This window comes from Sceloporus occidentalis, unplaced genomic scaffold (assembly GCF_023333645.1).
Source record: "Sceloporus occidentalis isolate IW3139 unplaced genomic scaffold, rSceOcc1.0.p SCAF_24, whole genome shotgun sequence".
NCBI lineage: Eukaryota > Metazoa > Chordata > Lepidosauria > Squamata > Phrynosomatidae > Sceloporus > Sceloporus occidentalis.
The window spans coordinates 644503-716591 of record NW_028317004.1 but is presented as its reverse complement, the minus strand read 5'-3'; positions in this window follow the sequence as shown (position 1 = coordinate 716591).

The window sequence follows — 72089 nt, the reverse complement described above, 5'->3', positions numbered from 1 at the left end:
ATTAAAAAAAAAATGTTCACATAGTTTACATGAATTAACATTAACTGGTAAAACTTTTTTCCTATAGGAACTTTCTTTTTTTCATAAATTAATATTTTGGGGGGTCGTCTTATAATCAAGCAATCAAGCCCTGATTATACACCTGGTACATTTAGCCACATGCAGATTTGTTGTGTCAGTGTCTGGTGATTTATTTCATACATATTAGGGAGGATTCATTCATTATTAATTTATTTAATTCATTTATTTTTAGCATCATGAATTAAAAGTTACATTTTATTATATCATTTATATTTGGGTTTTGCTCTTTGAACCTTTTCTTTCCTCTTTGGTTTTGGTATCTAGCTGAACAGGTTATCCCCGTATTCATTATGCTGCTGTCACATACCTGGCTGCCGGTGCCTCTGGGTCCTCGGACCGGGAGCCGCCGAGGAGAAGAGGGAGACCCCCCGCCTTACCGCAGCGGCTGCAACCGCCGCGGAAAAGAGGGAGACCTCCCGCCTCGGCACAGCAGCCTCAGCCGCCGAGGAGAAGAGGGAGACCCCCCGCCTTACCGCAGCCGCCGCAACCGCCGAGGAGGAGAGGGTGTCAGGATCAAGGTGAGGAACCCGATATGCAGGAAAACCCAGCAAAGTCCAGATCAAACCAAAGGTTTGATAGCGTAGCCGGTAACAAGCCAAAGGTTCAGGATAGGAGATAGCAGCGTAGTCGGAATCAAAAGCCAAAGGGTTAATAACAGGGCTCAGGAGAGAACAACAATGTAGCTCTTAACAGCACAATAACTGAGCACTGAATGATTCTCAGTGCTCATTTTTAAAGCTACCACCAGAGGTCGCCCTTCCCCCTGAACGTGCTGACGGTGGTGTGTGTTCCCCGCCCTCTCCATTCAGGAGTGAATAAGGAGAGGTGGGAGCATGCGCGCTCGCTCTTTGAGACCGGCACTGTGGCAGGAGCAGTGAGAGCAGCGGTGTGGGAGCTGGTACCCGCAGTCAGCGGGTACTCAGGTGAGTCACTGCGTTGTGGGTTTCTTCGTGGACCCTGACAGTACCCCCCCCTGAGGGGAGGCCTTCCGACTCTAGAAGGTCCTGGGCGGTTCGGATGACGACGATGGAAAGCAGAGATGAGATCGGGAGCATGGACTTCGTGAGCTGATTCCCATGAATCTTCATTGGGGTCATATCCCTTCCAGCGGATCAGGTACTGGAGGCGACCATAATGTCGTCGTGAGTCCAGAATCTCCTCCACCTCATATTCTTCAATGTCATCAATCAGGACAGGAGCGGGAGGATCAGGTCGTCTGTTAGGAAAGGGATTCTCCTTCCATGGTTTTAGGAGACATACGTGAAAAACAGGGTGAATAGACATGGTGTCTGGCAATTCGAGTTCCACCACCAAAGGGGAAATGAGGCGACGGATACGAAAAGGTCCTATGTACCTTGGCCCCAACTTCTTAGAAGGACAATTGAGATGGAGGTGTTTGGTTGATAGCCAGACCATGTCGCCCATATGATATATTGGGGCTTCAGTACGGTGTTGGTCTGCAAAACGTTTGTGTTGTTGTTGAGTCTTTTGTAGTGTCTCGCGAAGGGTTTCGAATGTTCTGGTGAGTTTACAAACGTGTTCGGAAACCGAAGGAACAGCACATGAAATGGGAGAACCCGGAAGCATAGCAGGATGGCGTCCATGATTGGCATAAAAGGGGGACATCTTAATGGAGCGATGAGTATGGTTATTGTAAGCAAACTCGGCTAAAGGTAGGTAATGGTTCCAATCATCTTGGAGATAGGAAGTGAAGCAGCGAAGGTACTGTTCCAGAGTTTGATTTGTGCGTTCCGTCTGGCCGTTACTCTGTGGGTGGAATGCCGTAGATAGGGACCGCTGAATGTGTAACTGTTCGCAGAAAGCCCTCCAAAAGTGGGAGGTGAATTGGGAGCCGCGATCCGTAACTATTCGCGTGGGTAAGCCGTGGAGGCGGAAGATTTCACGTATGAACAGTGCGGCTGTCTCGGTGGCGGAAGGGAGATGGTTAAACGGAAGGAAGTGCGCCATCTTCGTAAAGCGGTCGACCACAACCATGATCGTAGTCTGATTATTGGAAGACGGTAAGTCAGTAATAAAATCTGCTGTAATATCAGTCCAGGGTCCCGAAGGAATAGGAAGGGGTTGTAAGAGACCAGCTGTCTTTTGATGGATCTCTTTGGAGCGGGCACAGGTACCACAGGAGTTCACGAAGGATATTACATCTTTTTTCATCTCAGGCCACCAGAAGGAGCGCTGGATCAGGTCGAGAGTTTGTTTGATGCCCCCGTGACCAGCAGCCGGAGTGTCGTGAAATGACTGTAAAATTTGTAAGCGATCCTCAGGTGGAACATAAATAAAGTTTTTGTAACGATAAAAACCCTGTTCATGACGTAATCCGGGAATCTCAGGTGGGTTAGTTCTACTAGAATGTTGGCGTACTGAATCCCAAACGGAATGGGTTACAGCCAGAAAGTGGTTAGAGGATAGAACGGTATCCTGATCTGGCGGATCTGCTGCAGGAAGTTCATGCATTCTGGACAGGGAGTCTGCCTTGGTGTTGCGAGAACCCGGGCGGTAGGTAATATGTAATGGAAATCGGGTAAAAAATAAAGACCACCTGGCTAGCCGTGGTTGCAAACGTCTGGCGGATCGAAGATATTCTAGGTTTTTATGATCTGTGAAGACCGTAATAGGGTGAAGGGCCCCTTCGAGGAGATGTCGCCACTCCTCCAGTGCAAGCTTTATGGCCAACAATTCCCTTTCACCGATGCAATAGTTTCTCTCGGCTGGTGTGAGTGTCCTTGAGAAGAAAGCTACTGGGTGCAACTGGCTGTCAACGTCCTGCCGCTGGGAAAGGATGGCACCGACGGCGGTGTCAGATGCGTCAACCTCCAGTGTATAGGGTTTTTGAGAATCCGGTAATTGGAGTATGGGGGCGGAAGAAAACTTTTTTTTTAGGTGATCGAAGGCTTTCTGAGCTGCTTCGGTCCAGTTAAATCTTTGTTTCTTTGATGAGAGTGCGGTAATAGGTTGTATTATGTGGGAAAAATTACGAATAAATTTACGATAAAAATTAGCAAAACCAACAAATCGTTGGACACCCTTACGGTCTGTAGGAGCTGACCAGTTGAGAATTGCCGAAACTTTCTTTGGGTCCATCTCGATACTGGTTGGGGATAGTATATACCCGAGGAATTCAATTCTTTGCACTTCGAACACACACTTTTCTAATTTAATATATAGTCCGTGCTTTCTTAAACGAGACAATACTTGACACATATGCCTCCGATGCTCCTCTAGTGACGGAGAGTACACCAATATGTCATCTAAGTACACTATTACAAAATGATCTAGGATGTCGTGGAAAATATCATTTACGAAGTGTTGGAAGGTGGCTGGAGCATTGCATAGGCCAAACGGCATCACTAGATATTCAAAATGTCCGTAGCGACACCGAAAAGCCGTTTTCCACTCGTCATCCTTCCGTATTCGGACCAGATTGTACGCCCCACGGAGGTCCAGCTTGGTAAAGATTTTAGCAGACCGCACATGCTCTAGTAACTCCGAGATTAAGGGTAACGGGTAGCGATTCTTCACCGTGATGTTATTGAGTTCCCGGTAGTCGACACAGGGACGTAAACCCCCATCTTTCTTGTGTACAAAGAAGATGCCGGCTCCCGCAGGTGAAGTGGAAGGACGTATAAAACCTTTCGCCAGGTTATCCTTTATATATTCTTTTAATGTGATGAGTTCTGGCTCTGAGAGGGGATAGATACGGCCGAAGGGGATAGCCGCACCTGGCAAAAGGTCAATAGGACAGTCATACGGTCGGGAGGGGGGAAGTTTATCGGCACTTTTCTTCTCGAAGACATCTTTGAATTGATAATAGGGACGGGGAATTTCTTGTAAAAGCATAACTTGTGTGTGGCAGATGGATTCAGTCCTTATGCAACGGATGGTGCACTGAGTGGAAGTAAATTGGAGCACGCCAGACTCCCAGTTGATACAAGGATTATGCTTCCTAAGCCATGGGAGGCCCAGGATAATAGGAGATACCGGAGAAGGAACAACGTCGAATTGGATGGTCTCAACATGGCCGACCCCTATTTGGAGGGTCAAAGGGATGGTCTCCCTTACAATAGGGCCGGTCTTAAGAGGGCTTCCGTCCACTAGTTGGATAGAGACAGGAGTTTTCTTGTAACGTGTAGGGATGTTCAAAATCTGAAGTGTCTTGGCGTCAATGAAGTTTCCGCTGGCGCCGGAATCTATCATGGCTGGGAGACGGATTTCCCCTTTAATCCACTGCAAAGATACGGAAATGGATAAGTGAGGTGATAGACAAGGATTTCTTCCAGAATTAACATGAAACAGGGTGGTTGGTTTCTTACCCTGAGTATAGCGGTTACGGGTTCTACAGTCTTTGTAGGTATGGCCAGGTCTACCACAGTACATACAGAGGTTCAGGGATCTGCGACGTTCTTTCTCCGCATCCGAGAGTGGCCCTCGAATTATGCCGATCTGCATGGGTTCCTCTGTAGAAGGAGGAGAGAGTGCCCTGGGAAGGGTACGTACAGGTGTCCAGCTAGGAGACGTGGCTTGTCGCTCAGATCGCCTCTGCCGGAGCCTTCTATCAATTTGTGTGGCCAGGCGCACAAACTCCTCCAAAGAGGACGGAACAGAAGTGCGGGCTAATTCATCCTTTATGGCCTCCGATAAACCCCAGCGAAATTGGTCATGGAGTGCTGGTTCGTTCCAGTTAGACTCTAAGGCCAGACGCCGAAACTCTGTGATGTATTCCTCTACTGGCCGCCGGCCTTGTTTCAAGGTACGTATAGTAGTAGCAGCAGAGGCCATTCTGAAGGGGTCCTCATAGAGGGAATCCAGAGCTTCACGGAACGAATGCCAAGAGTCCAACAGCGGGCTATTACTGTGTAAAAGATGGTGTGCCCAGAGTTGAGGTTCACCAGAGAGCAAGGCTATAGCAGTATGTACTTTGATGTAGTCGGTAGGGTAGGTCCGGGGTTTAAGGCGAAACAGGATCTCACAGGACGTAATGAAAACACGATAGGCCTTATGATCTCCTGAAAACCTTTCCGGTAATGGGATTTGGGGTTCAAGGGCAGTAGCGCCCTCAGCGACTGGGGGTGCTGACGTAGAAGGAGTAGGTGGAACTTGTTCGGTAGGTGCACTCAGTTGTAACTGCAGGTGATGCACCTGTTGCCGTAGATTCTGTTGGTCAGCCCGCATATCTTGGAGCGTCTGTTGAAAACCGGTCAACTGCTGTGTAAGGGCAGCGATAGAGTCAGCTAATCCTGCGGGTTCCATGACAGGCTCAGTTATTATGTCAGGATCAAGGTGAGGAACCCGATATGCAGGAAAACCCAGCAAAGTCCAGATCAAACCAAAGGTTTGATAGCGTAGCCGGTAACAAGCCAAAGGTTCAGGATAGGAGATAGCAGCGTAGTCGGAATCAAAAGCCAAAGGGTTAATAACAGGGCTCAGGAGAGAACAACAATGTAGCTCTTAACAGCACAATAACTGAGCACTGAATGATTCTCAGTGCTCATTTTTAAAGCTACCACCAGAGGTCGCCCTTCCCCCTGAACGTGCTGACGGTGGTGTGTGTTCCCCGCCCTCTCCATTCAGGAGTGAATAAGGAGAGGTGGGAGCATGCGCGCTCGCTCTTTGAGACCGGCACTGTGGCAGGAGCAGTGAGAGCAGCGGTGTGGGAGCTGGTACCCGCAGTCAGCGGGTACTCAGGTGAGTCACTGCGTTGTGGGTTTCTTCGTGGACCCTGACAGAGGGAGACCTCCCGCCTCTGCGACACAGCCTCCGCCGCCGCGAGGAAGGGGAAGACCTCGCAACTCCTCACGTCTGCCATCCTCTGCTGGAGCCAGGTCCGGTCCTGCTGCGTGCACGCGGTCCTCTGCACGCCACCTAGTGGCGCCAGCCGGTACTACGACTCCTTTTAGGATTTTACGATCCGCCAATCCCAAGATGGCCGCTAACCGGAAGTGACATAACGTCACTTTTGAATTTTTGGCGGGAATTCTGTAATTGATGCCTGGACTTCCTTGACCTATATAAGAGCCTCAGAAACATCCCAACCTTGCCTTCTGATGGTTGTACCTATCTTGTATAGTGTCTGCTCAGTACGCGTTTCTGTTGATTCCCCGTTACCGACCCGGCTTGTTCCTGTTACCGATTCCTGGCGTTTGACTCTGGCTACCCTCACGACTACCCTGACTTCTGGCTTCCTGACCTCGGCTTATCCTGCAACGATCCTGACTTCTGGCTTCCTGACTTCGGCTTGCTCATTGGCTATTCTGTGCTGGACTTTTTGTGATCTGTCTATTGGACTTGCACACGCTGTTCTACCTGATTACAGGTTCTATTCTACGCTGTGCGTGACAGAATCAGAAGGCCAATATGAGACCTGCATCGGTAGGACAGCAGAGCTCCACAGAGGATCGTTTGGATGGAATGGATCACCGTTTGGATCAGTTTGCCCAAGCTCTCCAGACGTTGTTGCAACGCACCGATCCAGCGCTACAAGGTTCCCCGGCAATTGCGGTTCTTCCACCTCCACCTGCACCTATTCAGTCTGTGCCCACTCATCTACCTCCCCCCCAGCGTTATGATGGCGAGCCAGCAGCATGCAGAGGGTTCCTGAACCAGTGCGAGATACATTTTGAACTTTCGCCCTATGCCTTTCCTACTGAACGGGCTAAGGTGGGCTATGTAATTTCGTTACTCACGGGCAAAGCACTGGCTTGGGCCTCTCCACTATGGGAGAGAAATGCTCCTCCAGTTCGGTCCTACTCGGAATTTGTCTCAAGTCTGCGTTCAGTGTTTGACGTTCCTGGAAGGAGGAGTACGGCATCCGCATCCCTGTTTTCTATCCGACAAGGTTCCCGTTCCCTTCAGGAGTATTCCATCGAATGCCGCACCCTGATGGCAGAGGTCAACTGGACCAATGAGGCTCTAGTCGCCGCATTTCTGAATGGACTATCTGAATCCCTCAAGGATGAGATCGCGGCTAGAGACCTTCCTACGGACCTGGATGCAGTAATACAGTACGTCTCCCAGGTGGACTTGCGTCTTCGTGAAAGACAAACTCAACGTGAGAGCTTGAGACGACAGGAGAGGGGAGTGAGGGACACTGTACGTTATTTTTCCCAAATTCCGTCCTCATCCTCCTTGTCAGACACTACGGAGGAACCTATGCAGCTGGGCGCAGCTAGACTCTCTGAGCGTGAGAGGAGCAGGAGGAGAAGAGAGGGATTATGCCTGTATTGTGGTCTGTCGGGGCATTTTCTCAAGAACTGTTCTAAGAGGCCGGGAAACGCCCGCACCTAGGTAGGCTGAGGGGACCTACTATAGGTGTGATCAGACCATCCCCTGAAACCAAGATCACCCGCATGACTGTTCCGGTTCGACTAGTCTGGTCTAGGGGTTCCGTGAACACCATGGCCTTTCTGGATTCCGGCGCGGCCGGCAACTTTATTGACTCTGAGTTTTGTAGCCGGTTTCTGGTCCCCACCCTCCCCCTTCCCAATCCGTTATCCGTGGAGGCTATCGACGGGAGGCCTCTTCTTCAGGAGCGCATAACTCTTCACACGACTCCACTTACCCTCTCTGTGGGAGTGGTTCACAGTGAACCGTTGCAGCTGTTGCTCATCCATTCCCCGTCTGTTCCGATTATATTGGGGTATCCTTGGCTGCGTAGTCACAACCCCTCTATTGATTGGTGTACCAACCAAATTACGGCTTGGAGCAGTTCCTGCAAGGATCATTGCCTTTCACCCCTGAGGACTACGTCAGTGACACTGAATTCCATCGGGACTTCGCTTCTGCCTGAGCCGTATCGGTGTTTCGCGGACGTTTTCGACAAGAAGGAGGCAGAGAAACTACCTCCGCACCGACCATACGACTGTCCCATCGATCTGCTTCCTGGTACCATGCCACCCAGAGGTCGGGTTTATCCGCTCTCTGTTCCTGAAACTAAAGCCATGGAGTCGTATATTGAGGAGAATCTTCGTCGGGGATTTATTCGCCGATCTACGTCGCCCGCAGGAGCAGGATTTTTTTTTGTAAAGAAGAAGAATGGAGAGCTGCGTCCATGCATCGACTACAGGGGCCTTAACAGAATTACAAGACGTAACACGTACCCCATTCCATTGATCTCCGAACTGTTTGACCGTTTGCGCGGAGCTACCATCTATACCAAGCTTGATCTTCGGGGGGCCTACAATCTTGTTAGAATTCGTGCCGACGATGAGTGGAAGACGGCTTTTAATACACGGTCGGGACATTACGAGTATACAGTGATGCCTTTCGGGTTATGCAATGCGCCAGCTGTTTTTCAGGAGTTCATCAACGACTGTCTCAGAGACTTCCTGCAACAGTTTGTCGTGGTGTATTTGGATGACATTTTGATTTATTCTTCGGATCTCTCGACTCATCGCATGCAGGTAGCTAAAGTATTACACCGACTACGGCAACATGGGCTCTACGCCAAGCTGGAGAAATGCGATTTCGAGGTCCGCAAGGTCTTGTTTTTGGGGTATGTCATTTCCCCGGAGGGATTTGAGATGGACCCTTCCAAGGTACAGGCTATCAAGGACTGGCCGCAGCCTGTGGGTCTGAAACCGTTACAACGCTTTCTAGGGTTTGCCAACTACTACAGACGTTTTATCAGAGACTATTCTAAGATTGCTGCCCCCCTGACGGCCCTGACCAAGAAAGGGGCCAATACCATCGAATGGCCACCTGCTGCCGTCTCCGCTTTTGACAAGTTGAGGGAGAGGTTTACTACTGCTCCGGTTTTGCGACATCCGGATCCCCTTTTACCGTTTGTCCTGGAGGTAGATGCATCAGAGACGGGCGTGGGGGCTGTCCTATCCCAGAGGGCCTTGTATAGTGGGCCACTACACCCGTGTGGTTTCTTCTCCAGGAGATTTTCTTCTGCGGAGAAGAATTATGACATCGGCAACAAGGAACTGTTGGCAGTTATTCTTTCCCTGGAGGAGTGGCGACATCTGCTGGAGGGGGTACAAGTTCCTACCTTGATCTTAACAGATCATAAGAACCTACAGTACATCGAGACCACAAAATGTCTCAATCCTCGGCAAGCAAGATGGTCCTTGTTCCTGTCACGATTCCCCTTTGTTTTGACCTACCGTCCAGGATCCAAGAATATCAAAGCTGACGCTCTCTCACGCATGCACACGTTTCCTGAAGAGGAGTGTCACGAACCCGAGGCGATCGTTCCTGCGACCAAGGTCATGGCTGCTATCCGACTTACCTGTCGTACTCCCCTGTTGGATCGTATTGCCAGTATGCAGACTCAAGCTCCGGTTTCTCTACCAGTTGGCAAGTTATTTGTTCCTGTTCGTTTCCGGTCTCGAGTCCTCCGTCTTTCTCATGGTTCCAGGACGGCAGGACATCCGGGAATTACACGCACTAAGGAGCTCGTGTCCAGAACTTTTTGGTGGCCGAATTGGGCCAAGGACGTCGTCCTATTCGTCCAGTCCTGTACCAAGTGTGCAGCTAACAAGTCTTCCAAGAGACTACCTGCTGGCCTGTTGCATCCTCTGCCTCTTCCTTCGACTCCGTGGACGCACATAGCCATGGACTTTATTGTGGACTTACCTAACTCCAGAGGTCATACTGTTATCCTTATGGTTGTTGATCGCTTTTCCAAGATGGCTCATATGATCCCGTTGAAAAAATTGCCCTCTGCTGCCATGTTGGCCGAAGTCTTTATACGCGAGATCGTTCGTCTTCATGGATTACCCACCGAGATTGTCTCCGACCGAGGTTCACAATTCGTAGCACGCTTCTGGCGTGAATTCACTAAGGCCTTGGGTATTACTCTGGCATTCTCGTCCGCGTATCATCCACAGTCCAACGGAGCAGCGGAGAGGGCTAATCAACACTTGGAGCAGTATTTACGCCTGTTTGTCAATAACCACCAGGACAATTGGGTTAATCTGCTACCTTTCGCTGAGTTTGCTCGTAACAACTCCGTACAGGAGTCCACTGGAGTGTCATCTTTCTTCTGTTTGTATGGTCTGCATCCACAGTCCTTTCCCGGAACGTTTCCTGCCTCTGCGGTTCCTGAATTACAGGAAAGGTTGGCTACCATACGGTCCACGTGGTCTTCAGTACTAGAGGCATTGCAACAGGCGGGCAGGCGGCAGGAGCATCAGGCTAACAAAAGACGCTCCAGTGCTCCTGCGTATTTGCCTGGAGAGAGGGTCTGGTTGTCGACCCGGTATCTCAAACTTAGAGTTCCTTCCATGAAATTGGCTCCACGTTTTATTGGTCCTTTTCCTATCATTCGCCGGATCAATCCAGTAGCCTACGAACTTCTCTTACCTCGTACCCTTCGGATTCCTCGAGTCTTTCACGTCTCGCTTCTGAAGCCTCTGGTATGCAATCGTTTTACTTCCACAAGACCTCCTGCTGCGGGGACTTCTGGTGCAGATCCACTTCGGCGTTGTCCTCAGATGATTCTGGCCACTCGCAGACAACAAGGGAGCATGCAGTATCTGATCCACTGGAGAGGACTTGGTCCGGAGAGTCGTTCATGGGTACCCGCTGCTCGTCTCAACGCCCCTCGTCTGGTACGGGTCTTCCTCGCCAGGAGACGTGTTGGTCTTGCCAAGGGCCGTCCGGTGGCCGCCCCTTCGAGGGGGGGTACTGTCACATACCTGGCTGCCGGTGCCTCTGGGTCCTCGGACCGGGAGCCGCCGAGGAGAAGAGGGAGACCCCCCGCCTTACCGCAGCGGCTGCAACCGCCGCGGAAAAGAGGGAGACCTCCCGCCTCGGCACAGCAGCCTCAGCCGCCGAGGAGAAGAGGGAGACCCCCCGCCTTACCGCAGCCGCCGCAACCGCCGAGGAGGAGAGGGAGACCTCCCGCCTCTGCGACACAGCCTCCGCCGCCGCGAGGAAGGGGAAGACCTCGCAACTCCTCACGTCTGCCATCCTCTGCTGGAGCCAGGTCCGGTCCTGCTGCGTGCACGCGGTCCTCTGCACGCCACCTAGTGGCGCCAGCCGGTACTACGACTCCTTTTAGGATTTTACGATCCGCCAATCCCAAGATGGCCGCTAACCGGAAGTGACATAACGTCACTTTTGAATTTTTGGCGGGAATTCTGTAATTGATGCCTGGACTTCCTTGACCTATATAAGAGCCTCAGAAACATCCCAACCTTGCCTTCTGATGGTTGTACCTATCTTGTATAGTGTCTGCTCAGTACGCGTTTCTGTTGATTCCCCGTTACCGACCCGGCTTGTTCCTGTTACCGATTCCTGGCGTTTGACTCTGGCTACCCTCACGACTACCCTGACTTCTGGCTTCCTGACCTCGGCTTATCCTGCAACGATCCTGACTTCTGGCTTCCTGACTTCGGCTTGCTCATTGGCTATTCTGTGCTGGACTTTTTGTGATCTGTCTATTGGACTTGCACACGCTGTTCTACCTGATTACAGGTTCTATTCTACGCTGTGCGTGACAGCTGCCTGTTATCTAGCACACCATTCTTCTTTTGTATTTAGAATTCAACGTCATAAAAGTCCCTGTTGGTGTAATGATGAGGTGTCCCAATACTTTTGTCCATATTTTGTATCACAGGACAGAAAACGTGAGACTAAAAGTCAGATCCTTGGAAATTTAAATATCCAATAAATTACATGAAAAATCATTAAATTGTTCCTACTTGTTGTCATATTAATCCTATTTGGCCTTTAGTGGACATTCCAAATAAGCTAACAGTGGGAACTAGTATATGCTTGCCTCCCTCAAACAACCAAATAACACCTAATCATTTTGTTTTAAAACACAATGAAGATAAGTAGTTTACTAAGACTACATATACCATATTTGCTCGATTATAAGACGACCCCTCATACTATATTCAAGGTCGTCTTCTAATCAGACCTAAAATAGAGGTCCGACTATAAGACTAACATCCAGATCCCCCGCAGCGCTGCAGGGAACCTGGATCCTCCTCTCTGGCAGCCTCTGCTGCTGTCGGCACTTCCTCTGGGGGCTTCTATGACGGAGCTCCGGTGTCACATGACCTTCCGTTGCTCCATCATAGAAGCCCCAGCGGAAGTGCCGTTTGCCCAGCCGGTTACCATCTGCGTGATGCACTTCAGCCGGGGTTTCATGACGGTGCTCAGTCATAGAAGCCCAGGCGGAACTAACGGGCAGCAGAGGTAGACACCAAGGAGTCTGAAGGGGGACAAGTCTGGGGAAGCACTGGTAAGTCAGGAGGGCTGGGCAGAGTGGGGCATAGGGGGTTAAAAGGCATTACTAAAGGCAGAATGGCATATAGGGGTTAAAAGGCATTTCTGTAGGAAGAGTGGCATGTAGGGGGTTAAAAGGCATTTCTGTAGGCAGAGTGGCATATAGGGGGTTAAAAGGCATATCTGGGGGGCAGAGTGGCATATAAGGCATATCTGGGGGGCAGATGTGCATAACTGGGGGCAGGCTGGCAAATAAAAGGAAATAAAAACAAAAAACATTTTTTCTCAGGGTTGTCTTATAATCGAGCAAATACGGTATTCTATTTATTATTTATTAAAATAAGTCCTACAGTAGCAAACATCTATTTGTAGAGCATTGCTAACACTATTGGGATATGTTGAGATTAGCGTTATGTGTTAATAAACAGTGCCACCTACTGGAAATTGGATCATTATACACAGGGAGGTTTTTAGATGAAGCTGCATTACTTGTGTTACACAGGGTACTGTCACTCAAAGCACAAAAGTACAGTGCAGAATCTTCTATTGTCAGGCTAGTGATGGTCAGATTGGTGGACCACTGGCTGGTTACTGAATGAAACTTTCCAGGCATAAAATTTCCATCAAATATCAAGCTACCATAGCTTCTGGCACCACGATGAAGTATGTACTGGATTTGGTTGGTATATTGACGATACCAAAACATAAACATTGTGCTGCTGCTAGTGCTATAATTGCAGTTTAACGTCAAGTTCTGTCCAACTTCACCTGCAACAAATAATTCTACTGAATAAATGGAGTTCCCCAGAACAGAACCTGGATGGGAAATAATAGTAAATTAGAATAATATTCTTTGTTGTTCTTAAATTACTACGTTACCAAAAAAGTTCCTAGTTATTGTAATTCAACCTCTGACAAGCTGTTTTGTCACTTTTGTGACCTATCTATGATTCAGTTGTAATGTTTAAACCACATACAAAGTAAAAGTGTATAATATAAAATAAAACTAGAAGTGGCAGTACAACACGTAATTTTATGACGTAATATACTTACTCCATAAAAGACAAAATAAGAGTGTAAGGAACGACATGAATGAGACCCTCAATAAGCTTGTAGTAGCCAATGTTTCAGAATGTATTGTATAACGAAAAAACTTATCTCTAGATATAGTGCCTCCTGAGATGCGCCACCCATTTCAAGTCAACACTCCTGAAGCATAAAGCAAAACCATGGGTGCCCATAGAAGTGGTTATGGGGAGGGGAAGTGTAACCATTTGCCCCAGATGAAGACACTCATGACCAAAACTGCTTTATGTACAGTGTATAATGCTGCTTTATAAGTCAAATCCAAAAAAGAGGGAGAAAAAAAATCTTAAAGTATCAATGTCACTAAAGATTTATGGGTTGGCACTACAGTTACAGCTATCAAAATGTAACTTTTTTTTTAATGGTTAATTGTCTTTTGCATATTAATTCTGCTCTGTTAGGAAGTTTTTATAAGATTTATTCGTTTCAAAACATTATTCACCTGCCAACAAAGTGTATTTTTAGCTCCAGTAACCCGATAATGGAAAGATGTGAATACCTGGTCTTTTTTTATTCTTTTTTTGTAGAGTAACAGAAAGCTAATGTTGCCTAACCCAGCTGCCCTAAAATATAATAAGTCACTTGGCTGCAGAGATTAAACAACTAACAGCGATGGCGAATGTATTGCTTATTAAGGTTAAACCGTTAAGCTCATTATGCTATCTTCGCCCCAATTTCTTCTATTTTGCTTATTTGTCACATTTAAATGTTTCAGATCATCCAACTAATTTAAATATTCATAAGAAAGATGAAGTGTGTAAACACAAAATACAGCTTTTAAATGTTCATTTATTGAAGGTAAAGAATTATCAAAACCTATATTAGTGTTTATCACTAGTTGGCAGAAATAACTGCAATCAAACTTTTGTGAAAACTGGCAAGGAGTCTTTTACATCGCTGTAGAGAGGACTTCTGGCCCACTCTTCATGGCAGAATTGTTTTTAATCAGCCACAATAGAAAGTTTTCAAGCATGAACTGCCTTTTTTTTATGGTCTTGCCACTGCATATCATATCAAGTTAGAACTAAATCGCTAAACTTTCCTTTTGTTTCTTTTGAGCCATGCAAAGCTAGACCTGCTTGTGTGCTTGTCCTGCTGCATAACCCAACTGTGCTTGAGCTTTAGGTCACAAATCGATGACATTCTCCTTCAGGATTTTCTTGTAAAGATCTGAATTCATGGTTCCATCAATTATGGGATGTCACATAGGTCCTAAAGCAGTAAAGTAGCATCAGATCATCACACTACCACAACTGTGTTTGACTATTGGTACGATGTTCTTATTGTGGAACGCTGCATTAGCTTTACGACAGATGTAACAAGCCCTATGTCTTCAAAAAAGCTCCTCTTTTAACTCAACAGTCCACAGAATATTATCCCGGAAGCCTTTTGTTTTTGTGAGATAAACCTTTGTGCTCATTTTGGTCAGCAGTAGTTTTTGCCTTGCAACTCTCCCATGGATGCCATTTTTCTACAGTTTCTTTCTTATTTTTGAATACATGAACAATACATACCTTTAAATATAAGTCTGGATTTTTTGTGACCTCCTGGTAGGCCAGCCACTCCTAGGATGGATTACCACTGTTCCAATTTTCTCCTTTTGTAGATAAAAGTATTCACTGTGGTTCACTTGAGTTCCATAGCTTAGAAATGGCTTTGTTATCCTTTCCAGACTTATAAATGTCAATGACTTTGATTCTTATAATTCTTTTATTTCCTTAGAATGTGGCATCATGTGCTGCTTAATTAGACATTTTAGCTTCCTTGACTTTGCAAGACAGGTTCTATTTAATTGGTATTTAGATTCAATGAGGCTGGCAGTAATCATTCCTGGGTGTGTCTAATAATATTGCCCACAACTATCAACTATATGCCAGAGTGGCATATAGGGGTATAAGGCATATCATGGGGCAGAGGGGCATATAGGGGGTAAAAGGCATATCATGGGGCACAGTGGCATATAGGAGGGTATAAGACATTTCTGGAGGCAGAGTGGCATATAGAGGGTTAAAAGGCACATCATGGGGCAGAGTGGCAAATAGGGGGGTATAAGGCATTTCTGGGGGCAGAGTGGCAAGCCTGGGGGGAGATGTGCATAACTGGGGGGGGCAGGTTGGCAAATAAAAGGAAATAAAAAATATATTTTTCTCAATCATAGCTTTTATTAAATATGAAAATTAGTTTACATGAATTAATATTTACTAGTAAAAAAAAATTTCATATAGGGTAGTCTTATATTCAGGCTTTTTGTTTTTTCCTAAATTAATATTTTGATTTTGGGGGGTCGTCTTATAATCAGGGTCGTCTTATAATCGAGCAAATACGGTATTTTTTTTAATAAAAGCTATGATTGAGAAAAATATTTTGGTTTTATTTACTTCTATTTTCCAACCTGCCCCCCCAATTATGCACACCTGCCCCAGAAATGCCTTATACCCCCTATATGCCACTGTACCCCATGATATGCCTTTTAACCCTCTAAATGCCACTGTGCCCCATGATATGCCTTTTAACCCTCTATATGCCACTGTGCCCCATGATATGCCTTTTGACCCCCTATGTGCCACTCTGCCTCCAGAAATGCCTTATACCCCTATATGCCACTCTGGCATTTAGAGGGTTAAAAGGCATATAATGGGGCACAGTGGCATATAGGGAGATTTAAGGCATTTCAGGAGGCAGAGTGGCGTATAGTGGGTTAAAAAGGCATTTCTGTAAGCAGAGTTGCATTAAGGGGGTTTAAAGGCATTTCATAGAGCACTCTGCCTACAGAAATGCATTATGCCCCCATTTAACACTCCCTCGCCCCCCCCCATGTAGCCGGGGCAGCGTGTAGACGTCTACGCGATTCGCGGCTAGCAGCAGGGGTTGTCTGCGTCCATCGCATTCTGCTAGCATTTCCTGCTGCTCTATTGCATTGTCTACCTACATTTGAGTCCCCTGAAATACCGTATTTGCTCGATTATAAGACAAGGGGTTTTTTTTAGAGCAAATGCTCTGAAAAATACCCCTTGTCTTATAATCGGGGTCGTCAAATAGGTCTGACTATGAGACTAAGATCCAGATCCCCCACAGCGCTGCAGGGGACCTGGATCCCCCCCCCCACTTACCGGTGCTTCTGAGTCCCCTGTGTGTAGCTGGGGCAGCATGTAGACGTCTACGCGGTTCGCGTAGACAACTTCCGCTGCAGCCGGAAGGAGGTGCGGCTAGCAGCGGGGATTGTCTGTGTCCATCGCGCAGACCTTCCCATATGCGCCCCATCCAGAGGGCTACCTGTCGTGTGCGCCCCATGCAGAGGGCTACCTTCCGTGTGCACCCCATCCCGAGGGCTACTATCTGTGTGTGCCCCATCCAGAGGGCTACTGTCTGTGTGCGCCCCACCCAGAGGGATTCCAGCCAAGAGACTTTCTATCTGTATATGTTGTTTTACCATCATCTGCAATACAGCATATAAATTGGTTTACTTCCCAACTGAATACCGCACCTTGGCCATCCATTGTATGGCAGCAACTAAGATTATCATCGCCCGAAAGTGTAAGTCAAGTATATTCTTTAAGAGATTGCATTTAAACAATCAGTAGAAATTTAAACTGAATATGGAGATCTAACCTCTGTTCCCACATACTCAAGCAAACAAAGAGTTCAACTACTAACATTTGAAATACTTTGGGGTGCCTATTTTTTAAACATATATAGTTTGATTGGGTACATTGAACTGACCTGTTTCAAAGATGTCCCAAATAGGACATGAGGCAAAATGATCAGTTTTGAAAAAAATGGTTTTGAAAGAGCAAGATGCTTCTTGCACTTATTGCCCTATAAGTTGAAAAAAAAAACCTAAAAACATTGAGTATTTCTAAACTCAGTACAAATATTAGAATCTACTTAGCGGGGGGTTTTTTATTAGTTTTTGTAGATGAGGAAAATATTTTTCAAATAAAATTTTTTAAAAATTCAATGTTTCATTTTATTGTATACTTTTTATAGTAAAATAGATGATAGAATCAAAATAATACTAAATAATACTACTTACAGAAAGCCCTTCCTGAATAAAACAATATATAATTTGTGCGGGTACACTAAATGAGGGAGAAGAAAATTACAGCTAAATATCAGCACTGCAGAAATTTTAAAACCATTGTCACAAAGGGTGCAAAAAATACAAAAACAGCTTTGTCCTTTAGGGGTTAAACAGCAATTAGTGCTGTTCGGGCACTGACCAAACCTGCTCTTCAGATGCTCCACCCCAGGGAACCTTACCATGGTTTGCAAACTACCAGCACTATAGTTTGTATGCAAGCCCAGCATCTTTCTCTGGGGCAGTATTTTACTTGACACAAAGCAGGATATTATTCACCAAAAGCAGGTCTAAAATACCATAGTTGCTTCAATATAAGATGACCCTGGTTATAAGATGACCCCTCCAAGATTTGACTTACTTTAGGAAAAAAAGAAAAAGCCTGAATATAAGACTACCCTATAGGAAAAAAATACTAGTAAATATTAATTCACATATAAACTATTTCTTCATAGTTAATACAAACTATAATTGAGAAAATGCCTTTCTTGTTTTTATTTCCTCTTATTTTCAAACTTGCCCCCTAGTAATGCATATTTCCCCCCCCCGGCTTGCCACTCTGCCCCCAGATATGCCTTACACCCCTCATATGCCATTCTGCCCCCCTGATATGCCTTATACCCCCCTATATGCCACTATGGTGACCACATGTCCGGGACAGCCTCAGTCTGGGACAATGCATTATCCCGGAATCAGTTCCCCCCCCCAATTGAAATGCTGTCCTTTTTTTTTTGACGCGGAGGAGAGAGAGGGGCGTCAATCGGTCATTAATGAATACGTTTTCAGCAACCGCTCGGTGCCTCTCAGTCTCGTCCGCGAGGCAACTTGCTCGGTTGCGGCACTTCATGCTGGGCTCCGAAATATGACACGCTCAGCAGTGAAGCAGCACGCACCAGGGCAGAGCTCTCACTGCAGGACTTCTACAAGGTAAGTAAACTACAAAGGGGGTAGATAGTGAGGAGAGAGGGGGAAGATAGTGAGAAGGGTGGCAGAGGGGGATGATAGTGAAAATGGGGGGAGAGGAGGTAGATAGTGAGAAGGGGGAGAGGGAGTAGATAGTGAGTGTAAAAAGGAAGGCATGATTGACAACCAACTGTATGCCAATAAAGTGAAATGGTGTTCTGATGCAGAGATCCAATTGGCAAAGCCTCTCTATACAAGACCTTAAAATGGTCTCAAACATTAATGGAGATTCTTCTCTGTAGAGCACATGGCAAATCAGTTAGGACATTTGGTCACCTTCCACTCCCTCCCCCAGTGCAATGTCCTTTCTCTTTTCTATCACCTTGGTCTCTAAGGGTCACTGGAGAAGATAGGTTACCAGGGGAGTGTCCAGCAGAAGGAAGACTTATTGTGTTTATAAAGTCCTGCTATCTCTCTCTCTCTCTCTCTCTCTCTCTCTCTCGGAGTCTGCGTGGAGATGATCACAAGGGAGTGGTAATTGTATCACGTGTTTACAGGCTTATCCTGCTGTTTCTTTGTTATTTCCATTCAATCAATGAATAGATAGTTTGGTAACAGCATATACTAACTTATAGTAATTTGTATATGTATTGTTAATTTGTTTAGCCTCTCTTAATAAATATTGTTAATTGCAGAAAACAAGGAGTGTGGACTCTGACTTTACACTCAATAGTTAGTGGTTATTGATGGCATAACATTGTATATATATATTCATACAGTAAATGTTATTAAATAATTACAGTAAGATTCATAAAATACAAACACGTTTTTGTTTATAACAATGAGAATGGGGGAGAAGGGGTAGATAGTGAGAAGGGGGAGAGGGGGTAGATAGTGAGAAAAGGGGGGAGGGGGTAGATAGTGAGAAAAGGGAGGAGAGGTAGATAGTGAGAAAGGGGGTAGTAAGAATATTCAAATAAATAGTGAGAATAAGTGAGAGAATGATGAATTCATGTGTGGATGAATTGTCTGAATGAGTGAGATAATTAATGAATTTGTGACAATGCATTAATGAATATGTGTAAATGATTTGTGTGAATGAATTATGTGAATGAAAGTGTGAATGCTATGCTATTTTTGCATACATTATTTATGTATACCTGCACATTCAGGGTTTGTATGTCTTATTTAGTTGATTAATACCTGCAATGCTGTTTCTATGTGTTATTTATTTGATCTATACCTTCAGTGCTGAGTTTACATGTGATTTCCCAGTTAATCTATACATGCAATGCTGAGTTTGTGTGTTCTGTTGATCTATATGTGCAATGCTATGTTTCCATGTATTATTATTGTATACCTGCAATACAGGATTTGTATGTCTGATTCTGTTTATTTGATCTATACCTTCAGTGCTGAGTTCACATGTGAATTTCAATTGATCTATACATGAAAACCTAGGTCTGTGTGTTAATGTGTTGATCTATTATATCTGCCATGCTATGTTTCCATACATTAGTTATGTATATCTGCAAATATAGGGTTTGTATGTCTTATCCAGTTGATATATACATGCAAGTCCTGTTTTATGTGGTGTTTATTTGAGCTATACCTGAACTACACGGAGTAAGTAAAAGAGAGGTGTGGTTTAGTGAAAGAGGGGACAAAGCACTCTGTGGATGATTACGGGGGAGGGGACCTCTCAATGTCATGGTAGGGTCAGAAGCAGGGAAGACTGCACTGACTCTCACAGTCTTCTCCTAATCTGCAGTCAGCATGGCAATTTTTTTGGGTGCGGAGAGGGAGTAATTGCATGCTAGGGAGCATGGAGCAGGGCCCAAGCAAATGGCAGCAGGGTCTAATATTAATACTGTATTTGCTCGATTATAAGACGAGGTTATATTTAGAGCAAATGCTCTGAAAAATACCCCTCATCTTATATTCAAGGTCATCTTATAATCAGACCTCAAATAGAGGTCTGACTACAAGACTAAGATCCATATCCTCCGCAGCGCAGGGGGACCTGGATCCTCCTCTCTGGCAGCCGGTGGAGGCCTGTGCGATGTGCGCAGACATCCTCCGCTGCTGCTGGCACTTCTTTGACAGAGCGCTGGCGTCATATGACCTTCCGGTGCTCCACCATAGAAGCCCCAACAGCAGCGGAGGTTGTCTGTGTGCATGGCGCAAACCTCCACTGGCCGCCCCACTAGACACCAGGGAGCCTGAAGCACAGGGGACAAGTTTAGGGATGCATCGTAAGTCGGGGGGGGGGGGGTAAGAGTGGCATATAGGGGGTTAAAAGGCATATCAGGGAGGCAGAGTGACATATAGAGGTGTATAAGGGATATCTGGGGGGCAGAGTTGCAAATAGATGGTTAAAAGGCATGTCAGGGAGGCAGAGTGGCATATAGGGGGTATAAGGCATATCTGGGGACAGAGTGGTATATCAGGGATCATTAAAGAATAAAAACTAACTGCCAGTTCAGCTGTTATTTTGAAATCATATTTCAATCATGGTCTTTACTTCAGAGAGATAAGTACATATTATGTAGTTAAAAATACATGTCTAACGCATATACAGTGAATGGGAAAAAAAAATTGATCCCCTGCTGATTTTGTATATTTTGCCACTGTCAAAGACATGATCAGTCTATATTTTTAATGGTAGGTTTATTTGAACAATGAGAGATAGTATAACAACTAAAAAATCCAGACTAACACATTTCAAATAAGTTATAAATTGATTTGCATTTAGCAAATAAGTATTTGATCCCCTATCAATCAGCAAGATGTCTGGCTCCCAGGTGTCTTTTATACAAGTAACAAGCTGAGATTAGGAACACTCTCTTAAAGGGAGGTGGAAACATTGTGCTTTGGGTGTGTTTTTCTGCTAAGGGAACAGGACAACTTCACAGTATCAAAGGGACGATGGATGGGGCCATGTACCGTCAAATCTTGGGTGAGAAATTTGACTTATGAGAAATTAAACAACATTATTGAGTGGGGAATTTTAACACTAGGTTAGGGTTTTCATGCTACTAAGATACGTGGTGAGCTAGTAGTAGTTAGTCTAAGTTTGGTTAGTGAGGAAGTTTAACCTTTATTAATTTTATTTTCATTTGTTAATAATAGTGTTTGGTAGGCGTTAAATCAACATGTTTATTTGGTTGATTTGGTTAGTCCTGATTTAGATGTTTTGTCCAGTGCAAAAAAAAGTATGTTTAGCTAGGACGTACACTGATGAGCCATAACCACTCACAGGCGAAGAGAATAACACTGATAATCTTGTTAACATGGCACTTGTTGTAAGTGGGATATATTAGGCAGCAAATGAAAGTTTTGGCCTCAAAGAGAAAATGTGCAAGCGTAAGGATCTGAGTGATTTTGACAAGGGCCAAATAGCAATGGCTAGGCGACTGGGTCAGACATCTCTAAAACTGCAGCTCTTGCGAGGTGTTCCCGGTCTGCAGTGGCCAGTACCTATCAAAAGTGGTCCAAGAAAGGAAAAGCGGTGGGACGGCGACAGGGTAATGGCCAAGACTCACTGATGCATGTGGGAGGGCAACGGCTGTCCTGTGTGGTCAAATTCAAAAAGACAAGCTACTGTAGGTAAAATAGCTGGAAAAGGCTGGTTCTGATAAAAAGATTTATGGGGCAGTCAGGGTGCCCATGCTGACCCCTGTCCACTGACGAAATCCTGTACAATGGGCATGTGAGCATAAGAACTGGACCACAGAGCAATGGAAGAAAGTGGCCTTGTCTGATGTATCATGTTTTCTTTTACATCATGTGGATGCCCAGGTGCATGTACGTCGCTTACCTGGAGAACATATGGCATCAGGATGCATCAATGAAGGCCCCACCTTGCAACTTACATGACTTAAAGGATCTGCTGCTAACATCTTGGTGCCTGGTACCACACCACACTTTCAGAGGTCTAGTGGAGTTCTTGCCTCAATGGGTCAGGGCTGTTTTAGCGGCAAAAGGGGGACCTGCACAATATTAGGCAGGTAGCCATAATGTTATATACAAACAAATAAAATGTTACCGTATATACATAAAAAGTACCACAATTCTGTCTCTCTATTAGAATCACAAGGCAGCATCCCAATTAGACTGCTCAGTGTGAACAGAGCTTGATTCCCAATAATTATTACGAAAAATATATTTTTCACAGACTTAAGGGAACCGTAAGCAAAATAAATAAAATATCAATTGCGTAAACAAAAACAACCCGGCACTCGTTTCGCAGAGACATAGATCATCTTCGTCAGGGGTATTGATTTATTTAATTTAAATTATTAAGTTAGAAGTGTAGAAAAATTACCTTTATATAAAATTAAATGCCACTGCCAATTTATAATTGTGGGTCTTCTTGACAAAATATGTAAACGTCTACCTAAAGTTAAAGGGGTTTCCATTTCCTTGTATAATGTAGGCTTTGGTTGTAACAAATGCTAATCATTCCAAAGTATAGAAATAATTGAATGCATAAAATTCAATGCATAAAATAAAAAGATTGTCACAACTACAAAAGTAAACATGGATTACATGTTTGATGATTTGTGATACATATTGCCAATAAAAGTATTTGTTTCGTCTTTAAACGTATTTGATGCTTAATAAGTCAGCATTCAGCACCAAAAGACAGCAGCAGACTTCTTGTACTGCCTTTTAGGTTGAAATGTTGTTTTCTGTCTCAATAAATCTGCCTGACGTTGGAACTCTTGAGTGCCTGGAGCCTTTATTTATCTACTGGATTTAATGGGGAACTGGCCCTTCCTGGCACAGTTAAGCTCCTGGGTTCCCTTGCAGTGTGCAGATACCTCATTCTGGTTATTCTTGTACTGCTAAGTCTTGAGATGTAGACTCTGTGGGCATCAAAGCACAGTAATACACTCCAGAGTCAGACACCGTAACATCAGAAATCATGAGGTAGATGGATTTATTGTCCTTATTCAATTCAGATGAATACCTTGTACCAGGTTCCTCCTTGTCATTAGCATAGGTGTTTTTTTTCAAAATATATTGTAAAGACTTTTCCGACTGAAAATACCAGAACAAAACTGCATTGCTATACGTTGTTTCATATATACAATCAAGCTGAACTTGACTTCCCTCTGCACTTTTTTTTTTAGGTTGTGTTTGGATAATAGAGTCTGATACGGAGTACCCTTTGATAAAAAAAAAAGTGAAATTACATAATGAAATGGCAAAGACAAGACACAATGTATTTTTACAGTTCAACATAAGCAGAAATGATCATTAAGTACAATCTTGAATATCACTACACTATACAATTAAATATTTCCTACACAGGGGTTATAAAACAAAAACACCAATCCAATCCTGACAGAAAGCTAAACTAGAGTTTAAAAATTCACAAAAAATTGTTTTTTACCTAATGAAATGATCCAGAGTACTAAATCCAACAATAGCTTCATTTTAGAGGCAGAAGGTTTTGACTGGTTTAGTATGTGTTAAACAAATGAGAATCATTCTACATGACCCCCCCCCAACTTCCTGAATATTTTAACGAGGCAGTTTATAAATTCACGTGCACTGAGATGCTTATCTGAATTAGTTTTTTGAGAAAATTACAGCACAATCCTTCATGTTTGCAAAGGTGAGATATAAGGTCTCTGTTGAATTTACCAATGTAGAATGAAGAGATATGAAATTGCAATTTGATAAATTGCTATTCTGTGTAGCTGTAAATAAAGACTGTCCTCAGTGACTATTTGGGTCACTCAATCAATGGCCTAATCTAATCATCATATAGTAACTAAGTAACCCTAACCTAACCTTAACATCTAACTGTGTCTAACACTATCTCTATCTACAAACTGTACCCCATTACTACCCTTTATGCAATATCATAATCCCTAACCTAACTGCTAGATATAATTGCTATTTTTTTTTTTTTAAATAGCTAAAAGGTTGTGCAGTGTTAGCCAATGAATATTCTTTGGCATCTGATTTCAATTCAGACTTAGAATACAACACAGATTTCAATTCACCTTGTCTAGTTGGCGCTGTTTGGGGCCTACCATCAAAACCAGGGAAGGTATATCAGTAAAATACATGGTTGGTGTGAAAGACAAAAAGGAAAAATTTGTGACTTCTGTTAGAAAATCCTTAAAGCTTTCCATGAATATAGTGTACACAGCCTAATCCCCACAAAACCATGCTACAGCCTACAAAAAGTTTTCTAGGCAAACAAGAAGATACCACAATACAACAGTGAACAGTGAAATCAGCACCACCTACTGAAGGAACAATACTTAACGCATAAACTGCATACACAATAGTTGTTGCAACAGAAAACATGAACATAGTATTCTAACACCCTTACTCAACAACTATGTCTTATGTTTCCATTGTGGAGCTTAGTTCAACAAATCTGTTTCTTGTAAGTGACTTTTTGTTCAACCAAGTCATGAATGTAATGATGTCTGACATCAATATGTTTTGGTTCTTGCACTCACTGTTTGCAATTCTAATGGATCTTTGATTGTCCTCATATAAGAAGCTGGGACATTTGTTCTCCAAGCATTTTCAAGCAACTGACGCAACCAAACAACTTCTTGACGGGCATTGACAGTAGATATATATTCTGCTTCTGTTGCAGACAGTTTCAGAGTCAAGTCTTTCTTTTGTTTGACATAACTTATAACCAGGGTCCAGACCCTTTGACGTGCCTCACTTTCGAGTCTACAGGGGAGCAACATGGAAACTTCGATGTCTGTCAATAGATATGCTGTGTGCATGGGAATGCTTGCTTTTTTGGCTTTGGTCATGCCAAACAACTGAATGCTGAAATGCTCAATTTTAGACCTCAGGTTCAACATGAAGGTGGCGTCCTCCGTGTGCTGCATGTTGATTGTCCCCTCCTTCACTGTGCCACATCTCTCTTTTCCTCTCTGATGTATTCAAGTACAGCTCAAATAAACAACAGATGGAAACAAAGCATTACAGGTATATATCAACCGAATAAGTTGAAAAAACCCTTTTTGGATAGACTAATCAATTTGTGGATTTGTTTATGAACAATTTTTGGATGTATCTTTAATCCTTGAATTAATTATTCTGTTATTTACTGAATATCCTTCTAATTGGACTTCTTTGAACTTGAGTATTTACCATATTTTCCGGCGTATAAGACAACTGGGCGTATAAGACGACCCCCAACTTTTCCAGTTAAAATATAGAGATCGGGCTATACTCGCCATATAAGACTACCCCTCTACCCAATATACAACAACCAGCCAATCAAGGCAAGCGATGTACCTTACCAGTGATTGGCTGGTTGTTGTATACAAAGCCTGCTTGGATTGGGTGGGTCAGCTCTCCCTAACATATGCCTGTCCACACACACATGTATAGACATACACTGCCCTCACACCCCCTTCCTTTACACACATATACACGTACACACCAGCTTACAAACACACATATACACATGCACTGCCCTTACACACACCTATCCATACACTGCCCATACACAGACATATACATACATACACTGCCCTTACACACACATATATATATATATATATATATATCTACACATACTAACATACGCCTGTCCATACATACACATTTATATACTGCCCTCACCATACACCCCTGCCTTTAAACACACACATATATATATATATATATATATATATATATATATACACACACCAGCTTACAAACACACAGATACCTACACTGCTCTTACACACACCTGACCATACACATACACTGACCTTACACACACATATATATACATACACTGCACTTACACCCCTTTCTCCCCATCTCTTACCTTTCTCATCTTCTATCTTCCATCCAGTTGTGGGAGCTCCCTCATCACTACGCGCCGGCAATTGATGCCGAGTGCCAGATATGACGTCATCCCTGCGCTCGGCATCAATAGCCGGCGCATAGTGATTAGGGAGCACGGAAGCCGAGGTCTGAAGCTTCCTAATGTTGGGCTAGTTAGAGGGAGGTCGTGATCTCCCCAACCAGCCCTGCTCATCGGGCGCCCGCTGATCAGGGCTAGTTGGGGAGATCACGATCTTGCACCTACCTCGGCGCGGCCCTGAAGACCGGCCCAGGGGAGGCGGCTTCTCCGCTCGCCCCTCCCCTAGAGATGCTACAGTTTCGTAGGGAATCGTGATTCTCCGGCTCGGTAAGTTTCAGTACCCAGCGTATAAGACAACCCCCGACTTTTGAGAAGATTTTCATAGGTTAAAAAGTCGTCTTATACGCTGGAAAATACGGTAATTATCTATCATATCTGTATTTATATATTTATATTTTCTACATTTTTATATATGTTTATATGTATTTTTTTATATTTATTCACATATGGATATAATGTGTTTAGGTAATATTTATTATTGGAAGTTAGATGAATTGAGTAGCTTTAGATTAGTGCAGGATGTTTTTCTCTTGTACTTTGCCCATGACAGTCAGGCAATACTGCTGAATAACATGGGAATTGTAGACTGGGATAGTTGTGACTAATCTTTACCACCAGCTATTGTAAACCAACGTTCTCATGTTGCGCAGGTACATGCTGGTCTGTTAGCTACTACTAACATGGTCATATAATTTTTCCTATTAATCAGTAACTTACATTTTCCTCCAAGCAGGAAACCCCCCTTCTGAGCTAAAATGGTATGCAATGGGGAGGAGGTAAGGAGGTATTAGAGTGGGAGAGAGGAGAGGTGGGGAGGATATTTTACCCTCCCCCCTTGAAAAAGCCTGCATACACCCATGTACATTACTGTAAATGTTTAAGGCTGTAATGCAGTAAAGTAAGAATGCATTAAAAATAGACATGTTAACAGTTAATTTGTATCATTTAAGAAAGTTCAAAGTAGATGAACAGAAGAGAACTCTAAATCAAAGTTTGTTGTGACCACCTGTTACCTATAAACCAGCATCAGTTCTTCTAAGCATACTAGCAAAAGGCAAGACAAGATTGACATGGTTTCATGTCAAATACCATTGCAAGTCTGAGCACAACAACTGAAAACAAGGTAGTTATACTGCACCAGTAAGGTATCTCCCAGACAAAAATATAAAAATTTTCGGTTCCTTTTTTGCCCATTTGCTTTGTATCCCCTGCAGCTAAGCTCCTCCCTGACTTCCTTGCCTAAATTGTGATAATTGGTAGACTAAAGATTAAAAAATAATCTTCATAAAATAGGTTTAAAAAATGGTTATAATGGAATATATAACTGCTATAAATAACATCTATTGATCATTTTACACTTATGTTGGTGCAATGAGCCAAGGGTTATCCTTGTGTTCCATGTATGATGTGCAAACAACCTGCGAACTTAAACACTGTGGGTCTCAGAGCACAATAATATACCCCAGAATCAGACACTGTAACATTAGAAATCCTCAGGTAGATGGATTTGTCCACTTTGTTCATTCGAGATGCATAGTTTGTATAAAGCTCTTTCTCTTCGTTTATATGTGCAGCTCTCAGCAAGATAAACGTAAGAGGTTTTAAGGGTTGTTGGATATACCAGAAGAGATATGGATCACTATCTGTTGTTTCATAAGAGGAATTTATAGTAATATGTTCCCCAATTAAATATGCCATTTCAGAAGGTGTTTGAATTACACTGTCAGCTTTGGAATATCCTGCAAACATAGAAATTATACAAAGAATTCTGTAAAAACGAATTAAAGGCAGATTAATCATCTGTTATTTATAATTATATAAATAGGAAACTATCATTAAGAGAAGTAGGAAAGTAGAAAAAATTATAGCTAAAAAGATTTGTTTACATATCACATCAAATCATTTCAAATGCCTATACAAAGTAAATTCATATGCTCATTCCTCTTACCCAATGAATTGATGTAATAAAAAACAGCATTTTGGTTGAAAGGTTGGGTTGAACAGGGATTACACTTGTTGAAATAGGGGATGAGCCAATCAGTTAAAGAGGGTGACTATAAGACAAGCATTGCTTACAATAAAATTACACACAATCTTTCTGCATTGAACCATCCATCAGTAATGTGATGTGCATACAGATTTTGAAATAACAGAACACATACTGAAGAGTTGGGTACTTTAGGTCCTGAAAGATTTGGTGCAACCATAGGAAGGCTGAAAAGATTCATCCCAGAGTACAAGTACAACCAAATGACCCCGTAATATAGCAGCCCAAAAGCACATATTGGAGTCAACACAAACAACGCCCTGTCACACCTCTTCACTGAGAAGAAACTGCACAGGGAACTCCTAAGAGGCTCTAGTCCAGGTGTGAATGCTGCCTAAACGTCCCCATAATACCCTCATTACTGTATTTGGAATTGCACAAAAGTATAATTATGCAAAAGACAAAAGTCTCTGGTATTGGCTCTGAAATCTTCAATGAGCAGCAAGATGGCAGCTTCTACAGTAATGTTAAGTAAAAAAAAAAAAGAAATAAAGCCTGATTCTAAAAATAATCATAAACAACCTGGAGAGTGGAATTTACGTTTTAAATATACTGAATAAGGAATTTGCATCAGTCGAAAGAAAAGAAAATCATTACTTCTTGAGTGAAAACATGTTTTACATTGGGTTTGGCTGCCATCTAGGGTTTCTTCCTTGCATTAGTGAAAGAATTATACTATTCCATTTAGTTTTAAAAATACAAATATATTCAATGGCATATAGTGTACAAATGGAATAATAAGATTATTTTGAAGCTGTTGTGAAAATGATTTACCAGAAATTACCAATACATAAAACGTAGCAAGGCGTTTATATTAGATATTTATATTTCTATGCTTTGTGCATTTGGATTCGTGCAATTTTTAGTGTAGTGCCAAATTAATTAATACTATGAATGTCTGAAAATGAAGAGGGACCCCAATGAAAAAAATGAAAACTAAGCAGAGGGCACAACATTTTTGTTTTCTTGGAAATGTGGACTATCCAGACACCCATAACTGGTCTTCATGCTTTCATCCATCCTCTGGCAATCACTAATGTCCACCATATCTCCTTCTCTTACAGGTATGAATACCCCTGCTGTTACCCCTGTTTTCCACCTGCTATGAATATCCCATATTTCATTTGAACCACTCATCTCCTGCTGTTACCCCTGTTTTCCACCTGGTATGAATATCCCATATTTCATTTGAACCCCTCATCTCCTGCTGTTACTCCTGTTTTCCACCTGGTATGAATAGCCTAGGGCTTCAACAACTAATCAATATAATCGATAATAATCGATAATGAAAATCATTGACGATTTTTATTATCGATTAGTCAAATCAATTTTTATCGATTATAAAAAAAGGTTTTTTTCCAGAGCAAATGCTCTGAAAAACCCCTCTCCTTATATAATCTGACCTCAAACAGAGATCGGATTATAACACTAGAATCCAGATCCCCCACAACGCTGCAGGGGACCTGGATTCCCCTCACTGTCAGCCAGTGGGTGTCCGTGCGATGCGCACAGACAACTTCCGTCTCTCCCCTCCACTTCCACTCTGCCTCTCTCCCGACTCCCAGGTGTTTTGTGAACCTCCGTTGCTGACAGGCACTTTCACTGCAGCTTCATATAAGGCCCAGCGGAAGTGAAGGGGAGTAATGGAGGCTGTCTGTGCACATCGTGCAGACCACCCCCTCATTCATCACAAACATTCATTCCCTCATTCATGTATACTCATTCATACACTCTTCCCCACCCTTACCTGAACTGCAGATCTTCCGGTGCCGCTCGCAGACTTACGCAGGGGTGCTGTCTCCATCTGTGTTGTGCGCAGTCTATTTGAACTTCTCTTGACCTGCCCAGGGGAAAAGGAACAGAGCGGAGTCTCGTGAGGTGACGTGCATTCACGTGACTCCGCTGGGTTCCTGCTTCCCCTCAACGGAGCAAGAGATGCTGCTGAGCAACACAGAGGGAAGTAGCAGGGCCCCTGCGGATTATTATTTTCGGTGGGGTTTTTTTTGTTTCGGCATTTTGCCAAATTAACCCTGTATTAGTATGCATTCTAAAAGGCCACATTTTCTCTCAGTGAAAAATTAGTGCGGCCCACGCACACATACATTTCTGATGAAGTGGCCCACTGCAGAAAAAACTTGGACACCCCTGCCCTATATATTCCTACACCTCACTTGGAAACAGTGAGGTGGCTATGGCTATGTAAGAGTTACTATGTAAGATAATCAGGGCCGGCCGAAGACTTAACGCCGCCTGGGGCGAAGTCTAAAACGCCGCCCCCCCCGCCGACGCCGGGGGGGGGGGCGGCATTTTAAACTTCGCCGACGCCATAATCTACGACCCCCCCCCCCCCCGGTACTTACTTTTAAACAGTCCTGCGGCGAGTCTCTCTGCTCTGTCACGGTGCCGGCTTGTAATGCTGAGCGCCGGAAATTGACGTCACTTCCGGCGCTCTGCATTACAAGCCGGGACCGAACAGGGAGACTCGCCGCAGAGGAGAGAGAGAGAGGGGCGCCGAGCGGGTAAGCGAAAACCACTCGGTGGCCCTCTCTCTCTCCTCCGCTTCAAAAAAAAAAAAAAAAGCGCTTGGGGCGGCAAAGTGCCGCCCCTTCTAAAGTGCCGCCTGGGGCAATTGCCCCAGTCTGCCCCATTATAGGGCCGGCCCTGAAGATAATGGCTATGTAAGAGTTACACTGGAGTTAAACGTGTGTCACGGACTGGGTCCAAACAGATGACTAAAAGACCCAGCGCGCCCAAAGATTGTGTGCAGGAGTTACGGTGCAGTAGTGGAGTTGAACAGGGCCTGGTTGCAGGGCGACCACACTCACCCAGGTGTTGAGTATCTAGGGATGTGCAGCCAAACACCAGTGCCCTGATATGGCAGCGGATGTAGTCCAGAACAAAGTCAAATCCTGCAGGCACCCTGGAACAGGCATGAGACATCACACAAGACTAATATGCAGGATGCTGCAGGCTGGGAGTATGGAAGCTAAGCAAAGGGTATAGCAGAAACATAACAAGCAAGGGACAGGGAGACCAGGCACAAAACATAACCAGACAAGGCATACATGTTACAGGGCACTACAGTGAACCAGATAAGGAATAAACATTACTAGACAAGATATACATGATACAGGGCACAACAAAGGACAGGGAACAAGGCAAGGAACACAGGAGAAGGAGTGAGGAGCCGGAATCCTCGGACGCTGCTCCTTTAAGCAAGGATAGGCCATAGTATGCTTAGCCCACCACTACGCCAAAGTACTCCAATGACGGTGGGTCCTAACGCTAATCCCTGCTGACAGAGGTACGAAACAAACTAAACATGTAAACCAAACACATAGCACTGAGACATACCTTTAGACTGCAGACTGAGACAAACAGAACACACGGGAGGGGTACACCTTATAAAGGATACAAAGCAAAAGCAAAGAGCTGAAGCAGAAGCAAGGAATGGGAGATCAGAACAGTGCAAAAGGAAATCCAGGAATGGATTGAAGCAAAACAGGGAAATTAAAACAAGAGCGAGATATGCAGCTCCGCAGCCTGGGAAGGACGTGACACGGGAGGGAAACGTCATACCAGGTACCACCAAGCTACAACACCATCGGAACCAGATCAACTCATCCCCATCCAAGCAGTCCTCTCCTATTGTCTCACTTCCCCCTCAACCTCAACCTGCTCGCAAGAGCAGTGCCCTCTTATCCTTTTGTACCAGTTTGTTATTGTGTGTGTTTTTGTATGTGAAATTGTTCTACTGACTGCAACAGCGCTGCGGAATCTGCCGGCGCTTTATAAATAAATGTAATGTAATGTTTGCATTTTGTTCCTTTTTACTCTCACTTTCTCTCACACTCTCTCTCTCTATGTCTTCCAACGTTCTCCGCCAACCACTTCCGTGTGCATGTCTCCTTTTCCACAGCTCAGCTTCTTGTGTTTTTTATTTCTCCTGTCCTCTGTATTCTTTCTTGTTTTGCTTATCCATGCTATCTGCTCAGTTAACGTGGCCTCCTGGATCAACAGGACATGACCTTTGACATGACTGTGACAACTTAACCAAAAAATTCAATGTTTTTGGTTTATGTGCACAAGTCTGGTACTTTGTACCAGCAGATCACGTATCATTCTTATTTGATAGCCAGAAAGTAAGGATTCAAGAGATTTTTTTAAAAATTGTTGTTCTACATAAGTATACAACTTCCTAATCATCTGAATTTCCAGATTTAGTATTTTGGCAGGACTTTTATGGCCAATGTTTCTCTTGACTTTAATCAGTAAAGTATAACAAATAGCTCATCCAACATGTTTGTTAGTAAGCTATAATATACTTTAATAACAACAAAAATAATAAGGAACTATTCCACAAAAAATCTGATCGACTCCTAATTGCAGACTTATATTATAGTCAATTAATAATTAAATGCATCCTTCAACCAGGAAGAATATACAGTATACACACTCAAGCACAGTCAGTGACCCTTTTGTGATTGGAGTTTATTTGGCATCAGATGATGACTTCAATGCTTTGTTGATTTGCATACTTCCAATGTGGCCAAGTGACTCAACTATTCACAAAAAAACAGGAACTAAGGTGCAATAAATTGCACCAGGTGCTCTAGGCTGATGAGTCAAAAGTTTAAAGATATGACAGTAGCAGAAGGCGGTTTGTTCATGGAAGGGCTGTAAAATGGTATAAGAATGAGTGCTTGCAGGCAACAGTGATGCATATTGGGGGTTCCTTGTAAATTTGGTTTTTCTATTTATTTTCGTAAATGGAGATGGGGATTTGGTCAGATTATATAGTCTCCTCAATGCTAAGAAGTACAGGTAGATATTTATCCATCATTCAATACCATTCGAGAGGCATCAAATTAGTCCCAAATTTATTCTACAGCATGACAACAACACCAAACATACAGTTCATCAGGTACTATTTTCAAACAGAGCCCTGATCTGAACATCAATGAGTTTGTCTGGGATTACATGAAGAGAGTTCTAACAGAGCTTGTATGGGGTGCAGTCTATAGATATACACATTGTGGTAGTAAGAGCACAATAATACACCCCTGTGTCAGGCACTGTTGCATCAGAAATACTCAGGAAGGTGAATTGGTTTGGTCAGTTTAGTATGGATGAATATTTTGCACCAGTGGCTCTTCCAATGTGTGTTGATTTCTCCATAAAATAAACTGAAGATTACTTCCTTGATGTTGTACATACCAAAGAATACACGGATAAGGATCAGTTGTTTTAAATGTGCAATTCAATATAGCTCTCTCCCCATACATGACTATCATCCAGGAAAGTGTTTGAGTCACCTCATCAACTCTTGATAACTTTGTAAGTAATCAACACAGATATCAGTAAACTGACAAAATTCCAGTGTCACATATATCTTCGTAATCTTAGCTGCTTTATGTTATACACATATGCATGTGTTGTGGTTTCACACATGTATAATCTTAACACAAAACTTCCCATACAAGTTAATAATATCTTCAATTACCTAATTCCAGAATAAAAAGCACCATGCACAACCACAGCCTTCTGTTGCACATGGTTGGCTTTTGTATAAAATTTGCTGATGCAGGAAGAAACATGACTAATTATATACAAAACAAGGAGGAACCTGAAAAAGTATGTGCTTTAGCATGCTCAACTAAATTGACTAGCGGTGAAGTAGCAGCAAGTGTAGAACTCCTCACAATAGTATACCAGACACTATATAAAAGTGGACCATTATATTCACAGGAGATGTTCGCCTTGCCCCAGAGACCTTCATTCCTCCTCAACTGCTATTGCAAAAAGCAAGGAGGCGATTCATTTTATGATTGGTGAATAGCTCTGGAACCTATGAGCCACCAGGACAACAGAAAACCAGAAATTAAGAACGTGGCATTCCTAACCATGACCTCCTAACTTCTCTTCCCTTTCTCTGCTAATCCACACCTACTGACTTTCAATTCTCTGTGCTCCTTTAGCGCATAAAAGCAGAGTTTACCCTGTTTATGTACTATATAAGCTCATAGATAGGTAGAATATCCTCAAACAATAGTTCTCAATATCTTGATAAAAGTCCGGAAATGTTGCCATGAGCCATCATATTCTGCAGAACTTCACAATGGGTTAATAGGACAAGTGGTATATAACATAACAATTTGACTAACAGAAACAAGAGGTAAGAAGGGCCCAGCTCAAGCTAACTTACAATCTAGAGGGAGTTAGGTTGTATTACACAAGAGGTATTACACAAGAGGTAAAAATGCCACTGTTAGGAATAGACAATCCTGAACAATTGTTCGAAGGCAGGAGAAAGACTAGGAAAAGCGAGCTAAGAAAGAAGGGCGGAAGAGCGCTGACACATAAAATGTGTAGGCATCCCTAAAGAATTCGGTGTTAAGGGATTTCTTGAAGGATCGAGGATTGAGGGAAATTGTTGAGTGTTAGAATTGGAAGGAAAATAAGAAGTTCAGTTTTGGAGAGATTGAGTTTATAGGAATTGTCCAGAAATCCAGTTAGAGACAGAGGCAATGTAGTTAGTTACACAAGTTAAAAGGCACAAGCCTCTTAGAGGCACAGGCCACATTCCATCTGTGTGCCACTATCCATCCAAGTGCCAATTTTTACTAGGTGCCACTATCTGGGAGTTGACCAAGGGAGTTAATTCTGCTCATACTCATCCATTCACATCATCAGGGACTAATTTATCATCTCTCGTCTCTCGTCCACAGGTATTCTACCTTTTTGCCTTGCCTTACCCTGTCTGTAATTCAGCTTCATTGCTGGCTGGCCTGTTTAATTAATTAATTATTTGTTCAGGTATTACACTTTTTTGCCTTGCTTTACCCTGTCTGTAATTCAGCTTCATTGCTGGCTGGCCTGTTTAATTAATAAATTATTTGTTCAGGTATTACACACAAGTTCTATTCCCACCTCCACTCACTCTCTCTTCTACTTCTTCTAGCTGCTGGGGATATCTCCCCAAACCATGGGCCTCCTTTGGAGCTCTCTTCCCCATCCTCTCCTAGTCAACATTCCAGAAACCTCAATAATCTTGTCCACATACCCTTCCGCTCTTCCCACCCCCCATTTACCTTTGCACTCTGGAATGCACGTTCTGTCTGTAACAAACTAACAGCCCTACGTGACCACTTTGTCTCTAGTTCCTTACACCTTCTCGCTCTAACTGAAACCTGGCTAACCTCTTCTAACACTGCCTCTCCCGCTGCTCTCTTCTATGGTGGCCCACACCTCACTCACACTCCCAGACCTGATGACAGGAAGGGTGGAGGGGTAGGCTTCCTACTCTCCCCTACTTGTACTTTTCAACCTACTCCCTCTGCCCCATCACTCTTTCTCCTCATTTGAAGTCCATGCCACCCGACTATGTCATCCCATCACCATACATATTGCTGTTATATATTGTCCCCCTGGCCCAGCTAACATCTTTCTTGATCACTTCTCCTCATAGGTTCCTCTCTTCTGATGTTCCTTCTGTTGTCCTTGGGGATTTCAACATCCCATTTGACACCCCATTGAGTCCCATGGCTTCAAAATGTCTTTCTATTACCTCCTCTTTTGATCTCCAACAACATATTAACTCCCCTACTCATGATGATGGCCACACCCTGGACCTTATTTTTGTTAGCATGTGCTCTGCCACTAACCTTTCTAATTCCCCATTCCCTCTCTCTGACCACCACTTCCTTTCCTTGCACCCCAACCTCGCCTAACCAGAGGCCTTAGCTCTATTAACCTTCAGAACGTATCAATCAATTTACTCCCTCTCCTCTCTCCAATCTCAAACATGTCGTGCCCTAACAACACTACCTCTGTCTATAACTCCAGTCTCACACGTGCTCCTGAGCATGTAGCACCAGTAATTACTCACTCCTCACGACGTTCACATTTCCAACCCTGGCACACGACTGTAACCCGACACCTACAACGATGTTCCCGCACTGCTTAACTTAGTTGTCTCATTCCATGTCTGACTTTCTACACTATAAATGAATGCTTCATTCCTACTACTCTGCTCTCAACATTGCTAAAAAAAACTACTTCACCTCCCTCATCTCCTCCCTGTCTCACAACCCTAAAAATGACTCTTTAATACTTTCAATTCCCTGCTTCAACTGATCCCTACTGCCCCTTCCACTAACCTTAATGCATCTGACTTTGCCACATTCTTCAATAATACAATTCAAACTATCAGAGATTACATATCTGCACAGTGACCACTCTGCCCTCACCCTCCCTCTGACTATGCGCCCCCCTACCCACTGACCTCTTCTCCCTTCACTACATTAACCCATTTCTCTGCTGTCACTGAAAGGGATGTACATGCTCTTCTTCTTTCTTCTTGTCCAACCATATGCCCCCTTGACCCGATCCCTTCCCATCTCACCCAGTCTCTTTCATCCACCCTTGTCCCTACTCTAACTCATATCTTCAACATCTCCCTCTACTGGATCTGTCCTATCCTCCTTCAAGCATGCTACCATTACTCCTATCTTGAAAAAGTCCTCCCTTGACCCGACTGATCTCTCCAATTACCGTCCCATCTCTCTGCTTCCTTTTACCTCCAAGCTTCTTGAAAGAATTGTTTGTATCCAATTAACTAAGTTTCTAGATTCCAACTTCCTGCTTGACCCTATTCAATCTGGTTTTTGCCCTCGACACTCTACTGAGATAAACCAAAGGGGTCCTTGGGCACTATATGCACAAAACTATTAGGACACCTGGCCATTACACCAACAGGGACTTTTATGACATTGCATTCTAAACACATAGACATTAATATGTAATTGGCCTCCCTCCTTTCAGCTATGCCTGCTTCCAATCAGCTGTTCACGAGATTTTGGAGTGTTTCTGTGGGAATTTTTGCCCATTTACCAGAAGACCATTTATGAGGTCAGGAACTGTTGTTGGATGAGAAGACCTGGCTTGCAATCTCGGTTCCAGTTCATCCCAAAGGTGTTTGATGGGATTGCGGTCAGGGCTCTGTAAGGGTCATATTCTTCCACACCAAACTCATCCAACCATGTTGTTATTGACCTTGCTTTGCGGGACACAGTCATGCTGGAATCATAAAATTGTCCAAAATGTTTTGGTATGTCCCCTGGTGTAAAGATACAGACTGGTGTCATGGTTTCACCTTGCGTCCTAGGCTCCTATATGGATTTAACGGCTTTTATGGCTAATTCTACTTTATGGTTAATTCAGCCTTTAGTAGCCACTATACCTGGTTTAGGAACTCTCTGTCCAATCTGATGGTGTCAGCTGGTCCTCGTTTATAACCTCATCCTGTGCATCCCTGTCCTTTAAGTAGCTTCTGGTTTCTGCAAATGAGGCTTTTGTATTGTGTAGGGTTGCAGACTTGTGTTCTGACTCTGTTGTTGGCTCCCTGATCGGTTGCTATTTGCAGTGCCCTGCCCAAAGGCTATCTTGCCAAGCACTCTGTCTGAGGGCTATCCTGCCAAGACTATCTAGCTTCTGCCCTGGCGGTGAGTTTCCAGTCTGTTCTGCCTTCTGGCTGAACAGTGAGATGCAGCCCTATCTCACTGTATGGTCCTGTTGGTGATAAACAGCCCTGTTTGCATTCTCCAGTCCTGCCTATATCTTTCAGTAAATAATTATGTATTGTAGGGTACAGACAGTCCTTTGTATCCCCTACAGCTAGGATCCTCCCTGACTTCATTGTCCAAGTTAGGATACCTGGTAGACTAATCTTCAAAAAAAAAGGTTGTAATTAAACAGCTACACATAACATATATTGATTATTGTAGTTGTAAGTTGATGCAATGAGCAATGGGTTGTCCTTGTGTTCCATGTATGATGTGCAAACAACCTAAACATACAACTCAGTGTTAACACCATGATTAGAGGCAGACTTTTTGCACAGAGCAGCCTGCAAACTTAAACACTGTGGGTCTCAGAGCACAATAATACACCCCAGAATCAGACACTGTGACATCAGAAATCCTCAGGTAGATGGATTTGTCCACTTTGTTCATTCGAGAAGCATATTTTGTATAAAGCTCTCTATTCTCTTCTTTTATATGTGCAGCTCTCCGCAAGATAAACTGAAGAGGCTTTAAGGGTTGTTGGATATACCAAAAGAGATATGGATCACTATCTGTTGTTTCATAAGAGCAATTTATAGTAATATGCTCCCCAATCAAAGATGTCATTTCAGAAGACATTTGTATTACACTGTCAGCTTTGGAGTATCCTGCAAATATATAAATAATACAAAGAATTATGTAAAAACTAAGTAAAAGGCACATTACTCCTCTGTTATCTATTATATAAATAGGAAATAATCATTAAGAGAAGTAGGAAAAATATAGCTAAAATATAGCATCAAAGCATTTCAAATGCCTATACAAAGTAAATTCATATGCTCAGTCCTCTTACCCAATGAACTGATGTAATAAAAAACAGCACACGGCAACAGCCACATGTTTTACACAGAAGGATTTGGTTGAAAGGTTGAGTTGAGCAGAGATTACACTTGTTGAAATAGGGGATGAGCAAATCAGCTAAAGAGGGTGACTAAGACAAGCACAGCCCACAATAAAATTACACACCAACGTTCAGCATTGAACCAGCCATCAGTATAGAACTTAAGTAATGTGATGTACATACAGATTTTGCAATAACAAAACACATACTGAACAGTTGGGTATTTTAAGTTCTTAAAAATTTGATGCAACCATAGGAAGGCAGAGAACATTCATCCCAAGTGCAACCAAATGGCCCAGCAATACAGAAGTCCAAAAGCACATATTGGAGACAACACAAGCAACGCCCTGTCACATCTATTCACTAAGAAGAAACTGCACATGGAACTCCTAAGAGGCTCTAGTCCATGTGTGAATGCTGCCTAAATTTTCCCATAACACCCTCATGACTGTATTTGGAATTGCACAAAAGTGAAATTACACAAAAGACAAAGGTCTCTGGTATTAGCTCTGAAATAATAAAAATAAAAATAAATAAAACGAAGTGCAACTTACTTTTTAAATATACTGAATTAGGAATTTGTATGAATTGAAATAAAAAATCATTGCTATCTTGAGTTCAAACATATTTTACATTGACTTTGACTGCCCTCTAGGGGTTCTTCCTTGCATGTGTGAAATCGTGATACTATTCTATTTAGCAAGATATTCAATACCATGTAACACTTGATATGTAAGTAGCAATTATATGTGTGTGCTTTGTAGACATGTGCATTCAGATTCATACAATTTTTTATGTGATGCCGATTTCGTTACTTTGTGCGAATGTCTAAACACGAAGAAGAGCCCCAATGAAACAAATAAAAATTAAGCAAAGAACTCAAACTTTAATTTGCATTTTGTTGGTATTTTTACTCTCTCTTACTCTCTCTCACTCTTTCTCATGCTATATCTTATACACTCTCACACTCTCTCTCTTTCTCACTCTCTGTCTCCTTTTCCACAGCTTGGCTTTTTGTCTTTCCAGTTTTTGTTCTTCTGTCCTCTGTATTCTTTCTTGATCTGCTTTTCCATGCTATCTGCTCAGTTAACTTGGCCTCCTGGAGCGCTTTCACAGCAGGACAGAGACTGTGCTCATACCACGGTGACAACTTCACCCCTGATTGGAGGGATAGAGGAGATAAGTACTCCAAGATACCACAATAATGTTGATGGATTCACATAGAATCTCACTTTTGTTGCCAAGGTTTAGACTTTAATGGCTGTGTGTTGAGTTATTTTGAGGGGACAGCAAATTTACAGTTATACAGACTGTACACTGTACAGGTACTGTATGTCAAACAAAACCCAGTCTCATTAAAATCCCATTCTCTATCAAAGACAACGTGCCACTTCCTACAACAAAGTACCACTGAAATTCATCTCACCCAATTGTGCCCTATAAACATTGGTCCATCCACCATGTACAACCAACATGTTCCCCCTAATTTAATATGCCATGTACACACTTGACCTTACTATATTATATCATAATCTTACCCATAATACCAACCACTGTGTAACTAAAGTGTCACCCTTGCCACCTGCAGCCCCCTCGCCCCCCAAAACTGCAAACCAAACATACAGATAAAAACTCTCCACCAAAGTGCAGTAAAATCCTCACTCTAATATGTCATCACACAAAACGAAAATGATGATGGGAGTTATGATGTACCACCGTCAATATCTGACTCAGTATATAGTGATAGACGTTATGGCGTACCACCATCAGTGCCTGGCTCAGTATATAGTGATGGGAGTGATGCAGTACCACCATCTGTATCTGGATTGCTATATAATGATAGGAGTTATACTGTGCCACTGTCTGTGTTGGCTCAGTATATAGTGATGGAAGTTACGGTGTGTAGTGGGTCTCAGTATGGTGGCTGGTAATACCAGCTTCCCCCATCAATCACCGACCCCTGAGCCTCTTGCTAGTTTCTGATTGATACCAGAATATCGGCTATTCAAGTTGATATAGCTACCCCCAGAACATTAGTTGAGACTGAATGCTTGAGGGTCAGCCAGGGGCTACGAACTTTTATTAGGGGACATGCACACATAATTATACCAAACCTTCCCCCCAGACAAATAGGGCACGGGGCGTGGCTAGCTACAGAAGAAGATGGCTGCTTAAGCCTTGTAGCTGAAGCCTGCAGACCCTCTCCGTAATTTCGCAATAAAAAGTGTGTTATTTTGCTTTAAACTACCATGGGAAAGTACAACAAGCTCCCTGGAACTCCCAGGTCTTAGCCGAACAGAGAAAAAACTTCACTCACCTTGGTCAGGTCTTATTTTCAGGGATCGCAGGATCAAGACTCCAGGGACTCGTTCCCAAAGATGGTGCCTTCTCCTGCCAGTACAAGCGGTGATGGCCTGGAAGACACAGAGCCAGACACTCTTCTGCTCCACAATCCGGCATTGAAAAATGCTCTGAAAATGCTGCCTACAAAGGAAGAAATGATTCCGTCAATCGAAAAGGCAACCCAGGGAATCAGAGATACGCTTTCGGAAATCAGAGCGCATGTGCGCCAGCTATGAGAACGCGTGGCGGCCGTCGAGGGTGAAATTTTTAAGATCATGGACACAGTGGACACACTCACAACTCAAGTGGCCGAACAAGCAAATGCTTTGAGGCTATTGTCCAGACAGCTGGAGGACCTGCACAACCGGGGACGCAGAAATTATTTAAGGATTAGAGGGGTTACAGAGAGACGGTGTTGCAAGGTGAGATTGTTTTATCGCTGCAACACATCTTTAATAATATCCAACAGAGGCCAACGGACACCTCCATAAAGTTTGATAGAGCACACCGTGCCCTTTGGAGACTCTGCGGGACCACCAAGGGACATCATTTGCAGGCTCCATGACTATCCTTTGAAGCAGTCTATTCTCCAAAAATGCAGATTAAAGGCTGCTATTAAGTGGGACAAACACAACATTTTTGTTTTCCCGGACTTGTCGGTGACTCTACAGACAAGGCGAGCTCTGAAACCCCTGACCACAGCGTTAAGAGAGGCCTCTACCAGTGGGGTTTCCCGTTTGCCTTAATTGCTCGAAGTGACACTAAAACATACATTGTTCGACAGGCCTCTGATATCCCGCTATTTCTTGAAAATTTGGGGCATGCATATGGTTACTTTGGCAAATGTATATTCTACTGAAATTGGTTCCCAAACCTTCAGTGATCATATGGTCACTCGAATGGATAGGGTTGGGTTCTAGGTTTATACAGCAAATTAAGGCTTTGTATACATACCCTTCTGCCTATATCCGTATTAATGGCACCCTTTCGGATAGGATAACTCTGTCGAATGGTACAAGTCAGGGGTGTCCGTTGCCCCCCTTACTTTTTATTTTGATGATGAAACCCCTGGCTAACACTCTGAGGGCTAATCCACACATTAAAGGACTCCCTGTGGATGGCTTGGACCATAAATTATCTGTATTGAGTTATTTCCGGTCTTTGTGATAAGTATATAAATACAGCCGTAATGCTGTCACGAACCGGGTGAACAGGTCTGGTAGGAGCCCAGGTGCAGGGGATACAAAGGGGTTCCGACTGTACCTCGCGATGCATGATGGCTTGGGGTTGTTACAGACAGGCGCAGGAAATAAACCACAGACAGAATATGAAGATAAGATCTGTATTGCAGATGATGTTAAGAACAACACATATAGACGGTAAGTCTCTTAGCTGGAAGCCCTCTGGAAGGGGCGCACATGACAGGTAGCCCTCTGGAAGGGGCGCACACGACAGGTAGCCCTCTGGAAGGCGCGCACATGACAGGTAGCCCTCTGGAAGGGGCGCACACGACGCACTTCTGGAAGGGGCGCACTACTCTCTTCGGCAATACAAACCATATTATCATAATCAATCTGTTCGTTTCTTTCCATATCATATGGAAGACCTAGTTATGTCTTCAAAGGGCTGGGCGTATAGGAATGGGCGAAAATGGTTGCCCTGGCAGGATTTTCTTGCCTCTCTGTCTTTTCATACAATTTTTCATGGATATCTCATTGATTCCCCTGCCCAACCTGTCTTACTCCCATTTTTCCCATCTTTCGTATCCATTTGCTCTACATCTCGTGGTCCACTTTTATTTTTGTTTGTGGTAACTTGTCTTGTCCCCATAAACAAAGGGATTAGGTTAAGGTGGGCGTTCTTAGAATCCTTCCCTCCCACAGTTCACTAAAGGAAGTGATGAAACAGGATGTGACGTCAAATGAAGGGTATATAATATAATACCACACATGGACTCTTTCAGTTCTTTTTCCTTTTCCTCCATGGTGGATGTGGTGAGAGTGAGCTCCCGGCAGTGAGCTATTATCGGATCTGGAGGCTTAACATTGGGTGAGATCAAATTGTGTTGAAGGGAATTGTTATATGTATAGAGAGAGAGATAAAAAGGGGGTTGTTGTCCTGTGGGGTTTGGCTATGCGTGTATATGAGATAAATGTGTTTGCTGTGTTGTTACCTTATAATAAATACCTTTTAATGTAGACGAACCTTTGTGAGATATATTTTTATATTTGGTTCAAACACCACATTGTTCACATCATATATCATGACCTCATAACATACTTCTTGGCTTTCTGCTAACCAAGTGTTTTATTCATACACTAGTGTCAGTCCTTGATGCTTTGCCCTGGGGTGAAACAGGTGAGTGGGTCGCCACTAGGTCAATGCAAGTGCATTCAACTGAAGTTGAGTCAGTCTTCAGACTTAACCACTAACTTGACTGACCACTTGACTTCTTAGTGAATAGTCCCAACAAACAACTATAACAAAGTACACTAAAATTGCCCACAAATGGTATCTTGAAGCAAATGTACTTTAAATAGGTATTTCATTGGAATTTGAAATAGTAGTATGAGTTTATATAACACATCTGCTGAAACCTGTATGTGTTAACATGCAGAAAACACAAGTAGGTTTTCTTTACAGGTTTCTGTGTTTCTATGTCACCGTGTCTCTCACTGCACAGTAGTAGACAGCAGAATCCTGTACAAGAGTAGACATTATAAGTAAGGATGTATGTTTCTTGTTTACGTCTATTGTCATTTGAAACCGGCCTTTAGGTTCAGCTGACGTATATCCAGAGATCAGCAATAAAGGAGACTTCTCCAAACTGAATTTATACCAAGCAAAGTAGTCAGGATTAGAAATGGTGTGATTGCAAAAGATTGCAGCCTGCTCGCCAGCTGTAACAATAGTTTCCTCAGGCTGATAAACTTGACTGCTCACTGTGCCTGCAAACAGAAGAAAGGCAAACATTAAAATTGCAATTTCAACATCTGCGGTAAACATCTATAACAAGAGCACAGAAAATACACAGAAATATGGCTCTGTGAAGTGAAGGGTTTAAGGGACTGTGGTAAGAAAATAATTCAGTATATATGCAATGAGAGCACCAGAGATATTATGGAAGCTAATACTCTGCTTTACAGTCTTACCTATGGAGATTACTATTCTCCAGAAAATCAAACAGGACAATTTTTGTTTTGGCATAATACAGAAAATGCTAGGCATTTGTAGAATGCAGTGTGGGATAGTAAGCTCAGTACGCAGATGGTTTAGATTATGACAATAGCATCAAAGAATGACATTGTTCTATAAAGTACGATGATACTATGACAGGAAGAGGAAAGGGTGATGTCAAAATGCAGGGTATGCATTTTTTACAGTAAGGAGGGAGTAAGTAAAATACGGCAGTGATTTTAGTAGTGGGGATGTAATACACAATTCATAAGAAATATATTTTTAAATAGGAAAAAGTACAAAAAGGGTTACTGAATTAATTAAGGGAATGTTAGGATTAAATTACGATGAGCGTTTGGCCAAACTGGATTTGTCCAGGAAAAAAGACACTTCAGGGGCAATCTCATAAATGTGTTCAAATGTATGGAAGATCAATACAATGCCTATTCACAGTAATTGTTCAGCAAATTGTGAGCAAACTGGAAGAGGCCACCATCATCATCATTATTGGAATTAGAAAAGTTTCCTTTTTAAATGGATAAAGGTATTGCAAAGTGAAGCATATATATATATATATATATATTATACACAGTATATATGCTTCACTTTGCAATCCGTATTTAAGCGCATGACACTATCCAAAAAAAGTATTTATTTTCAGTGTTCATTATGCGGTTTCTAGGTAAATACATTATAACTTGGGTTCTTTTTGCGATATAAAAGCAGCAAACAAATGGCTTATACTGCCATCTAGTGTCTCCTAAATAGGTGCCTAATATACCGTATTGGCTCGAATATAGGCAGCACTTTTTCCCCCCACTTTAAGTCTTTAAAGTGGGGGTGCGGCCTATATTCGGGGTCTAGCGCCCGACGCCCGGGACATGTAGTCCCGGGCGCCGGGCAGGCAGCGGGGTTAGGATACAGATCCCCCGCAGCGGTGCAGGGGACCTGCATCCTACTCTCCGATACACTCAGACAGCCTCCCCTGCCAGCACTTCCCACGGGGGGGGGGTGCCGGCACGGGAGGTTGTCTAAGCGCATCGTGCGGTTGTCTAACCGCACGATGCGTTTTACCTCTGGCCCCCCGCCTGACTTACCGGAGCAGACTCCCGGGTGTCTTGCGGGGCCGGCGGGGGACATCTACGCAATACGCGTATACAACTTCCGGTGCCGGCACATCCGGCACCGGAAGTTGTATACGCGTATTGCGTAGATGTCCCCCGCCGGCCTCGCAAGACACCCGGGAGTCAGCTCCGGTAAGTCGGGGGGCAGAGGAGGGCAGTGGCAGCATATCTCGGGGAGGGAGGAGGACAGTGGCAGCATATCTCGGGGAGGGAGGAGGACAGTGGCAGCATATCTCGGGGAGGGAGGAGGACAGTGGCAGCATATCTCGGGGGGGGGCAGTGGCAGCATATCTCGGGGGGGACAGTGGTAGCATATCTCGGGGAGGAGGACAGTGGCAGCATATCTCGGGGAGGGAGGACAGTGACAGCATATCTCGGGGGGGGGGCAGAGTGGCAGCATGTTTTTTGGTGCTTTTTTAAAGAAAAAAACTTTTTCTTTAAAAAAGCACCAAACTTTTAGGGTGCGGCCTATATACGGGGGCGGTCTATATCCGAGCCAATACGGTATTATCTTAATTTTTTTGTTTGCCTTCATATAATGTGTATATTAGCTCTCAAAGCATAGGCAAATAAGGTATTTAGAGAGTAAAGGGAAGTTAACTGGTGGTAGTTATAAGCATCGAGTATGTTTTTTTTTTTGCACTGTTGAATATTCCTCTGTATTTGTCTTATTAATAGACAATTCTGGTTTGGCTGTTATAGCATTTCTTTGTATTTGCTTTTGTTTTTGGTATGAAATTGAAATCAAATGTCTGCATTTGTTGATAATAGCAGCATAGGGGTTTTCATTTTCTGGGCAAGGTGGAAAAGTTAATAACCTTCATAGTATCTGAGAATGAACCACAGGTAGGAAAAGACAAACCAATTTTCAGGCCAAGATCTTGATAAAAAATTACACATTCATCTTTAATATACGTGCCATGGAATTTCCTAGGGCTGCACCCCTCTGGAGTTTTTCCTCTTCTCCTTACAGAAGGCATGAAGGGGGCAGGGTTAGCCACGTATAGAGGTGGGGCTGTTCCCAAATAAACTTGAAGGTTGTATAGCATTGATACTGGATTCCCCTATACAGTGATTAAGCTCACTGACCCTGATGCTTAGTAATCAGCTATGATATTACGGTATATTCATATATAAATATATACATATATATGTATGTCTGAAAATATGTTATATTTATTTGTGGTAGGGAAAAATGGGCAAAATCAGAGAAGCTGAAGTTATAGAGGCAAAAAGGGAACATTGGTCTGAGATGTGTGTATACCAATGTACCAGGTAGGCCTAGATGAGTCCCCCCCCCCCCCCCCCCGAGAATACAAAAATTAAAGGAAAGTGCATGTCATGTTGCAGATCTGGGGCCATTCAAATGCCTCCTTGATGGTATTGCATGCTGGAAAAGTATCTGCATGTACTTCACAGCATTGAGGAGGACATTAATTTCCCAAACTCCATTTACAGAAACGCAGAGCCCAAAACCACCATCATGCATCACTGTTGTCTGCAAACACTCATTCATGTACCGAACAAACTGCCTTTTGTTACAGCCAAATATTTCAAATTTTGACTCATCAGTCCAGAGCACCTGCTGCCATTATACCCCAGCTCCTGTTTTTCTGTGAATAGTTGAATCGCTAGAGTGTTGTTTTCACATCGGAAGTATGGATTTTTGGCCACAAGTCTTCCATGAAGCCTACTTCTGACCAGATTTCTCTGGATGATAGATAGGTGTACCAGGGTCCCACTTTTTTGTCAATGCTGAGCTGATGGCACTACTGGACATCTGATTGTGAATGGAAGTAATCATGATGTGTCTTTTATTGGATGTACTAATAATCCTTGGCCAACCACTGCATCTATGGTCCTCAACATTGCCCGTTGGTTTAATTCACAAAAGAATATTCCCTTCATTTCAAATTGTTCAAATGCATGTGATATTTTTTAATCCAAATTAGATTTGAGCATTCGGATTCATACACATTTTAATTTTGACGAAATTTGATACAAATATCCAAAAACCAGGAGGAACCCCTATTAAACAAAAACTAAGCAGAGTGCTCTGAATTTGCATGTGTGATGATCTCTCACATTCTCTTCTGCTGCCGCTCTCTCTTGATAATGCTTTCTCACTCTCATGCTCTCACACTCTTACTCATATTTACTCTTACGGTTTCTCACACTCTCACTCTTACGTATATTCTGTCATTCTTATTTATGCTCTGTAACTAACAATCTGTTATGCTCTCTCTAAATGTCTCGTTACCTTCTCGGCCTACCCCTTTTGTGTTCCTGTCTCCTTTCCTGCACCTCTGCTTCATCTCTTGCCTCTTAACCCCTTAACGTCCATTGACGGTTCAGGCACGTCACGGAAAAATGGTCACTTAACAACCTATGACGTGCCTGACACGTCATTTCATTAAACAAGCTTTGCTTTAACGGTGTTGCTGTAATGCCTTGATGTCGAGGCATTCAGCAACACCGAGATCGGCATCATGGGCCATGTCTGGCCCCTCCCCGTGGGGACCGAACACTCACCCCAGGATGCGCTGTGACTGCTCCGGAGAGTGGTCACAACCGCCACTGCAAGTGATTTTGCCGTAAGATGGCGGCACGTCCTTAAAAAAAAATAACAAAGTTGGAAAAGTTCGCCAGAGGGTCTCCAGACCCCTATAGAGAACTCTGGCTACACTTGCAGGTTGAATACAGGTACTGCATTCAACCATGCAAGTCAATGGAGCCCAGCTTTCTAATCACTGTGATTTGTAAAATATTTTTAAAAAAATAAAAAAACAAATATGGAAAAAAAAGCTTAAAAAAGTGGTAACATTTAAAAATAATTAGGCATCAGAGGAACCATCCAGTTCCAGCAAAATGTAAAAAAAAGTCCAAAAAGAATAAAATAAATAAAATAAAGTTTATTATTATGAGCAAGTGCTAAAATTATCTTCCCAAAAATCTTGACATGGAAAGAGTTAATGTAAAAGCATTTCAAATATCGTAGGGGTATCTAATTTAAAAAAATTAATGGTTTGATGGGGTAAATTGGAGTGGCCGGTCTCATAGGGCATAGGCACAGACTGACCAAAATGAGGGGGAAAAAGTGCACTTCCCAAATGTGGCCTTTTAGCCCCCCAAACACCAGACAAACCCATGCATGGAGGCTCTCACTGTACTCAGGAGATGTTGCTGAACACATATTGGGGTATTGTTTGATAGTGACGTATACCTGGAGCTATAAATGCATACCTGAAGCACAATTTTAGTGATAAAAAAACCACAAAATAAATTACTACCACAAAGTTTGATAAAGGGTGGTTGTAGAATTAGTGCATGGAAATACCAGCCTTTGAAATACCTTGAGGTGTCTAGTTTTCAAAAATATATGGTTTGAGGGGGTATTGCATTTGCCAGCTTCAAAAATACCTAAAATAGCACAGGGGGCAGAATGACCAGCTTTGGAAAAAATGCTACTTGTACTTATTGCCCAATAACTTGCAGAAAAAAGCAAAAAAACATAAAAACATTGGGTATTTCTAAACTAAGGACAAATCGAATCTATTTGGCTAGGTTTCCACTTGTTTTTTTTTGCTAAAAACGCCCATAAAAACGCCAATTCAGCCACACGGCGTTTTTTTAGTAAAAAAACGCTGCAGCCAGATGTTAACTGTTCTTCAATAGGAAATCGCACAATGCCATATCCACTTGGCGTTTTTCTGTTTGGCGTTTTTTCAGTCCTCTTTGGCGTTTTTCTGCTTTTTTGGGCTCTGTGGCAGTTTTTCAAAATCGCAGCATGTTGACACTCTGGCGTTTTTTGCAAGGAAATCTTGGCGTTTTTCTCCAATAGAAGTCTATGGGAGAGAAAAAACGCCATGAAAAAGCCATGTGGGTTTTTTGCCTTGGCGTTTTTTATGGCATTTTTTCCACAGTTACAATGCAGAGGATGGACCCAGTATCTGTGTGTCCTACGAGAAATAGGCTGGAAACAAACAGTTTCACACAAAACAAAGTTCATATTGAATTTTACACCATTTGGAACAAACATGCCATTACAAACAAACATACCCGACGCATTAACTGGATCCTGCGTGCCAAAAGCAACAGCAAACAATTTGCACCATCATTTGGGGCCAATCTTCCTAGAGGAGCAGACATTCGGAATAAAGCATGCCTTACAAACCACACAAAAGAGACAAAAGGGTCCGCCGGGGCGTGTTTAAGTAGAACTCTACCAAGTAAATGACATCAGGAGAGGGCAGATACTTGCCATTTATCCTAATCCCTTTTAGCTGGGTGAAACATCTAACTTGTAAAGGCTGGAAAAACTGCCTAAGGTCAAAAAAAGCAATTTCCACAGAAAGGCTAAAACGCCAGAAAAAACTCCAGAAAAAACGCCAAAACGCAGGTAAATGCAGTGGCAGTTTTCTTGGCGTTTTTCATCAAGAAAAAAACGCAGGGCAAAAACCCAAGTGGAAACCTAGCCTTTAGCAGGTTTTTTCATTAGCTTTTTTGGATGAGTAAAAGATTTTTCGGGTAAAAGTCAGAATTTTTTTTTTTTTTCAGTTTGTCATCATATTTTATTATTGTTTTATAGGAAATTAGATAATATGATCGAAAAGAAAGAAAGCCCTTCTTGTCCTGAAAAAGAACAACATATAACTTGTGCTGGTACACTAAATGAGTGAGGAGAAATTTACATCAAAACACGAGAACCACAAAAGTGTTAAAACAGCCTCGGTCCCAATGGGTACAAAAATAAAAAAAAAAACTTTATTAATAAAAATATATACATATCGTGATCCAAAATCATAATCCAAGCCAGAGTCATTAGGCAGAATGGGTAATCAGACGATCCGGGGTCAGGAGTACGGAGATCAGCAAAGTCACGGAATCACAGCCAGTAGTCAGCCAAGCAAGGTCATACACTTGGTATCTGGAAAAAATACAAGGGCAAGGAGTTAATGAGCCCTGCTGCTTAACTAGCCTGGATTGAGTAAGAAATGGGCTGGCTAATTGCAATAAGGTGAGAAACTGTGACAACTGAGAAAGAAAGTTGGTCATTATCAAACAGCTGAGTAACCCTGACCTGAGTGCTGTTTCAACTGTGTGGCTCTAGTAGCCACTCTTCTGGGTTTGGGAACTCTGGCTACAAATGAATTGTGTCAACTGGGCCTCTTTATTTGGTGCATCTCTGCTCTTTAAATACATGCTACTTTCTGCAAACATGGCCTTTGCATTTTGTGAGTTGCAGCCTTCTGCTGTGGCTCTGTCATTGATCCCTGATCTGTTGATATTTGCAGCATCCTGTTCTTATCAGCCCGAGAACCCTGTCTGAGGGCTATCCAGCTGAGTGCCCAGTGCCCTGTCTAAGGGCTATCCAACTGCGTGCCTAGTGCTCCGGCTGTTTGAGATCTATCCAGCTGATTGCCTAGTGCTCTGGTTGTCTGAGGGCTATCCAGCTGAGTCCTCAGCGCTTTGGCTGTCTGAGGGCTATCCAGCCCTGCCTGCACCCAGCTCCTTTTTCTGGGAGCTTTCCAGCTGCAGCCCAATCTGTGAGCCTCCAGTCTTTGTCATGCATTGTGGGGTACATACATCATATCCCCTGCATCTACGATATCAGAAAACTCCAAGGAAAAGCTTTTAACATGAGTCTCTCACTAAAGACGAAATGCAGAATTTTTTTTTTTTTTTTTTTTTTTTTGGTCTTTTGTAAATCAAAAGTTTATTGGTTTTTAAAACATTTTATACACAAAGTGAGAAGGGGAAACAAAAAACAGAATGGGGAAGGGAAGGAAGACCAAAACAAAATCAAAATTAAATATGGACAGCGCATGACCGCAGGAGCACATCACGACACCCTGACGCAGCAGGGCTAAACACAGTGACATATCCCAAGCAGTAGAAACATGACAGGAAACAGAGACTCCAACAAAGGAATCCCAGGACCCCAGCCTAATCACAGCAGCAAAAGTTGGGTGGAGGGGTCCAGAAAGAACTGGGACCAATAGAACCAGGTCCGTCTATGGCGCTCACCCTGTCCATCAGAACGGGCCACCAGCTCCTCCAAAGCGCGCACCCTTTCCACCCGTAGAATCCATTCCCTAAATGAGGGTGGGGTGACAGAAGCCCAATGGAAGGGAATCAAGGCTTTAGCCTCGCCCAGCAAGTGACAGAGCACTGACTTCTTATACACCGCAACAGGCGTGGTGGTATGATGGAGCAAATAACTGGCAGGATGAAAAGGGGGCGGAGAATCAGTGAAACGCGGGAGGACAGCCTCGATAGCCTTCCAGAAAGGAACAATAAGGGGGCACTCCCACCAGATATGAAGGATCGACCCCACTGACAAGCCACACCTCCAACACAACTCCGAGTGGTCAGGGAACATGCCATGCAGGCGAGAGGGCGTACGGTACCAGCGCGTAAGTAACTTATAGGAGAGCTCCTGAGACCTGGTACTAAGGGAGCAACCATGCGTTAAGGAGAAAATCTTCCCCCACTGCGCCGCTGAGAGGGACACCGCGAGATCCGATTCCCATTTCCCCACATAGGCCGGCAAATCCCCATCCCCCACGCTCGAGAGCAGCCGATAAAGCAGGGAGATCCCACGAGGAGGAAGAGCATCCCTAATAAGGTTGGGTTTCTGAGGGATAGACATAACATAAGCCCTGAGTTGCAAATATTGCAGAGTCTGCAGCGCAGTCGGGGCAGCGCCCCCAACAATGGCAGACAGGGAACGGAGTCGCGTCCCTTCCATATAGGACCCCAATGTCGGCGCATCGCCCGGAGCCGATACCAGAAACGAGCCTCCCAACACAACCGGGGGAAAATCAGGATTATATTGCAACGGCGTCTGTGGCGACGGATAGGTAAGTAACCGGGATTTACGGGAAACAGAATGGAGAACCGCCAGAGTAGCCAAAAGGAAGGGGTGACCCCCCGTCTGCCTCCTAGCCACAGACGGCTCATGCCACAAAAGCACCTGTATCGGCAATGAAGCAGCGTCGGCCTCCAGAGCTACCCACAACTTATGGGCAGGGTGGTAGGTCCACTCCAGGGAACGCAACAGATGGCAAGCAAAGTAATAATTGCGAACACAGGGAAGGCCCAGACCTCCCGCGGCCTTAGGCTTCTGCAACAAGGCCAGAGCCAACCTCGGAGCCCGCCCCGCCCAGATAAAGGAGAGAAACAGCGCCCGCAAGGAGGAAAAGAAAGCACGCGGCAAAGCAATCGGTAAGGCTTGGAGCAAATACAGCACCCTGGGGAGGATGTTCATTTTAAGAGCGTTCACCCTACCCACCCAGGAAACAAACAGAGAACCCCAAGACCGAAGGTCCTTCCGGATCGCATCAAGCAGATGGGGAAAGTTAAATTTATATAAGAGGGAGACATCATCCGCCAACCAGACCCCTAAGTGCCGCAATTTACCCACACACCACCGGAAAGGGAAGGAGGAAGCCAACGCCTCCACTTCAGTCACAGGAAGGGAGATATTCAAAATTTCAGATTTGGACAAGTTGACTTTCAAATTAGAAAGACAGCCGTACTTCTTGAACTCATCCATCAGCACAGGTAAGGACACACGCGGGTTCACAAGGGTGAATAACATATCATCCGCAAAAGCCACCGCCTTATGGTGCACGCCCCCACCCACCACACCGGTAACGTCCGGATTAACTCGAACAGCCTCCAAAAGAGGCTCCAGAGAGAGGACAAAGAGCATAGGGGACAACGGGCAACCCTGCCTAGTGCCATTAGATATAGGGAACTGGTCCGAGAGGGCCCCATTAATACGCAGCCTAGCCGACGGGCAAGTATAGAGCGCGGAAACTCAGCCCAGCATATGTGGGCCAAGGCCCACCGCCCCCAACACCTCAAGCATAAAAGTCCAATCAAGCCGATCGAAGGCCTTCTCGGCATCCGTAGATAATAAAATAGCCTTGGCGTCCGACCGCTTAATCAAGTTGATCAAGTTCACCATCCTCAAGACTCAGACTTTAAGGAAATTTGTGTTATTGTGAGGAGACTGATTTTGCCCAGTAAAACCTGCAAAAAAAACTGTACCTGGAAATGCCAAATGTCAGGTTAGGGAACCTGAAGTGTTAATCCTAAACCGTAGCAAATCCTGCCAATTCCTCAACCAATCGATCATGGAGATAGTAAATCTCACTAGGGAAGAGCAGTCTGATTTTGAAAGCATGTCTTTAGATGCTTCTGATGTCTGCGAGGAGGATATAATTGATAAAGCTGGGGATGATTTTTCTAAGTATTTTAGTGCAGTTTAGACTACATCACCCATCACTTAGAAAAGGTTAACTCCATAAAACCACAAAATACAAGACACCCTCTAGGGCCTCGGGTCTTGTTCTTGTATCTAATGGGACAGTCATAGGCAATAAACCCTCACCCAATATGAACAATATCTAATAGACTTGTGTTTTCAGATTTGGACAAACTTGTTTTTTAACAAAAATTGTCTGTTTCGTGCATTTGTACGAATCTCTGATACGGAGTGCGATCCCCAACAAACCTGTTGAAAACAAATTGCGAAAGTGCCTATATTTTGTAAGGGTTCATCCATTCATACTCAAAATACAAAAAAGTGAAGCGCAATATTCTAATTAAATATAAATATTACACCTTCTGGTGAAGTGGTGCTGCAAAAACACAGGAACAAACTCCCCAAAATGTTCCAAATTAAATACAATCAAAACCACACAAGTGTCTGCGCACCCAAATAATAAGTGAGTAAATTATATGTGCAACACAAAAATAATATGTACAAAAATACCCTTCCAGCGAGAGTTCCCACACACAGTATCCAAAAGGTTCGTATATAAAAGGAAGAGAAAAAAGAAAGAAAAAAAATATGGTGTAGTATATCAAAGTACGTTTTTAAAAAACGTACCTACCTTCTTTATCTACAAGTACCAGTGTGGGATAAAGAAACTCCTAAGGAGACCATTACACTCTATGTATGGGCATATTTATGCCCTTTAAATTGTAAGGGTCCGATCTGCTTAATAGCGTTTTTTTTTAAACGTACTTTGATATACTACACCATAATTTTTTTCTTTCTTTTTTCTCTTCCTTTTATATACGAACCTTTTGGATACTGTGTGTGGGAACTCTCGCTGGAAGGGTATTTTTGTACATATTATTTTTGTGTTGCACATATAATTTACTTACTTATTATTTGGGTGCGCAGACACTTGTGTGGTTTTGTTCATCCATTCATCACCACGTGTAGCCGCTGCCATTACAAGCTGTTTTGGCACTCCTTGATGAGATTAAGGAAGGTACATATCAATGGCTGATAGGTAGATGTAGCCAAAATATGAGAGGTGGTCACATGGATGCTTATGGCTGTGATTGATGGGTCCAACAATCTGTGGGCGTTTTATCTTACTTATTTCACTCATGCCAATCATCATTTACAAGGGGAAGGGACAAGCATTACATATATAAATGTGCTGATGCCATTTCAACTTGTCAGTAGCAGCAGCAGTTGGAGTGTGCAACAGTGACAGAGGCTGAGATTGATGTTCACCTACTGCAAGTTAAGTAATAGTTTATTTTGGAGTAGAAAATGTACTGCTGTAGGGTGGAGAAGCCGTAGTGACTGCTGTGTATTACAGGGACTGCAGCCAGGGCCAGACTGGGACTAAAAAGCAGCCCTGGAAACATTTGGACATCATCCCCATATAGTTTATCTCGGGGTCGAGCTCTTGTACCCACACGCACGCCTAATCCATACCCGAGTCCCACTATTTGCCATACAAATAACTATAAAACATTATTTTTATCACATTATTTGCATTTAAATGCCAGAAAGCAAAAGTGTTAAAAGGCCCTAATAAATTAAATACATTAGACATAATGGAATCAATACATTTGCTGCTGCAAACAGTTTTTAGATGAAAAGTTCCATTTTATTCAGTGGAACAAAACAGTGATCACTCTATTCTTCACGATATTCTTGTAAGAAACGTTTATTTCTTTATTAATTCATGTAAACAATTTTTTCATATTTAAGAAAAGCTGTGATTGAGAAAAATATTTTTTTTGTTTTTATTTCCTTTTATTTGCCAAACTGCCCCCCCAGTTATGCACATCTGCCCCAAGGCTTGCCACTCTGCCCCCAGAAATGCCTTATACCCCCCTTCCTGACACTCTGCCTCCCTGATATGCCTTATACCCTCCTATATGCCACTCTGCCCGGTGAAATGCCTTTTAACCCCCTTTATGCCACTCTGCCTCCAGAAATGCCTTTTTACCCCCTTTATGCCACTCTGCCTCCAGAAATGCCTTATAAAGGTATATCATGGGACAGAGTGGCATATAGGGGGTTAAAAGGCATTTCTGGAGGCAGAGGGGCATATAGGGGGATAAAATGCATTTCTAGAGGCAGAGTGGCATGAAGGGGGTTGTTATGAAAATGATTTTCCTAATTTGTGATTTACGTCATAGACAGCAGAATGACAGAATTAATTTAATATAAAGGCTGAACTATTGACCTACTGGTCAATAGTTGTCCTAGGATCCCAACAACAACAAAGTTGCTATACAACCTATCCTAGCCTGAGGCGATAACAGCCAGTTCTTGTGTGATTGGTGTTGCTTAGTTACATATAGGCAGTGGCACATTTTGTTTTATTCACATGTGTGTAGGTATAGGATGTGTTAGTGATTCCGGTGTGCATGGTTACAACCGAAATATTGTACACTTTTCAACTGAAAAAACTGTTACTAGTTTACAATTGATACGGTTGCTATTTACATAGCAACCTATCAATACTATAGTAAAAAACACCTTTAAAAGAACCATACACCATGTGCTAGGGGGAACTTCAATCCAGGGCTTGATGGTGCCTGGATCCAGAGGGCTTCACCTGTTTGTAAGCGCCCTGGGTTATAGACCGGAATCCTTCCAACGTTTCATCAAGTAGTCGTTATGACCAACGGAGTTCCACTTGATATTGTTTTGCTGGGTTTCTTCATCATCTCTGTAAGATGACCATCTACCGAAGCTAAGTATTATTGTTATGTTATTGCAATCTGTTAAGACTGGTGTGTGACTTTAATTCTGCTGATCATTAAAGTATAATTACCATTCACCACAGTATTTAAGTAATTCTCACCATATGATCGACTGGAATACCTCATATTATATACCATTTGTATATCAAGATACAGAGTGTATATAGATTAAATACATTTTATTGTTGTTATTAAGGTTCCCTGATTACCTTAAATAAATAATTTCAAGTTAGAATCAGGCCACAACCACAACAGGGGTTAAAAGGCATATCATGGGGCACTCTGCCTCCAGAAAAGCCTTAAGCCCCATATAACACCGCCCCCTCCTCCCCAACTTACCACGCTTCTGGTGTCTGGTGAGGGCAGTGGGTGGAGGCTGGCATTCATGCCTCAGCTCTTCATCTCACCCCTTTTAAGATGTGGGACGAAGTGCTGAGGCACTGCCATTGGGCGGCGCGGTGTGTGCACCGGCCCCCTTAACTTCATTAGGCGCCAGCGGCGGGAGGAGGCGGCCTGGGTGCCACTTTCAATACCGCTCACAGCCTCTCAGCGGCTGTCTTGAAGGTTTGTCTCTCCTGCAGCAGACATTTTTTTCCCCTCTGTTCCTGAGTAGGGTTAAGTTGGTTAACACAGTTGTCCATTTATGCTACTAGTACTTTTTTTTATTATCGTTCTATCATATCATTTATTATTCTTCATGATAAACATTGGTGACAATAAATATGCATAAGATAATGGCCACACAAAGTGATTTTGCTCACCATACACACATCTATAGATAATTGCTTACATGCACTACAATCCTAAGCATCTGTCAACAACTTTGTTGACCAAAAAAAACTATTCATGTGGAGTATTACTATAATCTGGAGATGCAGCTGAACAACTGCTCCTAGTGAAATACCCTGGCTTGTCTTCTTTGCAAAAATATATACTTTTGCGGGGAAGTTTGAAATAGGGCACTGCTAAACAGCCCTAAATTAGACATAGGGCCAGAAAAAGAAAATGTGAAAATGTCATGTTTGGAAACAGTGTGTGTTCTTATTCGTGCCATTACACAAACATTCTTACTTACACTTGCCTGTGCAACCAAACACATATTTACCCTAACATACACTTTTAAAACACACACTCGCTCTCCCCTAATTGTCTATCCCCTTTCTCTTCTGTCTCCGGATCTCTCATTTTCTTTATCTTTCTCTTATTTATCTTTCCCCTTTATCATGATCTCTCTTATTTCTCATTGTCTCTCCCTTTTCTCCCCATCCTTCTACTTCATCATGGTCTCTCTATTGTTTCTCTCCCATTTTTCCCAATCTCTTACCTTTTAACCTCTCATTTTCTGTCCTCTTGATTCCCATAGAAGGAAGGAGTTCAATGCCTGTTCCTGTTTGATAGCTAGCCTATAATATCTAATAAATCCTATGTTATTTCTAAATATTTGCATTTTTGTAATTGTCAGTGAACCACTATAACATTATACATGTATAAAAATAAATGCAAATCTCTGTAAATGAGAATGCATGTATGAATGAAATATATACAGCGTGTTTTATTCACTGGATATTGAGCTCTTGGAATTTTGGTAAACCCTGTAAATACATGAAATACATTACATCCTTACGCAGCTTGGTAATGTTACATAGTTTCTGTTTCACCTTGTTGGGAGTCACATATCTCATAAATAAACAATGGCTGAGGTGCAAAACTTGTTAGTTAAGCAGATGTTTCCTTTGACTGTGAATAATCCCCTTTTGGGTACTGATCCTGTAGCAGCTGATATCACAGTGTCTCTCACTGCACAGTAATATGTGGCAGCTTCCTCAGGCTTGGCTATGCTCTTCAGCTCTGTTGACCTCTTATCAGGATTGAATTCTATCACAAATGCTCCAGTTGTTTTAGTGCCATCAAATCCACTCGTAAGAAACTCCAGTCCCTTATTCAGAGGCTTTTTGTACCAGAACATTGTGTCCTTGCTAGTAACATTCTGCTGACATGGGATAATGAAGTGGTTTCCTTCTTTCACTCTCATCTCATCAGGCTGAAAAACTTGGCACTGGCATGTACTAATAACTAGAAAGGAAAAAAGCCAAAACAATAATGCAACATCAATGCCGAGTCAGTGCCCTGAAATGGGCTTTAGGTGTAATAAAATTGGCATTTCAGTAAAACCTTTTATAAAAAAAGAGAGAAATATAATTAATTTATGTGAACTTTAAAACAAATTTTAAACCACTTATTCAAAATACTAGGGATATTGTAAGGACTATAAATTATAGATATGCTGTCATAAAAATATAGTCAATAATATCTGTGTAAGCTAAAACCCTTACATAGAATAAGTGATGAAACAAGGAGCCTGCACATTGTGGGTGTTCAGACAGTATTGTGCTCAGAGTTGTTTCAAACAAATGTTTCCTTTTAAGGGTTTCTTCTTTTGGTGGCAGCTCCACCTCCTTTCTATTTTATGAAATTGCCTCATCATACTTTGTTAAAAGAGAACATATACCGTATTGGCTTGATTATAGGCCGCATTCGATTATAGGCCGAAAATAGTTTGGTGCTATTTTAAAGAAAAAATTATTTTTAAAGAAAAAATACACATTTGTGGAATGGTAAAACAGTATTTTACCTAATGAACAGGAATATGTGTATTTTAACTTTTTTGGTATCTATTATGCAGTTAGTCAGTATAGGTTATATACAAGCAGAAATTTGGAAAAGCAATAGCCATTTTAAGCTCCCCCCTTAATTCATAATGCACCTTACTTATAGATATGCCACTCTGCTTCCTAGATATGCCACTCTGTTCCCCAGATATTCCACTCTGACACCAGATATGCGACTCTGCTCCCTAGAAATGACACTTTACTGACCCCCGACTTACTAATGCAGCCCCAGACTTCCTGGTGTCTAGCGGGGGCAGCCAGTTAACGTCTGCGTGATGTGCGCAGACAACCTTTGCTGCTGCTCGCCACTTCCGCCGGGGCTTCTGTGTCAGCGCTCCGTCATAGAAGCCCCGGCGGAAGTGCTGGCAGCAGCAGAGATTGTCTGTGCGCATCGCACAGGCGTTCAGCCCGGTACTTCGGCTTGGGCTTCTATTGTGGAGCACCGGAAGGTGATGTAACGCCGGCGCCCCGTCTTAGAAGCTCTTACTTAAGCAGCAGGGGTTGTCTGCATCAGGCAGACGTCCACCGCCTGCCAGAGAGGAGGAGCCAGGTCCTCTTTCGTGCTCTGGGGGACCTGGATCATAACCTTGCTTCTAGGCCACAGCAGGGCTAAATGAAAAGGACACACCTGCCCGATGCCTGGAACAGCATCCCTGTGCTAAACCCGGGTTATAGACCTCACCCCCACTTTAAAGACTTAAAGTGGGTGGGGGGGAGTGCGGCCTATAATCTGGCAAGTACGGTACTAGCCTGCATTATAAAATATTACCAGGATTTTTTAATTAAAAAAAATGGCTACTAAACAACAATAATGTAAAGTCATGACAACTATCTTATAGGGTCCACAAAATAAAATCATATGGTCATTCCATAAGAAAACAATATAATTTAATAGAAGCCACAAGAAAAAGTGTTCTTTAAGAGCTGGATCTACTGTATATCTGATAAACAGTTATATGTTTCCCCCTGGTGGTAAGCAATTATCTTGCAAGACGCAAGTTGTATATATGTTGCATATACAGTATTAGACTTGTGCATAAAGATTCAGATTTTCATTAGAATTTGATTTTTGGCACTCTCTGTCAGGCTGTCTTAATTGGATGAATGGGGGAGTGGTTGTCCCTGTGATGCACGGCAAGGCTCGGCCCTGATGGGGAGGTGCTCCAGGATAATGAAGTACAGGATAATGCAGACAGATCCATAAATAAAGAGTAGTGTTTCTGTGCTTCTTATTCTCTGAAGGTTCATCTGCATTATTCTGGCGTCCTGGAGCACATCATGGTTGATCCTCGGCTTGTACCACAGGGACAACCTCCAATCAGGGGAGAGGTTGGCCAGACGGTGATGCAGAAGTGCTCCTGGAGGCCTGGGTAACACAGCAGATCATCAGGAGAAGTCTGAACTGTTTTTCTAATAAATAATTGGGTATGTCAAGAAGGCCTTGCAGCAGTTGGCCAAAAACAGCCTTTATAAAAATTGAAATGGTACCTGAAAGAAAGAGAAAGATTGTCTGGCCAGGATCAGACATCAGTAAGTAGCAAGATGAAAAAGTGGACTTGGAATTGCCACCGGAAATTCAATCGGACAATTGTCAAATCCATGAGACGATGGGTGGAGGAACATTATGTGCACTGGGTATTTCACGTTCCTTATTACCCACAATCAGCAGTGCTTAAAGAGTGCATGAACGATCAGCTGAACAAATCGATAGAGCCACATACTTTACTTGGGTGGGATCAGGTGTTGGATTTATATAGTGGCAGCAGTTAGACTTGTGCATTTGTTTATATATGAACTTTATTTTTAACGAAAATTGCCTGTTTCAAGCCTTCATTAGAATCTACCATAATGAGGGCCATCTCTGACGAAACTGACGAAAACAAACTGCAAAAGTGACAAAAATTCATCATTATTTGTCGTCACACGTAGCTGCTGCCATTACAAGCCATTTTGATGAGGTAAAGTGGAAGGGACTGTGTGAAGGAGGTTACATATCAATGTCTGATCGGTAGAAGTAGCCAAAAAATGTGATGGTTATGGCTATGATTGATATGTCCAGCAACCTGTGGGAGTTTTTACTCTGGCCAATCAGCATTTACAAGGGGAAGAGAAAAAATAGAATCATATACCCCCTCAAACAATGATAGGGACGTAGACCTTACCTACTCATTTTGGTCCAGCAGTTGTTTTAAGAAGTAAAAAAGTATTGAATAGAGAGAACCGAAAATACAAATGGGGAGCCGCAGAAATTACAAGTATGGGGAGAAATGGGACCCAGAAAATACAGGTCCTGGAGGTGATGGCTAAACTGAAAATAATCCCCAGAGAAGTAGATAAAAAAAAATTCTGTTAATAGAGGATGAAACTAATCCTCAATATTTTCCTTCCTCCAGGTTGGTCTTCCTACAGTGAGTTTCTGGTGGGATGCAGCCTTGTTCTCCGGCCGCAGGACTTAAAGATGAGTGAACTACAAAGGGGTAGAGGGTAGATAGTGAGTAGGGAAAGAGGAGTGAGAGGTGTTAAAAAGTAATAAGGGAGGCAGAAGGGGTCGAAAGTGATAAGGAAGGGAGAAGGGGTAGAAAGTGATAAGGGAGGGAGAAGAGGTAGAAAGAGATAAGGGAGGGAGAAGGGGTAGAAAGTAATAAGGGAGGGAGAAGGGGTAGAAAGCGATAAGGGAGGGAGAGGGAGTAGAAAGTGATAAGGGAGGGAGAGGGGGTAGAAAGTGATAAGGGAGGGAGATGGGGTAAATAGTGAGAAAGAGGGTAGTAAGAATATTGAAATAAGTAAAGTGTGAATGAGTGAGAGTATAAATTAATGTGTGAATGAATTGTCTGAATGAGGGAGAGCATGAGTTAATATGTGGATGAATTGTCTGAATAAGGGAGAGCATGAGTTAATATGTGGATGAATTGTCTGAATGAGGGAGAGCATAAGTTAATAAGTGGATGAATTGTCTGAATGATAGAGAGCATGAGTTAATACGTGGGTGAATTGTCTGAATGAGGGAGAGCATGAGTTGTCTGAATGAGGGAGACAATGAGTTGATATGTGGATGAATTGTCTGAATGAGGGAGAGCATGAGTTAATATGTGGATGGATTGTCTGAATGAGGGAGAGCATGAGTTAATATGTGGATGGATTGTCTGAATGAGGGAGAGCATGAGTTAATATGTGGATGAATTGTCTGAATGAGAGAGAGCATGAGTTAATATGTGGATGAATTGTCTAAATGAGGGAGAGCATGAGTTAATATGTGGATGAATTGTCTGAATGAGGGAGAGCATGAGTTAATATGTGGATGAATTGTCTGAATGAGGGAGAGCATGAGTTAATATGTGGATAAGTTGTCTGAATGAGGGAGAGCATGAGTTAATATGTGGATGAATTGCCTGAATGAGAGAGAGCATGAGTTAATGTGTGGATGAGTTGCCTGAATGAGAGAGAGCATGAGTTAACGTGTGGATGAGTTGTCTGAATGAGGGAGCGCATGAGTTAATGTGTGGATGAATTGTCTGAATGAGGGAGAGCATGAGCTAATGTGTGGATGAATTGTCTGCATGAGGGAGAGCATGAGCTAATGTGTGGATGAATTGTCTGACTGAGGGAGAGCATGAGCTAATGTGTGGATTAATTGTCTGACTGAGGGAGAGCATGAGTTAATGTGTGGATGAATTGTCTGAATGAGGGAGAGCATGAGTTAATGTGTGGATGAATTGTCTGAATGAGGGAGAGCATGAGTTAATGTGTGGATGAATTGTCTGAATGAGGGAGAGCATGAGTTAATGTGTGGATGAATTGTCTGAATGAGGGAGAGCATGAGTTAATGTGTGGATGAATTGTCTGAATGAGGGAGAGCATGAGTTAATGTGTGGATGAATTGTCTGAATGAGGGAGAGCATGAGTTAATATGTGGATGAATTGTCTGAATGAGGGAGAGCATGAGTTAATGTGTGGATGAATTGTCTGAATGGGGGAGAACATGAGTTAATGTGTTTGTGTGTATCATAGATGTGTAATTGTGGAAGGGCAAAGATGGCACTAGCAGGATGTTTGAGCCTTGGCGACCAAGATGGCACAGGCAGGGTGTATATGGGACAAAGATGGCACAGGCTGATTGGGGACAAAGTTGACTTGTGCGGGGCTATTTGGGGACAAAGATGGCGAATCTTATGTGTTATCTGGGTGCTGGCCAGGTTCTATGTGGGCAGTGTGGATGCCAGGGCTGACTGTGGGGTGTGCAACCTGTGATCTATGCCTGTAATTTAGGGGGTTTTAAATATACCTTTAATGCCGTGTTTTTATGTGAATTCCAATTGATCTGTACCTGCAAAGCTGGGTTTGTGTGTTATTCTGTAGATCCATATCTGCTATGCTATGTTTCCATACATTATTTATGTATACCTGCAAATATAGGGTTTGTATGTCTTGTTCAGTTGAATAATACCTGCAATGCTGTTTGCATGTATTTATTTGATCTATACCTGCAATGCTACGTTTCATATATTATTATTGTATACCTGCAAATACAGGATTTGTATGTCTGATTCTGTTTATTTGATATATACCTTCAGTGCTGAGATCACAAGTGAATTTCAATTGATCTATACATGCAAAGCTGGGTTTGTGTGTTAATGTGTTGATCTATACCTGCTATCGGCAGCAGGGTCTAATATTTATATATATATATATATTTATATATAAATCGGCAGCAGGGACTAATATTAATATATATCGGCAACTGGGGCTAATATTAATATACATGGGCAGCAGGGGCTAATATATATATATATCAACAGCAGGACCTAATATTTATATATATATCGGCAGCAGGGTCTAATATTAACAAAACTGCCAGTTCTGCTGTAATTTTTAAATCATGTTTCAATCTTAGTCTTTACTTCAAAGAGATAAGTACTCATTATGTAGTTAAAAATGCACGTCTAATGCATGTAAACGATGGGGCCATCACATAAATCAATAATAAAGGGAGGGGCTTGCTGGGGGCATTCATACAAATGGTGGTGGCTGGAGGCGATCATACAAGGGTGTGGGGGCACCACATTAATCTATACTAAAAGGGTGCTGGCTAGGGCATCAGTACACAAGGGGCAAAAACACTAAGGGTGTATAAACGACAATGCAGTGTGAAAAATCCATCCTGATGTAGATGTCTGTGACATAGATTGTGTCCTGCTGTGTGTTTTTGGTTATCAGTGTAGCAGAGCCTGTCCTGGGGTGTGTGTATAGGTGTTGGTGTGGCAGAGCCTTTCCTGGTGTGTGTTTGGGTGTTGGTATGGCAGAGCCTGTCCTGGTGTGTGTGTTCGGGTGTCAGTGTGGCAGAGCCTGTCCTGGTGTGTGTGTGTTTGGATGTGGGGGTGGCAGAGCCTGTCCTGGGGTGTGTGTTTGGGTGTCGGTGTGGCAGAGCCTGTCCTGTGTGTGTGTGTGTGTTTGGGTGTCGGTGTGGCAAAGCCTGTCCTGGTGTGTGTGTTTGGGTGTTGGTGTGGCAGAGCCTGTCCTGGTGTGAGACTGTCCTGGTGTGTGTGTTTGGTTTCCAGTGTGACAGAGCCTGTGTTGGTGTGTGTGTGTTTGGTCATCTGTTTCCTGGTAGTTAACTTACAATAGGAATTATTTAATTTATACTTATCCAGAGATAAAATGCCCTCCTGAAGTTGTAGTGACTTCAGGGGACAAAATGTTCAAGGCCCTGAAATCATTTAGTGCAGGGGCATCCAACATGCAGCCAGGGCAACCGATCTTACGCGGGCCGCACCTCGAGCCCTGCTACTTACCTGTGGGAGGGTCTTTTGTACTACATAGAGGAAGCGGAACCTAGCAGAGTTCACGTGACATCACATGACTCTGCTCCAGTCCTGCTTCCTCTGTGCAGTACCAGAGAACGCAGAGGGAGGCCGCGCCCTCTGCTGATGTCTGTGAGTGGCATCGAGGAGCTGCAGTGCAGATAAGGGGGTGGGGAGGGTGTTTGAATGAGTATGCGTGATTGAGGGAATTAATCTGTGAATAAATGAGTATATGAATGAATGAATGAGTGTGTGTGTGATAGCATGGATGTGTAAGTGCTGGAACCTAGGCATGATGGGACTGTGATTGCTGTAAGCAATCACACTCCTATCATGCCAAGTCAGCCAGTACATGCTGAAACCTAGCAAGCTGCCCCCCTTGTGTATTGATGCTGCCAGCAGTATGGGGTCTACACATCACTTACAGCCACCCTGTACCAGCATGTACTGGCTGACATGGCATGATAGGAGTGTGATTGCTAACAGCAATCACAGCAAGCACAGTCCCATCATGCCTAGGTACCAGTATTTACTAGTTGCCTGGGTATGATAGGAGGGTGATTACTGTTAGCAATCACACTCCTATCATGCCAAGTAATATAGCAAATTTTTGGTTTTGGCTAAGTGAACTGTGAATGTTTTGGTCCAGAATTTTTATTTTGGTGCATCCCTAGAATAAATAGAAGTCACAAACCTTTCTAGGCCCAGAAATCAGTGAGAGGAAAAGTAAAGGTTTTGTGTCATTTACTTTATTTTAATCTGCATATTTTACTAAAGGCCATATTTTCTCACAGTGAAAAATGAGTGCGGCCCTCGCACGTATACAATTCTGATGAAGTGGCCCACTGCAGAAAAAACTTGGACACCCCTGATTTAGTGGAAAAGTTGAGGTATTGTGTTATTTACTCTATCAATATTAATATTTCAATATTAATATTTATTTCAAGGATTAGTCGTACTGAATTGTGGCTTCAGGCTTCCCATGTTGAATGATCAAGTTGTGACCTTTTGCAGAAGTGTGCAGGGAGTCAAAACTGAACACACAAGGACAAGTGGAAGATAGCAGATAAGGTAGGGAGACATTAAGAGACAGTGAGCCTGATAGAGTGAGTGAAAGTGTGAGAGGGCATGAATAATGAGTAAGAGAGTGAGAAAATATTGTTTTAGCTTTCTAGTGACTTTAAAAAAAAACTAATTTACCATCAAATTAAATTAACATCAAACTATAGGGGTGCCGCCTATAATCTGGTGCAACATATTCTGGGCAATACAGTGGGCCCCGGACACACAAAATAAGAGGAGGGGCCGCATGATCCGGCCTTGGTCATATTAGGGGCATGATGGAGAGGTTAGAGTTTGAGGCCTTTCTTTTTCATACCGACAAGACCAGTGAAGATTCTCCCTTCCACCCGCCCTATGTTTTTGACAAATTTAAATGTTTATTGTAGGGATCAGTGGTTTCCGGTTGTATTTGTGGTGTGTTTTCTACATAGCGGGGAACTGAGGTTTTGGTTATGTTTTATGGATGGTTTATTCGGTGGAATTGATTGAAGTTGTATGGTTTCTCATACGAGGTATGGAAACCAAGGTTATTATGAAGTGTTGTGGGTCTTTTCCCACGGGCAGGCTCCCAAGGGAAATAGGGGGCCGGTGTGCTTATGCCACCTGCTAGTGCATTTACGACTTGTGGTTTGTATGAAGTTCCCAGAGGAAGGTGGAACTGTTGGTTAAGTCATAATGTCGTCATAAGGGGTATGTTAGTAACCTCCATGGGGTGAAGTTTGTAATTGGGTGGAGGGACCCTAAATCATAGAGGTTACAAAGTTATGATATAACGTATGTTGTAAGTTTTAAAATAAAGTTTTATGTGTTCTTAAGAGTTTTGGTGTCAATAACAGGAGGGCCCACATGGAGCTAGTGCCGTGATCATGTAATGTACAAATTATCTGTGCATAAAAACATGGCAAAATACCTCCCTGGAGCTTTAAGGTGTCACAACATATACATTTTTACATCTTTGTAAAAAATTTATGAATTGAATTAATGAAATATACACAATGGATGAGCAGCAGTACTTGTCAGTTATGCAGATGTTTCCTGTCACTTGTGAATAATTTCATTTTGGGTACTGATCGTGAACCAGCTGATATCACTGTGTCACTCACTGCACAGTAATATGTAGCAGCTACATCAGGCTTTGCTATGCTCTTCAGCTTTGTGGACCTCGTATCAGGATTGAATTCCATCACAAATGCTCCAACAGTTTTAGTGCCATCAAATCCACTCGTAAGAAACTCCAGACCCTTATTCAGATGATTTTTATACCAGAACATTGTATTCTTGCTAGTAACATTCTGCTGACATGAAATAATAAAGCGGTCTCCTTCGATCACATTGATTTCATCAGGCTGGAAAACTTGGCATCGGGATGTGCAAATAACTGTGAAAGAACATAGACAACAGCAATGCAGTATCAATGCTGTTTCAGTGCCCTACAATACTGTAAATGTGTTTCAAGTGAGTAGTTCATTGAACTTTTTTTAAAGATAAAGAAAAAAATATAATTTAAAGTTACTACGCAAAGTTTGCAATGAATTACTAATCACTTAATATTATTAGGAATACAAAATGTGGAAACCCACTCTTACCCAGAAAGAGTGATGAAACAAGAAGCCAGCACATGATAAGTCAAGTATTCAAACTGTATTTTGCTCCGAGTTCTTTGAAACAACTATTTACTTTTACTTTTTCGTTTAGGTGGTGGCTCCACCTCTTTTGTATATTACGAAATTGCCTCACTGTACTTTGTTAAAAGATAACCTGTAAGAACATGGGTGAGCATACCAACGCACCCACTTTTCTTTAGTATGGATTTTATATCAAAGTGTACAGGGGAGTGTAGTCATGAGACATTACGGAGGTTATGTGTAGGTCTCCCTTGCCACCTAAAGAATGCTGTAATACTTGAAAAACCTCTGATCAACATTATATCATACTTGTATATCATATACTGTATATGTAATAGAGAAGGTACCTACAACAAGGTTGAGACAGCATATAACATGTTAAAATTCTCGGGTTCAAAATTTCAAAGGACATTATATAAAAGCTAAAAAAAAATAAAAAAAATATATATACATACAGTATCTCACAAAAGTGAGTACACCTCTCACATTTTTGTAAATATTTTATTATATCTTTTCATGTGACAACACTGAAGAAATGTCACTCGGCTACAATGTAAAGTAGCGAGTGTATAGCCTGTATAACAGTGTAAATTTGCTGTCCCCTCAAATATAACTCAACACACAGCAACTAATGTCTAAACCTTGGCAACAAAAGTGATGCTGTGTGTGGTCTGAGCACTGACAGGCTGACCCCCCCACCCCTTCAACCTCTACAGCAATGCTGGCAGCACTCATATGTCTATTTCCCAAAGACAACCTCTGGATATGACGCTGAGCATGTGCACTCAACTTAATTGGTCGACCTTATCGAGGCCTGTTCTAAGTGGAACCTGTCCTGTGAAACCGCAGTATTGTCTTGCCCACCGTGCTGCAGCTCAGTTTCAGAGTCTTTGCACTCTTCTTGTAGCCTAGGTCATCTTTATGTAGAGCAACAATTCTTTTTTTCAGATCCTCAGAGAGTCCTTTGCCATGAGGTGCCATGTTGAACTTCCAGTTACCAGTATGAGAGCGATAACACCAAATTTAACACACCTGCTCCCCATTCACACCTGAGACCTTGTAACACTAAAAAGTCACATGACGCCCGGGAGGGGAAATGGCTAATTTTGTGTGTATATATATATATATATATATATATATATATATATATTGTACTCGGGCTCCAATAGATTCAGGGAGAACTTAAATTAAGTTTAGAAAACTAACCTAACATAAGTAATTGTTAACCAGGACTATGTGATTTGGGACACAGTGGATTTGTGTGCCAATTCTATTCTTTTACAGTGTATTATGCAATAATACGATATGTATTTCCTTTCTGTTGTAGAATAGTATTTATATGATAGGGTAGCTTTGAATGCTCACTCTAAAAACCCACCCGTTCAGAGACGTGTACAAGCAATCATGTTAATACTCCACAACCTGCATTCTAGTGAAGAAAACATCTGCGCCCCTAACTTTGTGATCACCAAATAGAGGTCTGACTATAAGACTAAAATCCAGATCCCCCCACAGAACTTCAGGTGAAGGTGAAGAAAAAAAAATGATGAGATAGAATGATGATACAACATGTTATTATCAGTATATGCTCTGCATAAAAAGAAGATTCTGGTTACCTCTGATGTTCTGATTAAGGTCAATATCCCTCAATAAAAACGAAAATGATTACCATAGAAATATCCAACAAGGTTATTATATACACTCATCAACTGTATCCTACACAACAATTAACATGTATAACTATGTAATGAATACGATTAAATGCTTTATAGAAGTTGCCAAGGAATAATTATTTATTGTAAATATTTATATATTATTATTATGTATTGTTTTATATCGCACCATCAAATTCTGTAGCGCTGTACAATGGGTGGACAGGACATAACAAGTAGTATGTAACATAACAATTTGATTTACAGAGATCCTGCTCAAACAAGCTTACAATCTAGAGGGATTTAGGGTGTATTACACAATAGGTAAAAGTGCCATTATTATGGATGGACCAGCCACACTAGTAAAAGTATTGTAGGAGGGGGACGAGGAAAGGTGAGCTAAAAGAATATGGGAGGGCTTTAGTCATTAATATCTATGTTGGATAGACCTTTGAAGGTTATCTTCCCTCGTAGAAGTTTTTTTAAAGCTTTTTTCATTTCTTGGTTTCTTAACGTGTAAATAATGGGGTTCATTAGAGGAGTCAGTACTGTGTAGAGCACAGATACCACCTTATCTGCTGGATAATTGACAGGCGGTCTTAAGTATATAAAAACACACGGTCCAAAAAAGAATGTGACAACTAGGACATGGGAAGCACATGTAGAGAAAGCTTTACTCCTCCCATCAGCTGAAGGCATTTTTAAAATGGTTGCAATAATTCCAATGTAGGAGAACAGGAGAACTACAAAACAGCTGAGAGAGATCATTCCACTATTAGCTACAATAAAGATATCAATGAAATATGTGTCAGAACAGGCCAGCACAGAGAGTGGGTGTACATCACAGAAGTAGTGGTTTATTCTGTTAGGACCGCAGAAAGGTAACTGGTAGGTCAGAAATGCTTGTGTGAAAGAGTGCAGGAAGCCAGCTAGCCAGACAGATACTATCAGCCAGAAGCAGAACCTTTGATGCATTACAATGTGATACATTAGTGGGTTGCAAATCGCCACGTAACGATCATAGGCCATTATAGTCAATAAGAAGCACTCTGTGCCACCAAATAAATGCAGAAAAAATAGTTGAGAAATGCATTGATTAAAAGTGATGGTCTTATATTCTAAAAAGACATGGCTAAGCATCTTAGGAATGGTGACAGTGGAGTAACACAAGTCCAAAAATGACAAGTTGCTGAGGAAGAAATACATTGGGGAACAAAGGTGTTTGTCTGCATTGACCACAGTAATAATGAGAGAGTTCCCTAACAAAGTTATCAAGTACAAGACTAGAAACAGAGAAAAGAAAGTGACCTGTAACTGAAATGACTGAGAGAGGCCACTGAGGATAAATTCAGAAACTGTGCTTTGGTTTTCAGGTGCCATTCTCTTTGTGACCTAAGTAAAAAAAAATATATTAACATTTACAAAATACATAACTATCAGGAAAATATTAACTTATTTCATGAATATGCATGCATATATTAATTATTCATTTTTATCTGTTAATCAGCATTTCCCATAATCAGGATTACGGAAAATTAAAATATACCGTATGTATATATATATATATATATATATTGTCAAACAATGCAATATATCGTTATTTTTTATAACCATCAATTAGGTTATAGTGTTGAATATGACTCAATCAATTCAAGCTGCACAATTTATTCAAAATAGTAGAAATCATCCTGTTGATTCTGTACATTAATACTGATTAGGGCACTCAAACTTTGGCTAATGTGAGTTGCCTAATACAGTATTCTGTGTTGTCTATGCCCAAATTTAGTACTCTGTATGCCCACTTCAAGATGAAACTGTAAGAGCCTGTCATCTTTATTAGGAGACTATTCAGTGATATAACTCTTCATTTAAAAGCTGTTTAGATGTTTGCCAAAAATATAACCACCAAACAACACCCCCTTCCAATGTTATGTTCTTTTCATTTAGCCATCTCCTTTTGTACCGATTTTATACTAGTGAGGACAGGAGAGTGTAATCATGAGACATTACAGAGGTTATGTGTAGGTCTCCCTTTCCACCTTCAAAACCATGCAGTAACATTTGAATAATAACCCTCATCTTACCTTTAAAAAGTACAATACAAAGATCTCTCACAATCGACTACATTATATCATACTTTAATATGCTCAAATTAGTTTAAATACTCACCTGAGTAGATGAAACTTTGAAATTCTGTCCACGCACTATAAATGTAATAGAGAAGTTGGTTATGGCAAAGTTGGGACAGGAAATAATCTGTTAAAATGTTCAGGTTTAAAGAAACATATTACATAAAGGCTAAAATAATTTTAATGTATGTACCCTTGGTAAATATGAGCATAGAATGCTGTAAAATTGCATGTATTATTTAACCCTTTGATCAACATATATATGTGTGGCACAATTATTGGCACTCCTATGAATTTACAGTGAAGGAAAAAAATATTTGATCCCCTGCTGATTTTGTACGTTTGCCCACTGACAAAGACATGATAATTTTATTTCATTTCAAATAAATTATAACTTGATTTGCATTTTACTCAGTGAAATAAGTATTTGATCCCCTGTCAATCAGCAAGATATCTGGCTCCTAGGTGTTTTTTATACAGGTAACGAGCTGAGATTAGGAGCACTCTCTTAAAGGGAGTACTCCTAATCTCAGTTTGCTACCTGTATAAAAGACACCTGTCCACAGAATCAATCAATCAGATTCTAAACTATCCACCATGACCAAGACCAAAGAGCTGTCCAAGGATGTCAGGAACAAGATTGTAGACCTACACAAGGCAGGAATGGGCTACAAGACCATCGCCAAGCAGCTTGGTGAGAAGGTGAC